Genomic DNA, 60,948 nt, shown 5'->3' with positions numbered 1-60,948 from the left:
AAACAGCAGCAACAGCAGCTGTAACAGAAGAGGTGGATAAGAACAGAAATATTTTGTCCCTTGGTGTTTTTGAGGTGGCATTGGGAGGCCATGATGAGACGACATCTTGTGGCATCTCTGGACAGTGTGTTAGAGCAGCACCTGAGGACCGCCACCGTCTTTAACGACACCTCAGAGACGGTTCTAAACAGACTTTAGTCCTGCAGGCTGTTGGTTCCTGGAGATTAGATTGTGGAGGATGTAAAAGGGCAGATGATGCTGCTGTTGACGCAGATGAAACAACAGACATAGTTACAGAAGGACCAGACCTCTGACCTGGAACAGAGCTCAGGTGTGAGTGTGGTGATGTCACAGCAGCCTGGACCTCAGCTCAGTCTCTTTACCTGCAGTGTTACAGCCTGACACTCACTGGATCGTCGTCGTCGTCGTCGTCATCATCATCGCCATAGGAGGAAACACCTGTTCATCCTGGACAGGAAAGCCCGTCCAAAAGCACTTGATTGACAGTTTGGATCTTACAATAGAAAAAAACAAATAGGCAAAATGTTTGTTTTTTCAAATATTTTATTCTCTTAATTTTTCCACACTTATTTTCTTTTACCGATTTAGTGTTTTTGTTTCTATGATGAATACGTGATGTTTTGTCTGTGAGCACTTGATTTGAGACAGAATGAAGAAAACAAGTCATTTCATTGGTCTACTCAGTTTGATTGACAGGACAGATGATCAAAGGGGCAGAGTTTTCATCTCCATGATTATTACAGGGACAGAAGAGTGGGTGTAGTTTGTCAGTGAAGCAGCAGCCAGTGAAGGAGTAGATGAGAGCTGCAGCATCTACATCATAAAAGGAGACCAGACCCTCCTCATAATCCACAAACACCCCCACCTTCTCAAGACCAGACCTCAGACTGAGATCAACTGGGGGGTCAGTACCAGCTAAGTACTCACTTCCATTTAACAACCATATTGTCCAGTAAATATCCTGAGTACTTGGTGAGAACCAACTCTTCCTGGTGATCGACTCTCTGGCCACTCCCACAACCCAGTCGGTTTTTCCTTTGACCTGAACCTCAAAGTAAAATCTGCCTGAAGAGAAACTCTGTTTTCCTAAGACACAGAAACCAACAGTAAATCTCTGTGGGTTGTCTGGGAGATTCTTCTTCACATCACGACAGTGAACTTGTTTTCCATCATCAGACAGGATGAGTTCAGGATGTGCTGTATCAGGATCCAGAGTCACATCCACTGCAAACTGCTGGACCCTCTTCACCTCAGCCTCCACCTCAAACTTCTTTCCTTCATATTCTTCTCTCAGAGGAACAACCTCATGAGTGTTGTGGTCTAAAACAGAGCAGAGCATGCAGACACATGTCTCATTATGTTGTGTAAGTTCAAAATGTCTACTGATTTAACTTGATGAACTGATTTTTTGATTTGTTTTTTAGACAATAGGAAGTCAAGTCGTTACCTTCAGTCAGATCTGACAGGTTCAGTCACGCCTCCTGCTGTCAGGTCGCTCCCCCAGGACGGCGCTCCAGGTGTGTGACAGCATGTACGCTCCCTCATCCCGTTTCATCGTCCAGAGTCTTTGATGTGAATGACTCTGGCCTCTTCTCAATTCAGGAGTGACCTTAAAGGAGAATTCCACTCATTTTTGACCCCTAAATAGTTTTCCTGAGCGCATGCTCTCCCCGCCACAGAAACAAAAGTAAAGAAATCATCACAACAAGGAAAAAGTGTTTGTTTCTGTGGCGGGGAGAGCAGGCGCTCTGCGATCGGATAGTAATGTCTTTCCAGGATGTTTCAGAGTTGGGCTATCTGAAGTGAGTGGCTACATGCAAAAACACAAAGTTTATACTGTTTATACTGTACACTATATGAGTTCAGTGGTGTCTCAATAGGATCTGAGTCATGTACCATAGATATTTGATTGTTTTCTGAGTGTTTGTTGTGGTTGAAAGAATTGCGCCCATGGGTTAGCGTTGTCGCTATCCCTAGCGCCGGGTACCCATGGTGTAACTCCGGTTTGCCTGCATCAATTTTAGTTGCGTTTTTTGCTCCCCCCAACACTGGGTGACCATCAGGACAACGATTTAGGGGTCAAAAATGACCGGAATTCTCCTTTAGCCTCAGGTCATGGAGGCAGTGGATATAAGATAAAGTCCTGTCACACACCTGGAGCGCCATCGTGGGGGATCAACCTGACAGCAGGAGGCGTGATTGACCTGTCAGATCTGAGGACGGTCACGCCTCTATAAAGTCAGCTGATAAGGCACGTCACCACCTGACAGCTGCTAACAGTTCTGAAAAAAGGCATAAGACTCACGCCAAAACTGTTAACAAGGTAATGACTTCCTATTGTCTAAAAAACGTCGGTCTGACAGAACAGCTCCAGAGGTTTATTGTGCACCTGTGAACCTGTTGATCTTCAGCTCAGGTCTCACATTGAAAACCTCTTGACACATTGGACACTGATATGGTGCATTAACGTCCCAGTGCTGAGTGATGCAGCTTTGACAGAAGTTGTGTCCACATGATGTGGTGACTGGATCAGTGAAGACATCCAGACAGAGGGAGCACAGGAACTGATCTTCAGACCTCAGGTGACCAGCAGCAGACATGTCTACACACTGAGGGAGGGAAAACAAACACATTAGTTTAAAATAATGCTCTGTCTCTTTAAGACTCAAGACTGAAGCTCAACATGGATCCTTCTTCATCAGTCTCGTCTTCTCTAATGGTAATAAACTTTTCTGTATTTATGTAAAAACTTGCATACACCAAACCTACAGCAAACCCAATGGATCTCCTTCACAAAATCTGTCACAGTATATGTGCAAGGGGAGTACACACTACAGGATAATCTCTCACTCTCTCTATCTCACTTTTTTTTATATCTACACTGCCATAGGCTTAGACTGCATCAGGTTACATGGATATCTCTCCTCTCCTCTCCCCTCCTCTCATTCTCTCCTCTCCCCTCCTCACCTCCTCTCCTCACCTCCTCTCCTCTCCTCTCTCCTCTCATTCTCTCGTCTCGTCTCCTCTCCCCCCATCTCCTCTCTCCTCTCCTCTCCTCTCAGTCTCTCCTCTCCTTCGCTCCTCCTTTCCTTCTCTCCTCTCCTCTCCTGGCCGCTCCCTCTGCCGTTCCTGTATCTGACCCAGCCTGCTCACCAGAAGCTGCCTTCATCAGCTCTTGTTTACTGACCAATTCCACTCCCATGTTTTTCACATATTCCATGTTATAAACTGTTTTCTTGTCTGTAACAACATCTATTGCATGTCTGTCCGTCCTGGGTGAGGGATCCCTCCTCTGTTGCTCACCCTGAGGTTTCTCCTGGTTTTCCCTGTTAGAAGGGTCTTCTTGGGAGTTTTTCCTCAGTCGATGTGAGGTCTAAGGACAGAGGATGTTGTTATGATGCTATGTAAAGCCCTTTGAGACAAACTGTGGAAACAAAAATGGAATATACAAATAAAATTGCCTTAAGGCTGCTGCTCACAGAGTGAATATGATGAGCTGTACTCACCAGTGTTTGGTAGAGACGCTGCCCAAAGGACTCGCTTTATCTTTCTGTCTTGTCACTGCTGCAGCTCAGTCCTCGATCTCTCACTTTCACTTTCACTTCTGCACTGTGTCACTGAACCTCTCCAGGGGCGGGTCTTCCATGGTGGCACAGGGGGGCACCCGCCCGCCCCTTGCAATCTGATTGGCCACCTTGTGTGCCCCCCGATGGTCATTGACTTGTGGTGATGTCAATCATTGTGTAAAGCTCTTTACCACTATAGTCACTGTACAGAGCTATGAACACTACAAACACTATAAGATATTGCTGTTCACTGTGAGAATTTATTGTGTTAAGGCTACCACACACATAAAGACAATCTGGCTGATTTTACCCCTTCCGACCAAAGACAAAAATCGGCCGGTTATCTTAAGGCTCTTAAGATTGTATGTGAGCACTTCACAGACTCACTGCATGTTTGTATAAAAGACGTCTTGGAGGAGAAACTGAGGACGACTCAGGTGTTTCCAGATCATCAGACACTCATCACTAAGGGGGTGTGGCCTCTTTGAAAGAGCCAATTAAAATAAATTAACTGATAATGAAACTGTTTATGGTCACAAACCAGGTCACCTGCTCTCATATAGTATCAGCTATTGATCATCTGTTAGAATCTGATGTATCAATAAACAGTGACTCAACGTATCAGGCTTCATTCTTCACTGCAACTTCAACAGCAACACCAACACAATAACAATTATTCATCAAGTGTATTTATTAGAAACGATGAGTTAAACATGAGACAGAATTAAAATAACAGAAAAAACCAAAGTGGACACACATCACACCAACGAGGGCAGGTGCTGAGTCCAAAAAACAAACTCAACAAAGAACAAAAGTACGTGCAACTCTGCAGGACTCGTGACTTTATTGTGACGTATGTTTCGAGCAATAGAAGTTTGCTCTTCTTCAGACAAAGAGCCTGACGAAGAGCAAACCTCTTTTGCTTGAAACATATGTCACAATAAATTATTACACCGAGTCCTGTTACAGAATTAAAATAAGTCATTTGTCTACTCAGTTTGATTGACTGGACAGATGATCAGAGGGAGTTTTTGCCTCCTTTATTAACACAGGGATTGAAGAGTGGGTGTAATTTGTCAGTGAAGCAGCAGCCAGTGAAGGAGTAGATGAGAGCTGCAGCATCTACTGTACGTCATAAAAGGAGACCAGACCCTCCTCATAATCCACAAACACCCCCACCTTCTCAAGACCAGGCCTCAGAGTGAGACGGACTGGGGGGTTATCAAGAGCTATGTACTTTCCAGTTCCCAACCTTATGGTCCAGAGTCCATCCTGAGGACTCCATGTGATGTCTCCCTTCCTGTCAATCGACTCTCTGGCCACTCCCACAACCCAGCCAGTTTTTCCTTTGGCCTGAACCTCAAAGTAAAATCTACCTGAAGAGAAACTCTGTTTTCCTAAGACATTGGCAAAATTAAAAAATCTCTTTGGGTTGTCTGGGAGATTCTTCTTCACATCACTATGATGAACCTGTTTTCCATCATCAGACAGGATGAGATTAGGATATGCTGTATCAAGATCCAGAGTCACATCCACTGCAAACTGCTGGACCCTCTTCATCTTCATCTTCTCCATCTGTCCACAGAGCGTCTCCTGCAGCTGAGACACAGCTCTCACTACAGTCCCCTCATATGATGGAGGACAGACTCTGACCTGTGTCCAGTCCTTGGTGGGTGGAGCAGCTTTCAGGGATGGGAAGCTTTGGAGGAGGTGGAGGTGGTCTTCAGAGAGTGAGAGCTGCTCTACCTTCAGTGTGTGAATGTGTGTGTGAATGGGTGAATGTGATGTACTGTAAAGCGCTTTGGGTATCGTTCAGGTATAGTAAAGCGCTATATAAATACAAGACCATTTACCATTTTACCTTTGGTTGCTCAGTGTTGCTGGGCTGCTCAGTGTTGCTGGGCTCTCATTGAAAATGAATTGATTTCCTGCGTTTTGACAATTTGGAAGCTTTTGGTGTGAACGCACAGTAGGGGGAGGGGGGCGGCGGGGTTATTATTATTTCCCTGAAGTTAAACATGGATCCTACTTCATCAGTTTCTTCTTCTCTAATGGTTGATATAAACTTTTCTGCCATCATATAAATCTTTGAAACAAATAGAAAGTCCAGTGGGCCAGATTTCATCTCCGAATCCTTCACACAGAGTCTGATATATTGTACAGATGTAGCCACCTCGAAGTTCCCCCTGGTCCCTGGTGGGACCTCTGCGGGACCGTGATGGGTCCGTGGCGGGCTCCTGCTTGGCCCGTGGCGATAATTTAATCCCTCGCGATGACGTAGTGAACACAGCCACGACTGTTAACGCCCTTCTGCAGCCCGTGTGAAAATCAGCTGCAGTGTCTCATTTGTCCACGGGGAGGAGCAGTGATTTTGACCAATGAATTAATCTGTCAATCACTTTTCCTCATCCTTTCTTTTTTCCCTCAGATGAATTGCTATAATTGCCTCCAAAACAAGCAATCTATAAGTAGCTTCAAAGATAAATAAACACAGACAGAGCACAAATAAAAATGTACATCACTCGCAGTTTACCTGTCTACAGATTTTGCATTCTAGTAAATGATTTGTGGTGGTTTTAATGTTAACACTGAAGCATACGGTGCGCAAATAAACCCTAACAAATAAATAAACAACATGCCAACGTGTCCGTGAATATACACGCATGAGACTGTATGTGTAAACTGAAAGTGTGGTCCTAAGTGACCGCCCCTATATTCAAACAAGAGGAAAGAGAAATAATTGTGAGGTTCATAAATTAAAACCACGATTGTGCGTCGTGCGCCCTCGCCATGGCACAGCTGAGACTTAACATACTGGATGTTTTTTGTTTGTTTGTGTGAAACCTGTAATATAAACAGTTATTTACAAGCCCCTCTTTCAGTTTTTGCCAATCGGCAACCATGAAATCTGCTGTGCATCTCTGGCTAACTCATTAAACTATTAACTGCGACATTTATTTTATCGCACATTAATGCATGTTGCTCACATGCTTTTATTTTGTAAAATTCTGTTGCTGGCTGCTGCGGTGTAGGGGTCAGAGTCACCAGACACCGTAAACATGCGCTGTGCACCTCTGTAAAATTCTCAATAAAATTTCATGAATGAGTGTATTTTTCACCACAGAATACTAATATCCCTCCCCCTGCGCTATGCTGACCTGACACGTCTAGAGTGGTTGACAGCTCTCTCTCTTTTTTTTTTTCACTTGATAAAGTCACGTCAAACCAGGCATTCCCATTAGAGCCAAATGCCTGACGCGCGATTCCGCGACGATCTACTGGCACTGACGCACCTGTCTTAATATGGAACTCAACATGAGCGAAGGTACGCTATGCTCTTATTTCCATCTCACCCCACACACGTCGACCTGTGTCTTGTGAAGACGTACAGCGCGATGGAGAGAGAGGGAGAGAGAGAGAGAGAGAGAATACAGTAGGCTATACAGCGCGCACTGCGCACCAGCTGATCCGCCGTTCCACTGAGTGAAATATACAAGTTAGTCAGATAATCAGGGCCGTTGCTAGGAATTCTGGGGCCCCTGAAAGAATACTAAAGTGGGCCCCTGCCCCCTGACTTTTCCACTTTTTTTCTTAAGACTACATATGTATTATCATTTTTTATTTAGCCTACTTTGTTTTGATGCTAATGCAGCATTACTACGAGTATTAGTCAGGGTCTTATGCAGAATAATTCAGTCATACAAAGATTAGACTATAGGTGCAGCAGGTGTCTTCAACTTTGTGAAGTTGTGATATCAAATCGGAGCAGGTGTGAATGTTCAGGGGCTTGGGGTGTGTTGTTGCTCAGGAGAGAGTCTGGTCCAGCTAGCCTTCCAACATAACCTCCCCTCCCCCGGTCCTCCTTCAAAGTTGAACAGCCAGCTCCATTGCAGGCTCTGTGCGATTTGTGTGACCAATAGGTGGCCCATTAGTGCAAACAAAAGACTGAGCAATGATGATGATTCCCTGGTCGAAGGCATGCACTGAATACCTGCAACTGGGGGGCGACCGCCATTCCGAAGGGTCGCCATTCCGACGGTTCGCTACTCCGAAGATTGTCGAAGGGTCGCCATTCCAACGGTTCGCTACTCCGAAGATTCTCGGGGGTTCGTCATTTCGAATTTCCGGGGGCCGGAGGTGTTTTATTTTGAAGGGTCAGGGACCGGATTCTCACGTGTGTCTTGTGACCTCTTGCCTGGCTTGACGAACACCCGTCGGAGTGTCTTGTGTGTGTGTGAACATAATCGAGAGGGGTCTGGCTGCAGCCTGCACAGGAAGAGGCCTGACGCGAGAGTTCTGCAGCCAGACCCTCTTGACATAATCCGGTGTGTCGTTTATAATACACATTCAATAAAGTAGCCTAGAAAATGATTGTAGATGGCCTGTTACGTTTTTTGATTCAATTTTGTCACAACTCGCTTATCTCCTTTTGTTGCTGTCACTGCATTAAACTCCGCTCCTGTGCAGGTTTTCACTGTTTTTGTGGCGATCTCAGGATTATTTAATTCAGAATGCACGGAGAAGTGGAGAGAGGAGAGCCGCCCCCCACATTAGGCTACACACAGTTGGAGCTTCGAGCATAAATCACCTGTTGCAAACAACAATAACAACCAGGGGCGGGACAATCTGGAAAAAACCAGAACGGCCGGTGCTGCAGGACGGCCGCCGGCCGCTGCGGGCAGCCGTCACAGTTTTGTTTTTTTCTCTTTCTTATCATCTAGCCTATTGTTTCACGTTCGGACAATAAGTAGCAACAACACACCTGCAGGCCCATATCAGGGAGCTTATTAATGTCTCAGCCTCTGACCATGAGATGAGTGCAGTCCAGTGGCTCACCTCGTATAATCAATTAACTTGCTCCTATGTGGGATCGAATCCCTCCGTTATCGGTAGTGTTTAGGTAATGCGTTTTCATTTCCAACCATTTAACGCGCGACACAGACGAAGTGTGTGTGCATGCACCATATGTTTGTTTAAAACGGCTCTCCCATCCCACGATATTTCTGCAGCTGGATTGACATGATCCGGTCTGAGACATGAAACTCATGGACTGAGTCGTCCTGTTGCTCTGCACGTCACACCGACAATCGTGCATTTGTAGGGGGGAGTTGTTGTATGTATATATACAGTGGCGGCTGGTGGTCAAATTAGTTGGGTGGGCTAATAAATAAATTATACCCATTAAATGGTTAACACAGCTAAAAGTTAGGGTTATCCCATCTCACAAAAGTATAGCAACTAACTAGGCCTACACACTGCATTAAGTAAGGGTCTAGTCCAAAAAAAAAAAAAATTAAAAAAAAAAAATCTTCACCTGGTTATCTCACACATACACACACACACAGTCTCTCTCTCTCTCTCTTTCTCTCTCTCTCTCACGCACACACGCACACACACACACACACGTACGCACGCACACACACACACACGCACACAAACACTTACACACACACACACGCACGCACGCACACACACCCGACGATATTGCTCAATTAAAAAATAAATAAATAAATAAAAAAGACGATATATGCAGCTCATATCGACGGCCTTTCTGGTCTGTTATCGCCATGTCATTTAAGTGTGGTGCTCCCGGTGAGTTTAGAAACTAGATTCTCCACTTCGTTCATGTTAGCAAAGACAGTTTAGAGCAATAAAGTATGCTGCTACCTGTGATGCTAGCGCCTAGCGCCGCTGTTTCTGTCTTCTCCCTCCCACAACAACACAACTTTTCCTCCGGTTCCTGTCATTGGTCTGAAAACAGCGGTGTTGGGCTAAATGAAATTAGCCCCAATGACAAGTTAACCAAGGGGGCGGGTCATGATGCCTGTCAATCACTGACCCTGCGTCAGCCCCCTGCTGATTGGTCAGAACCGCTCGGCCTGTGGGCTGAATGAAATTAGCCCAAACAGTCGGTGAATGGCGAGGGCGGGACATGGCACCTGTCAATCATCCACAGTCGGAAAATGAATGAGAGCAGACCATGGAGCAGACTCGGTGAGCTCGGGCTGATTAAAATTAGCCCATTTAGAGATATCCTGTGTTTTTCTTGAAACTATTTAATATTGTTGCCAGTTCCGATTTTACTAAGACTTAGAACAACCTTTTGTATGTTATTTAGAGAATATAATATAGGCTATATATAATATTTTTTCCTCATCTTTTGTTGTGTAATGCAGGGAGGGCTTAGCCCTACTAGCCCATTGATACCAGCCGTCACTGTATATATATGTATATATATATATATATATATATATATATATATATGTATAGGCTATATATATATATATATAGGGCCTCAAAAATTCCAGGGCCTAACAGGACAGGACTTTTTCTTTTAAAACTGCTTTCTTTTTGTTGGCAGTCATCGGGTTTTCTGACGTCTAATCTTTCCAGCCGAGGCGTGTTTTACTCTTTTAGCTGCTTGTGGACTTCCCTGTCATCTGGGAAGATAGGCTACGACGGCGGCCTAAAACCCATTATGTCCTAGCTCATCAAAGGTCGGCCCTAGATACACACACAGATATCTAGCGGCTAGTTATTTTCCGGTGAGTGTGAGCTCTCCATGGTGCTGATTAGCCTCCAGGACAATGCGCCGCCGACGGCTCTGCGTCACCTTGCAACATGTGGTCACAGAGTTATTACAATGTTTCCATTTTGATGACTTCCGCCCGCTGCATCGGGGAGAGCGAGTCACTGTCACTGTGCCTCTGCACATTAAGAATGAGTAGGCCTATTTCTGTCACACGGTGTTACAAGGATTGATTAAAACAAACAATGCGATTGTAGCCTAATATGGGCTGGGCTGCACCTATAGCCTATGCACCTAGTGCAGGTGGAAGGGCGGGCAAAGTCTCTCTCTCTCTCTCAATTCAATTCAATTTCAATTTAAATAGCTTTATTGGCATGACAAGACATTGCTTATATTGCCAAAGCATACAACAATGAAATAATATGCTAATAACAAATAATAACAATAAATAAATAAAGATCAATAAGACATTCAATAGCGGAATATTGACAATGACAGTGAAATATAAACAACAATATAAACTATTGTTACATTTGTCAGTCACCAAGCCACAAGACACTGGCACAAGAAAGAAAGAAAAAAAAAAATCTAAATCTAAAAGCAGATTACATCACTAAATATTTACAGAGTTACAGAGTAGTGGAGTGGTGTCTCCGTGGTCGTCCCTTAGTCTGTGGCATGAGGACACATACGCAGCTGCGAGTCTGCTGCACTTTGCTTTTTCACCTAAAACATATTTTAATTTGTCTCCATCTGGAAGTGTCTCAAATTCTTCACAGTGGGTTTTAAATTTCTCTCTCTCTCTCTCTCTCTCTCTCTGGCAGTGACACGCTGTCATTCATTCATATTTCAGCACTGCGACAGCGGACAGCGCAATTGGTCATATCAGCACTACGGAGACAAAATATCCGCAGTTCACACTTCACCGACAAATCCACTACTTTTAAATACCAAGCTTCATCCATTTGAACTAAATCTAGATCAAATGTCTTTTTAAATTGTGTTTTATATTGTTACATATTTCACTGATCGCAATTATAATGCGAGTGTGTGTTTTATTGGAAGCGAGGCTGGTGTGCATATGGAAATAGGCTACATTACAGTGGGTTTTTTTTAAGGTGCTGTGGCTACAAGCAAATCTCATATTTTCTCTGTACACCTTTTAAATGTTAAAAAGGCAGAGCATTAGGCTATTCAAGATTTGCATTTTGGCACCAATGAAATATAACAGGAGTTAATTTATTGATAGCCACATTAAGTGAAATTGTTAACTTTAATGATTATCCATGTGATTGTCTGTCCTGCTGCCAGGGGTCCATGGCACTGGTCCGACCTCCCATTAGTCCGACCTCCCATTAGTTCGACCTCCCATTGGTTCGAACTCCCATTGGTCCGATAATCGGAGTAATGAGAGTTCGAACTAATGGGAGGTCCTCATTAGATCGAACTGGACTAGTTGTTAGTCAAACTCTCCATTCTTACCGTTCACTATGCATTTATATCATTATTCATAAAGGCTCCACCTGTCAATAAGACAAACGTGGAAGAAGAGGTGCAGTTTATTGTGTTTCACCAACGAGGAGCTGTCATTACGCACGACTTTTACGCACTGCTGCGCGCTCATTAGTGTCCGTAATTAAACCTTGACACTCATATCAAATCAAACTTACATTACAGACAGGTGGATTGGGTTCTCTGTCTCTCTCTCCCACTCCGAACAGACAGACGGACGCAATCAGAAAGGAAACGGAGGCTGCGCATTGATCCTTTTTTCCTTTCTGGGATCAAACGGATCATGTGCATAATTAACTGCAAAACAAGCACTTCATATTAATAACATATAATGCTCATTATGCTTCCAGCCTGTCTAGCCTCTACCTGGTGTTTTTACTAAACTTAACCAACTCCTTTCTTCATTGCCTGAACCTAACCAAAGCGAAATTTACTTTTTTTTTCTCTCTCTCTCTCAGTCTGCTGTCAGCAGCAGCGGCGGCTGCAGCAGGCTCGCGCCCGTGAAGTGAGCTCAAGCCGGCCAGGTTCAGCCACGCTCGAGCGGAGGGGGGGAGAGAAAAAAAAGTGTATTTCTTTTACTCTGTACTCTTGGAGGGGGGGCTTTGATTATCAGTTTACACATCTTGATCAGCATTTATGATGGTTGTGTGCGATCTGACATGATCTGGCTCTCTGACTGAATATGGTGATATTCTGGGCCGCGCGTGTATGTGTGTGATGTGCGTAAAGAGAGAGAGAGAGAGAGAAAGCTGCATGCTCCTATCAATGGAAGAGCTTGTCACAAAGTAGCGATGACAGTTCGAACTAACGGGACCACCCATTGGTTCGACCTCCTATTGGTCCGACTTGTGGTTGATTTTGTCGGAGTAACGGGAGGTCGAACCAATGGGAGGTCGGACCAGTGGGTATTTTGTCGGAGTAATGGGAGGTTGAACCAATGGGAGGTCGGACCAATGGGCAGTTCCCGCTGCCAGCGCACTCTTTCAGTGGTGACTGACTGTAGCTATATAAAAGAAAATATAATAATATATAGCCTATATATATATATAATATATAATATAATAGGCTATAATATATAATGAGGTCCTGACACTCGGCTCAACGGGTGAGGAGAACATCTGTAGGCGGAGACAACTCTCTGCGGAGACGCTCAGAGAGAAAGTCAAAAGCAGTGATCAGCTGATCCCTCCCTCCATACAGATGCGTTCTGATCCAGATCCACTGGACTTTCTATTACATTACAGGCCTCTGTAGCCTACTCCAGATAATGCCCCCCCCCCCCCCCCCCCCCCCCCCCCACCTCCCCGGAACAGCGCCCTCCCAGTGTTGCGGACCTACACATGGACAAATTAAGCACTACAATTAGCCTACCGGAAATAAATAGGCCTAAATAAAATAAAATAAAAAAATAAATAAAAATAAAACATATCTTTTGGAAATGGTAGATCTTGGTTTTTATGCATTTGCTCAAACCTGGAGCCAGACCTGGCCTAAGACCACGGACACGTGACAGTTTTGCATTTCGTCAACCTGCGCGAGACTTTGCATTCAGACGAAAATGGCATACTTGCAGGTGGCAAACAGCCGTGGGGGTAAAACCCTTATCCTCAACTCTTTTCGTTACCTTCGTAACAAGGTAACGGCAGAGAAAATATACTGGCGTTGTGCCCGGTCGGGCTGCAGTGTCTATCTGCACACTGGCCCTGTAGACATTGATGAGGACGATCCGCCCATCGTCATCATCCGCCAGCCAGGTGAGCATGGTCACGAGGCGGAGGCTGACCTAATTAGCACCACTGCAATAACGGAGGGGATGCTGAAGCAGGTGGCAGCAGATCCTTCGCGGCCAATAAAACGGCTTTATGACCAGGCGGTCGCACAGGTATGTATAGTTACACAACAAAAATGACACAATAATATTAATGATAAAATTTTTAGGGCCGCTTTTGCAATCTCTGTCAAGATGGAAATCAAACCCACGATAGGCAATGACACAGCCCTGACAGCTCTGATATGGTTCACATCATTAGGGGTGTGTGTGTGTGTGTGTGTGTGTGTGTGTGTGTGTGTGTGTGTGTGTGTGTGTGTGTGTGTGTGTGTGTGTGTGTGTGTCTGCCCTTACTTAAGCCTAGATTGGGGACTTTCATCAGCACACACACCAGTTGTTTGGGGACGCCTTTGCCTTTGGGGACCAAAACCACCGTCCCCAATTAGATTTCAATTGAATCGTATTCAGCACGCTCCAAAATGTGTTTTTTTCTTAAAATCTCAGTTGTCCCTAAAAGTGACTTATTTCAGACTTTTTGTGTATCTGTGTGTCGCCCCCCCACCCCCCCCACTCAATCTGTGTATCCCTCTACATTGCCCCTAGTGGAAGTGTGTGGAATTGTCTAGGACCCCATAGGTGGTCCACATTCTGCCTGACAATAAAGAAGCGGTATAGGTAGCCTGCATTTTGCCTGATAAGAAAGATAGCTATAGATGGATGGATGGATGGATGGGTGGATGGATAGATAGATGGATAGATAGCCAAGCAAAATATAGTTTGGCTACATTTTCATAGCAGAGCACTAGCAATGTGTTAAAATGAGTTAGCTAATATTAGCATGCTAGCGCTACATGCTAACACAACATGCTAACTACTTTGATGATGTGAATTGGCAAATAGAGAGCTAATAGATAGCCTGTATTATGCCTGATAGATAGATAGATAGATAGATAGATAGATAGATAGATAGATAGATAGATAGATAGATAGTCAAGATCTATATGTAGCCTGTATTTTGCCTGATAATATATATATATATATATATATATATATATATATATATATATATATATATATATATATAAAATCATATATATATATATATATATATATATATTTTACAGTTTTCTATCTCCTGATATCACATTCTTGCATCACATATTTTAAAAATCACAATTTGTAGGCTATGTATATAATAGGTATATAAGCGAAACCCCTCCTTGGGTTGGCTGTATAAAGAAGGCTACATCTACATACATAAAAGGTTTTCATGTCAGAAAGGACATTTTGACAACAGTATACCAGTCAGTTATAAAAATAGTTCTCACATTCAACATGGACAACATCAAACATCAAAACACAACACAGAGACTGTTGACTGCTACCACTATCATATGTACTGTAAGGAGATTCAACAGGTGTATTATGAACTGTAAGATCGACACAACATCAGCCATACAGTTGCATCAGAGAGAATCTTGACCAGCTACATCACTGTGTGGTATGAACCACAGTGACATGGACCACAAATGCTTGCAGAGAGTGGTAAAAACTGCTGAGAGGATTGTCAAGATGCCCCTACCATCTCTGCAGGACATCATCATCAAAGACTCCCCCAAACTGCAACACAAGCTTTTCACACGTATGCCCTCTGACAGAAGGTACAAACGATGCAGGACCTCTAGGCAAAGGGACAGTTTTTATCCTCAGCCCTCAGACTGATCAATAGATCTAATCCACTGCCCCTACCACAACCCTAACCCACCTCATCATACAGGAAGGTTCACTTTGGATACATTACACAATCTCATACGTACTGCACAATCACAGACAGATTTTGCCTGGACAGACTTTGCACAGATATTAGTTGCTCGTATTGTATATTGTATATTGATATTGTAAAGTATATATTGTACACAGACTATTGTGTTCTTCGGATACTTTTCTTTCTTTATCTCTCCAAATATCTTAATTTATTGTATTGTATTTTGAATGGCATTCAGAGTGGAAGGAAATGTAAGACGTTTATTGTACAGGGAAAGTTGGTTTTCACTGTACATAACAATAAATGCTTTGATTTGAATTGAATTGTACACAGTATAGTGTGAATAGCTAGCCAGTACAGTAGGCTATGCGCTATGTGAAAGCAGGTGCAAGTAAAGCCATCATTATCATTTCATCAATGCACATGTGCATGATAGTAACATATGGGATTAGCATTCAGGACTCCAATGGGGGAATCATCAACCCATCACCATGGACACACAGCAGGTGTACCTATCTAATATACTGTAAGCTAATTGATAAATCCTATAGGCGTGAACTGTTGCCTATATTATTTATTTATATCTTATAATCACTGTATAATATTTATAAACTAAACACAAATTACAAACTCATGCAATACATTGATCAATCCAAAATCAACTACAAAGAAGTGGGGATGATAGAGGGTTTTCACCTACGTCACGTTCTGGGCGGTAACCCGGGTGCACGGCCATATTGGAGGCACTCGGAGGTAAACACTGCGATCATACATACAGGATTGCGATGGATAAATGTCCGAAACCACAGAAAAGCTCCTCAAAATGTGTTGTAGACGCAAAGGCATACAGGGAAGGACTTGGTCCTCAGGAAAAGGCACGATATTTGGAAAAGTTACGGTTTATTGGTGGTACAGATCCATACGAGTTGGCTCCCTCATCTTGGATCAATGACGACCTGGAGAGTCTTCCATCAATTGTGTATCCTGATATCGTAAACTACCTGGTTTTCTCGCCAAGCCCATACACAGCGGAAGACCTTAAATCTTATAAAAGTTTGAAGGCCTATAACCAGATGGTCTGTGGATGGGTGAGGGAGATGCAGTATCAAGTCATCAACGACAGATGTGTTGTGAATGCCAAAGTAAGTAATGCAATAACGTCTTTAATCAACCTAAATGATGATGATATCATGAATACCCAGGTGTAACGTTAGCCAAGAGTTTTTAATTTCAAGGACCTCCAGTTTGATATGCATTAGTATATGATATGCACAGTCTACATTTCTATATACACTGTACAAAACTACAGAGCACTCATCACTATCAGAGTTAAAAACCCCTGGGAGGCCTGGACCTTATTGTGAACAAGTGATGCAGATAAGGCTACGTTACCTGTTATTTTTTTTAAAAGTGAAATGGTGAGAAACTATTTTGTTATTCTTACAGTATTATTTTGTTGCTTTGTCTTTTATTCAGGTACTCCATTCTCAATCAATCCGAGCAACACCCCTGGAACCTTGGATAATCGCTGAGAAGTCAGACCGGATACTTGGAGCCCACTGCACGTGTATGGCTGGCCTCGGAGAGACGTGCACACATGTTGCTGCATTATTGTTTCTCATTGAAGAAACAGTGAAGTTGAGAGACTCAAAGACAGTGACTCAAGAAAAGGCATATTGGCTGTCTTAGACCAGCTGAGACCACAGGTGAGGACGTTTCTGGACCCCTTGCAGTTTGCCTATCAGCCCCATTTAGGAGTCGATGACGCTGTCATTTACCTGCTGCAACAAGCCCATATGCATCTGGATGGTGGAGGAGGCACTGTGAGGATCACATTCTTTGATTTCTCCAGTGCTTTCAACACCATTCAGCCTCTGCTACTGGGTGAGAAGCTGCGGGTGATGGGTGTTAACGACGCAGCGATCTCCTGGATTACTGACTACTTAACAGGCAGGCCACAGTTTGTCCGTCTGGGCAGTGTCCTGTCTGATGTGGTGGCCAGTGATATAGGAGCTCCACAGGGGACTGTGCTTTCTCCCTTCCTCTTCACCTTATACACCACTGACTTCAAGTACAACTCTGAATCATGTCACCTTCAGAAGTTCTCTGATGACTCAGCTGTTGTCGGGTGTATAAGAGATGGAGAGGAGGGGGAGTACAGGACACTGATAGACAACTTTGTAGAGTGGTCCGAACAGAATCACCTGAGGTTGAACATCAACAAGACCAGAGAGATGGTGATCGACTTCAGGAGGAAGAAGACGCCTTCACAGCCACTATGGATCAGAGGGGAGGTGGTGGAGGAGGTGGAGGACTATAAATACCTTGGAGTGGTGATTGACAACAGACTGGACTGGAAATCTAACACCGAGGCTGTGTACAAGAAGGGGATGAGCAGACTCTACTTCCTGAGGAAGCTTAGATCCTTCAACGTGTGCAGCAAGATGTTGGAGATCTTCTACCAGTCTGTTGTTGCCAGCACCATCTTCTTTGCTGCTGTGTGTTGGGGCAGCAGCATCAGAGCCAGTGGCACTAACAGACTTGAGAAGATCATCAAGAAGGCTGGCTCTGTACTGGGTCTCAGGCTGGAGTCCTTTGAGACCGTGGTGGAGAGGAGGACACTGAATAAACTGTTCTCCATCATGGACAACGAGCAGCAGCCTCTCCATCACACAGTGGTCAGACAGCGGAGCACCTTCTCACACAGACTGCTTCAGCTCCGCTGTCGAAGGGACAGATACAGGAAATCTTTCCTGCCACATGCCATCACACTGTATAATAACAGCTGAAAAACTCTGGTCATAACTTACAGTCTCTACGCACCTTATTTTTATACAGTTACACACATTGCACATTCTTCTTGCACTAAAATCAACGCTGCCAGTTTGTTTTTGTATATAATTTTGTACATCACATTTTATTTTATTTGCTATTGCTATTTTATTATGTATAGTTTGTTCTTTATATTTTACTATTTTATTATGTATAGTTTATATTCTTATTCTTTATATTCTTATACTATATGTTGTTATCGTCAATGTGTGTCTGTGTAATGCTGCTGCTGCACTGTAATTTCCCAGATTGGGATCAATAAAGTATATCTATCTATCTATCTATCTATCTATCTATCTATCTATCTATCTATCTATCTATCTATCTATCTATCTATCTATCTATCTATCTATCTATCTATCTATCTATCTATCTATCTATCTATCTATCTATCTATCTATCTATCTATTACCTACTGCACTGTCAAAGGTGGAATACAGGGAATGCCGGAAGATTGACTTCACTGTAACAAAGAGATCTCAAGTAAAAGAGTTGGCAAGATGAAATGTGCTGCTCATGCACAGTCACTTAAGGAACAAAGCGGTAGTGATTTTTGTACTGTTACAGTTGGGAAGACACAACAGCCAACCAGTGATGAACTGTCATCATTATTCAGGGCTCTTAGTGCGACTGGATCAACGTCTGCTATTTTGTCCCTGATTGAGCCTTACTCTGACAGTTTTGTCCCCAAAGTGATTGGAGAAAATTTTCCTCCTGTGCTGACTGAACTGCGAAACAATGAAGCAGTTCACATGGACTATAATGATATATTGTCAGCTGCTGCTCAACTGAGTAGAACGGCCGCTTCAAGATGGTGGCCGCATTTCTCACGCTGCAGCATTTGATGCGGCGTCTACTCTTTATATGTCTATGCTCCAATACCTCCAGTACCTCCAATATGGCGACTTCCGGTTTGATGACGCGGTGATGACGCGCCGTGAAAACCCCCTATAGAAAGATAAAAGTGAAGTCCCTCAAAATTAATTGGATTAGCGTTACCTCAAGTTTCCAACCTCTTAATGGAACTTTATTCCCCATTATGATTTTTCTTCAGTCGGCGGGCTCCAGTTCTTGTTGCTCTGCACTTACAATGCTGACAAACTTCCCCTCAAACTTTCCTCATTCCACAAACAAATGCTGCTAGCATGGTGTTTAATTTACAAGCATAACTTTACTCCGTAAAGGTTCTTTATCTGGAACAATATATATCTTTTGTACAAAAATAAATCTAAAAAATAAATCTACTCCAACAATGGTTTGATAACAATATACTTTTACTGAGTCAGTTGTTTGACCGACATGGACGTCTTTACAGTTATGTTGAATTTATGCAACAGTATGGAGTAAGGATTTTTCTATTGTTTTTGATGCTGTGCCTTCGGGTATTATTTCCCTCTTTAAAAATCTTAATGTAAACAACAACTTGCCCATATATTTAAACATTACTGAAACAGTAATGGGGAAAGCTTGTTTCACGGGTAATAATAAAAATAAAAATAAGTTTATTCGTCAACTATTTCAACAAGATATTGTAAGTTAACCTTCTGCTTTATCCTACTGGTCTACATTTGTTGGAAATATTAATTAGGAAAAAGTCTGGCTACTACCTAATAAGTTTTTTTTAACCAACAAGGTCAAAGAGATTTCATTTAAAATGCTTCATAGTTTTTACCCAACTAATCATTATATACAAAGGCTTAAGAAGGACATTGATGTGAACTGTTTCCACTGTGTCTCTGTCAACGAAACCTTGGTTCATTTATTTTGGTCTGGCCCACACACCAGACAACTCTGGAGCAGACTGGCACGCTTTATCACTGATCATATTTATCCCCAGTTTAATTTATGCTGGAAAAATGTTTTGTTTGGCTACACTGAATATGATAAAAAACTAAATTCTCAGTTTTATATGATTAACTTGTTAATTATTTTATCCAAATTTTATATAAATAAATCTAAATTTTCTGGTAAGAAGCCAAACTTCTTGGAACTGTCTGCATATGTTGGTCAATATATCTCCTCCCTCTGTGATTGTGAGAATAAAAAAGCTGTTAAAACGTATGATCTTTGTAAGCTTTACAAAATATTTATTTAAGTTTATGTTTTTTCAGTTTTGCTGTCAACCCCTGGGCGTATTTATGATGGTTTGGTTGTGTATTAATGTTGTATACACTTATTTCATCTAACTGTATTCAGTCCTGTGTATACTCTTGTTGTCAATAAAGTTGTACAAAAAAAAAAGTGAAGTCCCCCCTCCATGACGTGCGCAAGCCCCGCCTAGAATGCATGAGGCGCGGAGATGGACAGCAGGGAGATGACATGAGGAGCAGCATTTAAGGTAAGCAAACATGATGTGTCTTGAAAATGAATCAGGTTTTTATGCCATGTGTCATGTTATGACAGGGAACTCATAGAAAATGTGAGACTGACCATTTTCTGTCGAGTTGGTAACGATAAATTGATATTTATCCACAAAGCTAGCTAGGAATCTGTCGAGTGTCTGCTATCCTGTGGCTACAATTAGCTCCTGGTCAGATCAGAGAAGGCTGTTTGCTGGCTCGTTTCTCTGTCTAGCTCCTTTTTCGGTGTTTGTTCGTCCGTCCTACGGATGGTTTATATGAACGTTTAGCGGAGATTCTCAACTTTCTGTTGATATGCAGCATGTCTGTGTGTGTGCTACGGGCTTGTTGCTTGTGCGGAAGTTGTTGTTGTGTTGTCGGAGAGCCCCCTGATACGGGGGCTTCAGGGAAGAACAGTGCCAATTTTCAGGAATTGCTTGGCATGAGATTAGTTAGCAGGGAGTGGTAGGATGGGCACGGGTCATAAATTATTAAATACAGTAATATTGAAAAGCTCTGACATGATTCTGAGGTTCTTTTATCTGTACTTTTTTAATGTTTTGGTGTAATTTCTCAAGCTGCAGCCTCTCCACTCCTCTCTGTCAGGGCTGACAGCTCAGACACTGAGAGGAGAGGAGCTCCTTATGCTATGCTCTTTACTGTAAGTGCAATACATTTTCAGGAGAGAAATGCCAGTGCTTTATCAATATACCTGTTCAACAAGCATAAACATGTAAATATGTAGAAAGCGGTATTTTCCCAGGTCAATTGACTGTTTAGCTTACTGTGCCAGAATCTTAAAATCTGACAAATACTAACTGACGTCTGTGTTCTAAATTATTTCTTAACTTCACTCAGTATTTTGATGTTGGGAATATGATTTACTATATACATAGATAAATTCTTGTGTGCACAATAAAATAACGAGTGTGTGAGACACAACAGGTGTCCTCCAGGTAAATCCACTGCAAATTTGCTACTTAAGAGTTTTGATTAAGAGGGTAAAAAGCCTGCATTAGTTTGTGACTAAGCTATCAACATAAAAAATTATATCCTGGTATAAAGGAAACCAATAAAGGTATGTCAGCTAAACTGGATGGCTCATATATGTTAATTATACATGAAATATTCTGTCAAACAGATGATATGGCTGGCAATGAAGCGATCATGGAGAGATCTGTAAGGAGAAGACGGGTCCGTCCTCAACAGGATGCCGAACAACACATTAAACTGAAAACTGATAAGGCTGGTCTCACAGAGCATTTTATCAACCCATACAAAGGTACGTTCTTACATTTTGCAAGTAGTGTTAGTGTCAGTTGTACACATCCTATTAATAATTATGTTGAATTACACTATGCAAATTCAAAATTCATCATTGCTTCCTATGCATATCTCATTTACACAAGGCTTCTTTGTACTGCCAGTGTGGATTGGCTATTAACATTTTAAAGCTGGGTTAGACAACTTTTTAGAACAATTTTGGTTATATTTAGTTAGTCTTTTTACCTTGCAGAACATGGGAGTTGCTAGTCTACCACTGCCTGCCTGATTCGTTAGTTTGTGTTTTTGTGTGACTTTGGTGTTGTAAGCCCAGTTCAGACCAAAGATTTGCGATGAGATGAAACTAAACCATTTTAGAACGCTGCAGATACCCTAAATTCCAGACTATAGAGCGCACCTGAATATGAGCCGCACCACCTCATTTTTAAGTGAAAAAAATTGTACATATAGGCCGCACTTGACTATAAGCCGCACGTGTCCAGGTCTGCCCTCTGTGTGTTCACGGGGGATGGAAATTAACACCTGCTACCCGCCAAATGCGTGTGAATTTGTGTGCTGGCGGGTGAATTGATTCAGTTTTCCAGCCACTGTGGTGGGTTCATTCCAGTCAGACCAGAAAACTCTGAACAAGAAAATTAACACAGTCAGAGTCGCATCATTTCAACACCTTGTGCTGAACAGGGGGAACTCCCGTTTTTGTTTGCCCATGGTGCCAACCAGGCTATATAATACAACTATATAATAATTAACTCACAAGTAAATTCGCAAAGAAGCACAGCTGGAGAACGTTTAAGTTAGAGACAAGAGAGACAATGAAAGAAGCAAACCGCGCGAAAAATGCAACAATGAAACCCTGTGAAATGATGAACAGTCATTATGACCGCTTAAAAAACATATCATATTTTGTGTAATTTACATAAAAACAATTCTAGATTAAAATACAGACAGTTTTAGGAAAAGTCATGTAACAGCAGTATTTCTCTATAGGTATTGATGTTTTCCTCAATTCCTAATATACAATTAATGAAAAGAAATGAAATGTTAAATAAACTTGGTTTAACATGGTAGATCCTTTTGTATTGTTTTTCATATGCAGTTATAATGCAACATTTGGAATTGGGACATTGAGGTTAATGGGTAATTGTGGTAAGGACTTGGTGTTAACTTTCCCCTAAAGGTCATTAGCTTGTAATAATCTATAGTTTAGCCGCATCATATTATAGGCCGCAGGGTCCAAAGCGTGGGAAAAAAGAAGCGGCTTATAGTCCGGAATTTACGGTAAACGTGTGAACTGGCCCGTTTTGTCTCGACTCAAACCGTCTGATGTTGTCCCCTTCAACTCAGCTTGTCAAGTCTCCAGCAGCTGGTTTTAGAATGTAAATCACATCATGTTCTTTCTAATTTTAAAGGTCGAGGTGTGCTTGCTGTGGAGGTTTTCAACCAAGGAGATTTTGTGCTTGAATACCGTGGTAAACTTTTCAAACAAGATGGTCTTCTTACGAAGAACTACAATGACACAGAAGCAGTATTCCTGTTTGACTTCAAATGGAAAGGGGGATGTTGGTGGTAAGTTATATTAAATATGCTTTTGTTGGCAGGTGTAATACATTGCAATAGTTTTAGGAGATGAGCTTTGAATGACCTGTTAACCTAAGGACATCCCAATTCCTAACAAACCATGCAAGAAACTCACCACCCCGATAATACTGCAAATGTGTATTGCTGCAAGCTACCTCAATTGCTTGCTCAACTTCCAAATAAAATGTGTCCTTCTTAACACTGTATCCAAACAAAGTAGGTTATTTCTACTCTTAACATCAGTATTCTCTTCTTTAAGTCTTGATGCATCTGTTGAAGACAAGTCTCTGGGAAGGCTTGTGAATGATGACCACATCAAGCCTAACTGCAAGATAAAAGTTATTGATGTTGGTGGGATGCCACATCTTTGCCTGTTTGCCCTAAGAGACATCACCCCAGGTGAAGAAATGACTTACAATTACGGGGATTCAGACTGGCCTTGGCGCAGACAGGTACAATTTGTTTAATGTTGATAGTAGTTGTTTTAGTAATTTTCAGATGAAACTGTTCTCATTGTGTCTTGAGATTTCACCTATATCATAATTGTTTTAATTTTTTTCCTGTTTCTGTTTCCAGCAGAAAATGGCACCTGATGTCAGCAAGCAGCTGACACCTGAAGTGAGCAAGCAGCTGATACCTGATAACAGGGACAGACCTCAGGTAGGGGCCAGTTTATAAAATACTACTTAGGGCCCTAGTTTCCTAGACCGAGCGAAGTCTAAGCGCAGCTTTGCCACGCCAACAAGGCGTGTCCAGGTCCATTTTGCAAGTTTGGTGGGCAGCGCAGTCCGATGCAGGCCAGCGCAAGCCCTCCCCTCGTCCCTCCTACCGGCGCAAACGGCAAAGGGGAGGGAGACAGGAGGAGGAGAGAAAGGCCGATTCTGATCTTCACCAATCAAAGGAGCTCCTCTCCTCACCTTTAACTGCGCGGCGGGTGATGCGCGCTGCAAGTTTGTCATTTTATACTTAGACATGGACGAAGGAGACAGCGACGCCAGGGGCCGAACCTCTCCCCGTAGGAAACAGCTGTTTTGGTCCGGAGGTCCGAGCTCAGAGTGACAGAATAATGAGTTTACTAATATATATAATAATACTAATACTAATATCCTTAATCAGTTCCTTAAACAATTGATCTGATACACTGAGAACCGCTGCCCAGTGTAAAAAACTACAACTACTAAACAATAATAAAGAAACTCATATTTATTCACACCCTGTGTAAGAAAGATGAGAGGTGTAACACCACCACAACATAAACAAACACCATGGTAACAGGGATGAAATCAGCATAAAGGACGCTCTCTCTCTCTCTCTCTGTCTGTCTGTCCTCCTCCTCTCTTTTTTTTCTGTGATAGAGATGCTGAGTATACTGTAGTAGGCTATATACTGACTATCTGATACCGAGGCTGTTGTGGTGGACTAAGAGAGATTATGATTTGTGTTTTGTTTTTCATTACGGCTGCGTGATGCGGTCGCTCACCCTCTAATGAATTAATAAGTAAATAAATAAATACAGCGATCATCACAAGGGCAGAGTGGTATCTCAACACGGCAGCGACATGCAGTCATCCACCCTCAGTCCTGCTTTTGGGACATCCACAGCTGCTTTTCAGTGCCAGTTCGTCCCTGCTGTGTTAATTCAGGTGGAGTTTCCTTTACGCGCCGACAGCCTTTGATCTCTGCTTTGATCTGACGTCAGATGTGACAGGACAATCTATATAGATATAAATTCACGTGTTGATTCCGTTAGTTGCATTAAATAGTGGTTATTGTGGATATTTATTGCATTGAAATGTGTCTGGAACTGTGGAGATCTGCCTGTGAGGTCTTGGTGACGTGTGTGCACTGCAGGTCAGTCAGCCAAACTTCCACTGCACCTGCTGCGCTTCGCCCTGCGCTGAGATTAGACCTGGTTTGAGGTGGCGAGCTTTCAGCGCAACCTCGGCGGGACATTTTCGCACAAAACTTCCACTGCGCCAAGCTGAATCTGTGACACCTCCCCCTGCTGCGCGGCCACGCCTATCTCAGCGCAGCGCGATCTGCCAATCTGACCTTGAGCCAGGCTGCGCTGGTCCAAACTTGCATTACACCGGCTGCGCTACCTTGCGCCACCTGCGCTGCGCCACCAAACTAGGGCCCTTAATCTCTTAGAGATTATATGGTATTTGTTCTCAGTGTAGTACTCAGTGGGTGTAAGTGTATGTTTCATTATCCAGTGTTTATCTTATGACAACTCAAGTAGTAATGGACTGTAAGGACAATGATCTGTGTTTGGAACATCTCCTAAAGTACTGATAGACTTACATATTGGTGTCCTAACAATATACATAGATGAATGTCCCCAATTGGGTATGAGTAGCTTGTGTGTGTGTGTGTTTGAAACGACCCCAAAAGTACTGATAGACTTACATATTGGTGTCCTAACAATATACATAGATGAATGTCCCCAATTGGGTATGAGTAGCTTGTGTGTGTGTGTGTGTTTGAAACGACCCCAAAAGTAGTAAAAAATGGTAAATAACATTGTTTTTCCTTTTCCAACAGCAGTTGGCACCTGATGATAGCCAGCTGATTGAGGAAGAGAGTGATAGACCTCAGGTAGGGGCCAGTTTATAAAATACTACTGAAAGACCTGTTGAGCAAGAATTTCTTCATTTAAATAGCAAGAAATTCTCCAAAAATGGTCCTACTCATTCATTCCTGTGTGACAGTGTTTGTGTCCACAGAGAGACTGCCTTTACCTGTATTTTCTTATTTCTTCGTGTTGGGGGTCTATGCCTGCCACCTAAACCACTGCTGAATCCCTTTATATTAGTGTGTTTTATTGTCCAGTGTTTATCTTATGACAACCCAGGTAGTAATGGACTATAAGGACAATGATCTGTGTTTGGAACATCTCCCAAAATACTGATAGACTTACATATTGGTGGCTTAACAATATATATAGATGAATGTCCCCAATTGGGTATGAGTAGCTTGTGTGTGTGTGTGTGTTTGAAACGACCCCAAAAGTACTGATAGACTTACATATTGGTGGCTTAACAATATACATAGATGAATGTCCCCAATTGGGTATGAGTAGCTTGTGTGTGTGTGTGTTTGAAACGACCCCAAAAGTAGTAAAAATGGTAAATAACATTGTTTTTCCTTTTCCAGCAGCAGTTGGCACCTGATGATAGCCAGCTGATTGAGGAAGAGAGTGATAGACCTCAGGTAGGGGCCAGTTTATAAAATACTACTTAAAGACCTGTTGAGCAAGAATTTCTTCATTTAAATAGCAGGAAATTCTCCAAAAATGGTCCTACTCATTCATTCCTGTGTGACAGTGTTTGTGTCCACAGAGAGACTGCCTTTACCTGTATTTTCTTATTTCTTCGTGTTGGGGGTCTATGCCTGCCACCTAAACCACTGCTGAATCCCTTTATATTAGTGTGTTTTATTGTCCAGTGTTTATCTTATGACAACCCAGGTAGTAATGGACTATAAGGACAATGATCTGTGTTTGGAACATCTCCCAAAATACTGATAGACTTACATATTGGTGGCTTAACAATATACATAGATGAATGTCCCCAATTGGGTATGAGTAGCTTGTGTGTGTGTGTGTGTTTGAAACGACCCCAAAAGTACTGATAGACTTACATATTGGTGGCTTAACAATATACATAGATGAATGTCCCCAATTGGGTATGAGTAGCTTGTGTGTGTGTGTGTTTGAAACGACCCCAAAAGTAGTAAAAATGGTAAATAACATTGTTTTTCCTTTTCCAACAGCAGTTGGCACCTGATGATAGCCAGCTGATTGAGGAAGAGAGTGATAGACCTCAGGTAGGGGCCAGTTTATAAAATACTACTTAAAGACCTGTTGAGCAAGAATTTCTTCATTTAAATAGCAGGAAATTCTCCAAAAATGGTCCTACTCATTCATTCCTGTGTGACAGTGTTTGTGTCCACAGAGAGACAGCCTATACATGTATATTTCTTATTTCTTCGTGTTGGGGGTCTATGCCTGCCACCTAAACCACTGCTGAATCCCTTTATATTAGTGTGTTTTATTGTCCAGTGTTTATCTCATGACAACCCAGGTAGTAATGGACTATAAGGACAATGATCTGTGTTTGGAACATCTCCCAAAATACTGATAGACTTACATATTGGTGGCTTAACAATATATATAGATGAATGTCCCCAATTGGGTATGAGTAGCTTGTGTGTGTGTGTGTGTTTGAAACGACCCCAAAAGTACTGATAGACTTACATATTGGTGGCTTAACAATATACATAGATGAATGTCCCCAATTGGGTATGAGTAGCTTGTGTGTGTGTGTGTTTGAAACGACCCAAAAGTAGTAAAAATGGTAAATAACATTGTTTTTCCTTTTCCAACAGCAGTTGGCACCTGATGATAGCCAGCTGATTGAGGAAGAGAGTGATAGACCTCAGGTAGGGGCCAGTTTATAAAATACTACTTAAAGACCTGTTGAGCAAGAATTTCTTCATTTAAATAGCAGGAAATTCTCCAAAAATGGTCCTACTCATTCATTCCTGTGTGACAGTGTTTGTGTCCACAGAGAGACTGCCTTTACCTGTATTTTTCTTATTTCTTCGTGTTGGGGGTCTATGCCTGCCACCTAAACCACTGCTGAATCCCTTTATATTAGTGTGTTTTATTGTCCAGTGTTTATCTTATGACAACCCAGGTAGTAATGGACTATAAGGACAATGATCTGTGTTTGGAACATCTCCCAAAATACTGATAGACTTACATATTGGTGGCTTAACAATATATATAGATGAATGTCCCCAATTGGGTATGAGTAGCTTGTGTGTGTGTGTGTGTTTGAAACGACCCCAAAAGTACTGATAGACTTACATATTGGTGGCTTAACAATATACATAGATGAATGTCCCCAGTTGGGTATGAGTAGCTTGTGTGTGTGTGTGTTTGAAACGACCCCAAAAGTAGTAAAAATGGTAAATAACATTGTTTTTCCTTTTCCAGCAGCAGTTGGCACCTGATGATAGCCAGCTGATTGAGGAAGAGAGTGATAGACCTCAGGTAGGGGCCAGTTTATAAAATACTACTTAAAGACCTGTTGAGCAAGAATTTCTTCATTTAAATAGCAGGAAATTCTCCAAAAATGGTCCTACTCATTCATTCCTGTGTGACAGTGTTTGTGTCCACAGAGAGACTGCCTTTACCTGTATTTTCTTATTTCTTCGTGTTGGGGGTCTATGCCTGCCACCTAAACCACTGCTGAATCCCTTTATATTAGTGTGTTTTATTGTCCAGTGTTTATCTTATGACAACCCAGGTAGTAATGGACTATAAGGACAATGATCTGTGTTTGGAACATCTCCCAAAATACTGATAGACTTACATATTGGTGGCTTAACAATATATATAGATGAATGTCCCCAATTGGGTATGAGTAGCTTGTGTGTGTGTGTGTGTTTGAAACGACCCCAAAAGTACTGATAGACTTACATATTGGTGTGTTAAAAATATATATATAGATGAATGTCCCCAATTGGGTATGAGTAGCTTGTGTGTGTGTGTGTTTGAAACGACCCCAAAAGTAGTAAAAATGGTAAATAACATTGTTTTTCCTTTTCCAACAGCAGTTGGCACCTGATGATAGCCAGCTGATTGAGGAAGAGAGTGATAGACCTCAGGTAGGGGCCAGTTTATAAAATACTACTTAAAGACCTGTTGAGCAAGAATTTCTTCATTTAAATAGCAGGAAATTCTCCAAAAATGGTCCTACTCATTCATTCCTGTGTGACAGTGTTTGTGTCCACAGAGAGACTGCCTTTACCTGTATTTTCTTATTTCTTCGTGTTGGGGGTCTATGCCTGCCACCTAAACCACTGCTGAATCCCTTTATATTAGTGTGGTTTTATTGTCCAGTGTTTATCTTATGACAACCCAGGTAGTAATGGACTATAAGGACAATGATCTGTGTTTGGAACATCTCCCAAAATACTGATAGACTTACATATTGGTGGCTTAACAATATATATAGATGAATGTCCCCAATTGGGTATGAGTAGCTTGTGTGTGTGTGTGTGTGTTTGAAACGACCCCAAAAGTACTGATAGACTTACATATTGGTGTCCTAACAATACTGTATACATAGATGAATGTCCCCAATTGGGTATGAGTAGCTTGTGTGTGTGTGTGTTTGAAACGACCCCAAAAGTAGTAAAAATGGTAAATAACATTGTTTTTCCTTTTCCAGCAGCAGTTGGCACCTGATGATAGCCAGCTGATTGAGGAAGAGAGTGATAGACCTCAGGTAGGGGCCAGTTTATAAAATACTACTTAAAGACCTGTTGAGCAAGAATTTCTTCATTTAAATAGCAGGAAATTCTCCAAAAATGGTCCTACTCATTCATTCCTGTGTGACAGTGTTTGTGTCCACAGAGAGACTGCCTTTACCTGTATTTTCTTATTTCTTCGTGTTGGGGGTCTATGCCTGCCACCTAAACCACTGCTGAATCCCTTTATATTAGTGTGTTTTATTGTCCAGTGTTTATCTTATGACAACCCAGGTAGTAATGGACTATAAGGACAATGATCTGTGTTTGGAACATCTCCCAAAATACTGATAGACTTACATATTGGTGGCTTAACAATATATATAGATGAATGTCCCCAATTGGGTATGAGTAGCTTGTGTGTGTGTGTGTGTTTGAAACGACCCCAAAAGTACTGATAGACTTACATATTGGTGTCCTAACAATACTGTATACATAGATGAATGTCCCCAATTGGGTATGAGTAGCTTGTGTGTGTGTGTGTTTGAAACGACCCCAAAAGTAGTAAAAATGGTAAATAACATTGTTTTTCCTTTTCCAGCAGCAGTTGGCACCTGATGATAGCCAGCTGATTGAGGAAGAGAGTGATAGACCTCAGGTAGGGGCCAGTTTATAAAATACTACTTAAAGACCTGTTGAGCAAGAATTTCTTCATTTAAATAGCAGGAAATTCTCCAAAAATGGTCCTACTCATTCATTCCTGTGTGACAGTGTTTGTGTCCACAGAGAGACTGCCTTTACCTGTATTTTCTTATTTCTTCGTGTTGGGGGTCTATGCCTGCCACCTAAACCACTGCTGAATCCCTTTATATTAGTGTGTTTTATTGTCCAGTGTTTATCTTATGACAACCCAGGTAGTAATGGACTATAAGGACAATGATCTGTGTTTGGAACATCTCCCAAAATACTGATAGACTTACATATTGGTGGCTTAACAATATATATAGATGAATGTCCCCAATTGGGTATGAGTAGCTTGTGTGTGTGTGTGTGTGTTTGAAACGACCCCAAAAGTACTGATAGACTTACATATTGGTGGCTTAACAATATACATAGATGAATGTCCCCAGTTGGGTATGAGTAGCTTGTGTGTGTGTGTGTTTGAAACGACCCCAAAAGTAGTAAAAATGGTAAATAACATTGTTTTTCCTTTTCCAGCAGCAGTTGGCACCTGATGATAGCCAGCTGATTGAGGAAGAGAGTGATAGACCTCAGGTAGGGGCCAGTTTATAAAATACTACTTAAAGACCTGTTGAGCAAGAATTTCTTCATTTAAATAGCAGGAAATTCTCCAAAAATGGTCCTACTCATTCATTCCTGTGTGACAGTGTTTGTGTCCACAGAGAGACTGCCTTTACCTGTATTTTCTTATTTCTTCGTGTTGGGGGTCTATGCCTGCCACCTAAACCACTGCTGAATCCCTTTATATTAGTGTGTTTTATTGTCCAGTGTTTATCTTATGACAACCCAGGTAGTAATGGACTATAAGGACAATGATCTGTGTTTGGAACATCTCCCAAAATACTGATAGACTTACATATTGGTGGCTTAACAATATACATAGATGAATGTCCCCAATTGGGTATGAGTAGCTTGTGTGTGTGTGTGTGTTTGAAACGACCCCAAAAGTACTGATAGACTTACATATTGGTGGCTTAACAATATATATAGATGAATGTCCCCAATTGGGTATGAGTAGCTTGTGTGTGTGTGTTTGAAACGACCCCAAAAGTAGTAAAAATGGTAAATAACATTGTTTTTTCATTTTCCAACAGCAGTTGGCACCTGATGATAGCCAGCTGATTGAGGAAGAGAGTGATAGACCTCAGGTAGGGGCCAGTTTATAAAATACTACTTAAAGACCTGTTGAGCAAGAATTTCTTCATTTAAATAGCAGGAAATTCTCCAAAAATGGTCCTACTCATTCATTCCTGTGTGACAGTGTTTGTGTCCACAGAGAGACTGCCTTTACCTGTATTTTCTTATTTCTTCGTGTTGGGGGTCTATGCCTGCCACCTAAACCACTGCTGAATCCCTTTATATTAGTGTGTTTTATTGTCCAGTGTTTATCTTATGACAACCCAGGTAGTAATGGACTATAAGGACAATGATCTGTGTTTGGAACATCTCCCAAAATACTGATAGACTTACATATTGGTGGCTTAACAATATACATAGATGAATGTCCCCAATTGGGTATGAGTAGCTTGTGTGTGTGTGTGTGTTTGAAACAACCCCAAAAGTACTGATAGACTTACATATTGGTGGCTTAACAATATACATAGATGAATGTCCCCAATTGGGTATGAGTAGCTTGTGTGTGCGTGTGTGTGTTTGAAATGACCCCAAAAGTAAGAGAGAGAGCCCAGAAGTAATAATGTAATAATGATAATGATTATGATTACTATTATTATCATTATTATTATCTTTATTTATAGAGCACCCTTCTAAATCCATGTGACAAAGTGCTTCATAAAGGAATTAAAATAAAAGTCATAAAATCATCAAGTTTTAAATGAAAATATATAGAAAACAATTTAGTGTCTAAAACCCAGTACATATCAAGAAAATAAAAAACTTAATGATAATCAGGAACGGCTATGTGATAAAGGTATTAAAACTTGATGATTTTATGACTTTTATGTTGATCCCTTTATGAAGCACCTTGTGACATGGATTTAGAAAAGTGCTCCTTCTGTAAAGATTATTATTATTGTTATTATATTATTACTTTTGGGGTCGTTCCAAACACACACACAATACTCATGCCTAAATGGAGTCATGCAGCACATTCGTCTCAATGTCTTGAGATTTCAACTGTATCAAGGTTGATTTATATATTTACTTTATCCGGTTTGCTTTTCCAGCAGAAAATGGCACCTGATGTCAGCGAGCAACTGACACCTGATGTCAGGGACAATCCTCTGGTAGGTGATCACAGGGGTCAACACACTTGTCTCTGAAGTCTGCAGTTCAGTGTGCCCTCCCGTTTAATCTGAAAAACACTTTGGGGAAAAAAAAACCCACTCTGTTTTGTCTCACTGTGACGACGTTAACACGATATCATTTTGTAAGATCAATTTAGCCAACCCATGCCTTATGAACACCACGATTCTTTAGCATTAACAGTTGGTGTTAGCATGTAGCTAATGTTTGCTATTCGCTAGGATAACAATTACATGACATCAGTTGCTGTAACACTTAACAAAAATCATGTGGGCTGCACACACAATTTAAATTTTTTTTTTTTTTTTTTAGCTGTCATCTAGTCGTGTGAATGCATCTCAGGTGTATGATGAGATCAACATAAACAGCAGCAATCCAGCGGCACATACAGTAAGAGCCCATTTTCATCTTTAAATGTAATCACTATTGTTCATTTTTGGCTGTGAGGTGTTATAATTTGTAGTTGTATTCGCAAACTGTCTTTGTCAATCGGTTCTTTATTTGATTACTGTCATAGTCTCGAATGGCCAAATATAGACAGCACCATGAGGAATGCTTCAATCATTACAAAATTGCAGAGGAGGAGCGAAATGCTAAAGAAAGACAGCATACAATGAATTTGTTAAAGCGTGCACAACTGGTTCAACAATTGGCACAACTGGATACGCTTGTGAGTAATACACTTGAACATCTTGCAGAAATTACTCTCTGTGCCCAACCTCTTATGGTTCATTACTAGGAACTTGATTGTGTTTTTTTATTACTTGTTATTCAATGCAGCACAGTCAAAGCTGGGTTCTTCAACTGATGGCCAGTGGGGCAGATACAGCCCTTATTTTTTTTTTTTTTTACTCGTCCTCTGATTAATTCCCATGAAACCCTGAGAAAAATGTTTGGCCTATTATATTTCATCTGTAAGCACTGGATTTTTACTGTGAATGTCCATTTGTCATGAAATGTTGTTGTCTTGCTAACTTTCAGACATTAGTAAAGCAATGATGAGTAGTCTACATTTTATTTCCTGACCATATATAACTTACCATTGGTCTAATTTTGTTTTGCTGTTGTCCTGGAGTCAACAATCTTGTTTCTTTTCATCACTTTTGACATGCCTTTCTTTCTTTTCCTCCCTTAGCTAACTTCGCAATCCCCATTGCATGATGATATTCAGGTATGTCTACAACTTCAAACGGGCAAGTTTTAAAAGGGAAGCTTCTATAAAACTCCATGATCATTGACATGCTCTGTGTACATCAAGCAGTGATAGGGGTGCAATTATTTGGCATGTTTTTAAATGTTAAAATGCCAGTTGAATTTGAACATTGCACACAGTAAGTTGGATTTGTCTTTTTAGGCACTAGCCTCATCAGATACCTCGGATGAATCAGTGATAACCAGTGATCCGTTGGAAGATGGAGAGCCAGCATCAAAAACACAGGTAACACTGCATTGCTTGCTGCATTTGAACAATAGCCTATTATTTACTTTTCAATTGTACAAGTATATTCAGTGTGGATAATATCACTATTATCATTTGGCATCGTTAAATAAACCATCATTAATCCAATAATTTTCATCGTGCTCTTCAAAAATACATACTCATATAATTTGTTTATTTACCAATGTATTATCCCTGAAAAAGAGTGAAGGTTGATCACTCTTTGATCATTATAGGGAGTGGAATTTTTTTTCATTTTACATCATTTTCAATCATACCAATGTTTATTATGTATTATTATTTATTATGTCATTTAATTTAAGTTAAAAAAAAACAACATGAATGTTTTTTTTTTTTGCTGAGTAATTTGTACTAAATGGAATGCTTTTATTTTTTTGTCCTTTTTTCTATTCAAAGACAACAGCTCCTCTTGCGTGTGCTACATCATCAGATGGTCAAAGATCTTGGAATTGTTCAGTGGATTACTCAAAAAGGATATCCTCAAGACAAAGACCGGTATTTTTCTACAGTCTAATAACAGTTGTATACATTTTGATGTATACATAAAGCTAAATCCATTAAATCACTGTTGATAAATGTAGCCTTTATATGTCATACCCCAAAGCTAAAAGAGATAATCTTCCTGTAATAAAAGTCCAATGCATCAATACAGTACATGACACTCAGTATAGTAAAGGATGACCTATGTTACAAAACAGAATCTTTTTTCCTTTTTTCCAAGGCCACTTCATATATGGAAACATCCCTTGATGACTCTGATGTCACAGACTGTAGTGATCGTGACTATGTCCCAGACTCTGAAGCAGGAAGTTCCTCTGAGCATGATGAAGACACACCGCTGTATCCAGTTGCGAAAAAGCCCCTGTCATCTCTACGCTATCCCATTTTATCTCCATCAAAACAAGATATTGATTCAGGAAGCCCAGAAAAAAGGGACAATGCAGTCAGCCCTAAGAGGAACTTGATCACTCAAAGGAAGAGAAAGATCTCATCCCCCAGTCCAAAGAGCAACTCAAACACTCCTAAGAAAAGCAGAATCCAACAAATTTGTGGCTCAATAAGAGTATTGCCTCCCTCAAATTCTGAAACTCGTCGAGTGTACAACAAGAGGAACTACTGTCCCTTCTGCCTCCATCCCTCATCCAAAATTTCAAGACACCTGGAAGCTGTACATGAGGATGAAGCGGAGGTTGCCCTAGCCTTTCAGCATCCAAAGAATTCCAAAGAGAGACGCAAAAAGTTGGACATTCTTAGAAGACGTGGAAACTTTGCCCACAACGCCAATGTTGTGAGGGAGGGAGCTGGAGAGCTCCAGGTCTGCTACAGACCACGAGAGTCCAGACGTGCCGCTGAATTTATTCATTGTTTTCATTGTCAAGGACTTTACGCCAAGAAAACATTGTGGAAGCACATGAAAATCTGCCCAGCAAAGAAAGAAACTAGTGATGAATCCAGCAGTGGGAAGAGTCGAGTTCGATCCAAATGTGCCCTTAAAACGGCCATTGTGCGTGAGATTAGTGAGGGCTTGAAGAATGTGATTTCCTCCATGACCTATGATGGGGTCACTCAGCTGATTCAAAATGACCAACTTCTCCTGCAGTTTGGACAACACCTTTATGATCTAAATGGGTCAAGAAAAAACAGACATGACTACATCAGGCAAAGACTCAGAGAACTTGGGCGGCTATTACTTGTGGCTAAGAAGAATACTCCCGTCCGTAAGGCAGAGGAACTCATCTATCCTGCAAACTTCAATCATGTGATATCTGCAGTGAAAGAGTTGGCTGGGTACAACGCAGAGAACAACACATTTCGCACACCTTCCCTAGCCCTCAAACTTGGTAACAGCCTGGGTATCATCTGTGAGCTTGTGGAGAGTGATAATTTGTCTGGAGCTGACAGAGACCGGAGACTTGTAGAATTTGCTCGAGAATTCAAGACCATAAAACAATTCAGATGGAAGGGAATGATTACCAGAGGAGCAACAACCTCTCTGAGAGAATCGAGGTGGAATGCACCGCAGATTATACCCCTCACTGAAGATGTCAAACGTTTGGACTTTCACATGGAGAATGTGAAAGTTATTGCCGAAAAAATGCTGAGACTGTGTCCCTCTGCAAAGAACTACGCAATGCTTGCGAAAGTGACACTTGCTCAGCTGATTATCTTCAACAGAAGACGAGAAGGAGAGGTCTCCCGAATGGAGTTGGCCACTTTTAAAGCAAGGAGAAAATCAGAACTCAATGAGGACATGGCCCTATGTCTTACCCCACTTGAGAACAAGATGTGTGATTTTTTCACGAGAGTAGAAATCAGGGGGAAACGAGGAAGAGGAGTCCCTGTGCTCTTAAAACCTTCAATGGTGACAGCTATGGAGCTTCTAGCTGACACTCGTGAACTGTGTGGAGTCTCCAAAGACAACATCTATATGTTTGCGAGACCAGGAGCATCATCATCTTACAGAGGGGGAGAATGCATCCAAACGTTTGCAAGGGAGTGTGGTGCGAAACATCCCGAGGTCTTAACCTCAACAAGGCTCCGGAAGCACATAGCCACGATGTCTCAAGTTCTTAATCTTCAAGAAAATGAGGCAGACCAACTTGCTGACTTCCTGGGTCATGACATTCGTGTCCACAGGCAATATTACCGCCTTCCGCAGGGAACACTTCAGTTAGCCAAAATGAGTAAAATGCTTTTGGCAGTGGAGAAGGGGACTCTATCACAGTATCAAGGTCAAACCCTTGATGACATTGAGATTGACCCTGAAGGTATGGATACATGTGTGTATCTTAGTGTATATTAGTACAATATATGTAGTTCAGATGCTGGGGCAACCCATGGTTTTTGCCTGATGAGAAATGCATCATCAGTACTTCTTTAACAGTAAGGTAATGTTTATGCTGTATTTGGTAATTGAAGTCTAGAAATTAAGAACCTTATCAATCTGTTTCAAATTGAAAGAATGCAAATGTAGTCTTATCAGGTCAAATATGGATTACTTTCTCCTTAGATATTGCGTACATGTATGGTTAATTGATATAGAACACTACACTATATCAAATTATTTTGATTAAATGTGCAACTGCAATAATGTGGGCAATACATTCAGAGTTGGCTGTTGGTTTTTCATCTTAAGGCTACAACTGCTGAGGCTATGCCATATTTTTTAAAAATATTCTCTTACATTTTCTCAGAAAAAGTTGATTCCTCCCAAGATCAGGATGCGTCAAGTGATGAGGATGAGTCTGTTGAGTCGTCTACTGAGACTACAGGTGAAGACGGCCAGGAGCCACCAGAGACTACAGGTGAAGACGGCCAGGAGTCACCAGAGACTACACCTTTACTTCCGGCCACTGCTTCCAGTTCCACTCCTCCCACTGGTCTTCGCAATCAAGGTTTGTTTTGGCTTGGGTTAGATATTTTTTTAATGTAAGAAAGTTAGTATCTACAATATAAATCTAACCTAATAAACCAGGTCTTACAGCTGAATACTGAGCCCTTCAAGTAATTTTGCAGCCAAACCATCCCAGCCACTCTGGCACTGTGGATAAGGTTTTGAATTGTGGTAAAAATAAAGACACATATTCAGAACGTCCTTTTTTGACTTAGGCTATTTAATGATAAATGGACATACTAAAAACATACTAATCACTAACAACTGATCAGTAATATGTAGGGATGGGAGAAACAGGACTAATTTGGTACCTGTTCCTGACTATTCAGTAAAGAAATATTGCTGCCATGAGTGTTTATATAACATGAATTTATTTTAACATAGCAGGCATTTTTCTTAATCGTCCCCTAATGATGAAGATGCTGGTGTCAGTAATCATATTTGACGTGCTGTAACTTTGTGTTTACATTCTGTGCTCCCCAGTCATGGCTGAGAGGGCAAAAAGTTCAAAGGTGTTGGTTCACTTTACAAAATTGAATGAAAATGCAGCTAAATCTAATATATGTCTAAAACATATTACACCAGCAACCTCATGAAAGACTTACAAATACAACGATCAATAATGTAATAATAACATAGCTAATGGTTCTCCTAGCTGTCCCTCCCGGCACCTCCCAGCTCAGACATTACCACTGTTTACCATGCTTTGCTGCCGGTCTTGCGACCTACCTATAACATAAATGTGTCTGTCTACTGCACTAACAGACAACTTGTCTGTCCGTGATAGCCTAAAGAAGGGCATTATGGCAGAGTCTGCACTGCAGTCTCTGTTGAGACAAAGGCTGAACTTCATATTCACATTAGAACATGCTCTCCTTACAAATCATAGCTTAAAGTGCATGCAGATAATAACATCTAATGACTCTTGTCCCTAATGGGAAAGTTAGGCACCAACAGGCGACTTTTATCAGTTTATATGTGTACAGCTGAAGATCTCAAAAGTGACATGACATGATTAAAATGATTTGTCCTCAGTCTTAAGGTTAAAATTCTGTTAAAAAGTTGTTTGATACTAAAATCTCTGATTAAAAAGTGTTAACAACTGCAGCTAACAATTGAATTTGGAGAAGAATCTTAAGTTTAAGTAGTAACACTTTGAAAAGTGCTTAAAACGTTACATATTGTAACTCCAGATTCTATGAATAAAGGTGTAACCCTCTAAGAGCTATTGGTCGATATCGTGAAAATTTTTCTTTCTGTTCATGTCTGTATGACATCGTCAGGACCTGAGCTCTGCTCCCAGAAAGGCAATGCTTTCTTCAGCTAATGTCGTTGGAGCAGGGAGCCTGCTTTTTTTTTTTTTTTTTTTTTTACAAATTTAACTGTTTAAATAATTAAAAACCTTTGTAGCGATATCTAGCATTCATGGCCTTCTATTTTTAATCAGTTTACCTTGGTTTTGTCCTTGCATTTTGAACAATAGTATGAAAAGACAGCACAGGTTGTGAATACATTTTTGGATGGACTGCAAACAATGCTTTTAGTAATGAGATATTGACACCTCTTTCTTCACAGACAACAGAGGTAACTCCAAACGTAAGTGGGAAGACAGTGAGGTGCGTGCTGTTCAAAGACACATGATGCGCTTCATCAACACGTGCAAGGTACCTCAAAAGATGGACTGCATTCGGTGTATCAGTGCAGAACCCCATGCACTCAAAGACAGAAACTGGACTGGAGTGAAGAATTATGTCCGAAATCGGATCACTGCCTTAAAGAGACAGGCTTGTTCTCAGGACTCACGATAGCTATTTGTTGAAGTATACCTGTGTGAACTAAAACTGTTACCTTATTTCAGAGGCTAATGTTAAATTTGCTTGTGCCCAAAGCCCTTCTTTCTTTTTATATAGCCAAAGTTCTTGCTGTTGCTAGCGAGCCCAAGAAATTGTTTCTCTGAACATTCTCTAGTCAAGTACGTTAACTGACTGTTGTCCAGATGCATTCATTTGAAAGCTAGCCAAGTTTGTAGTGACCTGTAATTTTCAAGGACATTCCATTTGAGCTGTGTGACACTTATACATTATGTCCATGCATTATGTTACTAAAATACAAGTTAACAGCAAACGTAATTCTGTTGGGTGTATTATTATTTCATGCAGATTTTCATTGTGGTGCTACTATGACATATTCAGTCTACCGCTTAATCTGCATTATTCCATGGTCTGGGTGAGTATGTGATGTCCACTGATGTGTGCCCACATTTGTGGAAGATTTATTTTGGTTTTTACAAAACTTACCTTTGAGAGCTTCTCCAGTTTGACTAGTATGTGGCAGTATAATGCCAGGTGATCATCCCAGGGGGCAGGCATTTCCGGGTTTTCCGCCTGAGTTTTCAGTCTTTATGAGAACTCAACAGAAGCGGCTGTGTCCTGCTAACTCTTTCCTTATTGCTCAGGTTAGTCTGGTTTTCTTAGATATGATAACTATTTTGTTATCGTTAACTTGTTGACTGTGTTGATACTGTAAAAAAACAAACAACAAAAATCTGTGGATGGTAATGTGGGTTTAGCCGTTCAAAGTGAGATTTCTGAGGTTGATAGTGCAGTAGCTCCTACTTTAACTACAGATGTAGAAATTCAGAGGATGCTAACTACTTATGAGGAGCTTGGCAAAAAAATTAAGCAACATTTGCCCACATCAACTCAAACTCAAAAGTACTTTATTATTCCGTTAGGAACTTCGTTGCGGAAGGACATCAAAAGTGCAGGTGCAAAACAACAATCCACACATACATACCACAGCCATACCCAACACAATAATAATACACATTCCTACAACCACCCATAAGTACAAGTACTCACAGACAAGGATAAAAATTTGTTAAAAACAGGTTAATTAAAAAGGAAAAAGTTCTGGTGGGAGTTAAGTGTTTAGAAGTCGGATTGAGGTGGGAATGAAACTGGATGATGCTCTCTTTGTCCGGAGTGGGAGTGATCTGTATCTGCAGGCTGATGGTAGTAGGCTGCTGTAGTTGCTGTGTAGTGTGTGTGTTGTGTCTGTGGCAATCTGTGTGCCTTTTTTCTTGACCTGAGTGTTGTAGATGTTGATGAGTGGCTCCTGTTCCTGATCTATGATTTTATTGCTGAGTTTGACTATTTTGTTTAGACTGTTTCGGTGGGTGATGCTGAGTGAACCAAACCAGGCTGTGATGTTGAATGTGAGGATGGATTCGATGAAACATTTATGGAAAGCAGAGAGTATTGTTTGATGAACCTGAAGTTTGCGAAGTTTACGGAGAAAAAAGAGACATTGCTGACATTTAGAAAAAAGATGTTCACTGTGTAGTTGAAATGTGAGTTTGTAGTCCATTATTGTACCGAGGTATTTGTATGATTCCACCCTTTCTATTATTTCAGTGTTAGTGGGAGTGAAGTTAACACTGAAACAATAGAAACATCCACATTCCAACCCACACCTCAGTCTAGTGCAAAAACTCAGTCCATGATGCAGAATAGGTATGCAGCTGACACCTATCAGAAACCCGCACCACATGATCAGATGATACCCTTAAAATAGTTTTCTTACCTCCATTGCAGAGAGTTTAAGATTCAGGGGGTCAGATTGGGGATGAGGGGTCAGACATCAGCTACAATAACATCTGTCGCCAAATTGATGAAGGATTAAAGGAGCAGTTCAGCAACGCAGAGATTGTGAGAGCTGTCCTCAGAGTTATCAAGCATGGAAATTTCAAGGACATGTTAATGAACAAGGATGATCTGAGTGTTGAGGAACTGAAAGGCTTTCTCCATTCTCATCTGGGTGAGCAGAGTTACATGGAACTTTTTCAAGAACTCATGTGCACAAAACAAAAAGACAATGAGACATCTCAACAATCTTTATATAGAGTCATGGGTCTGAAACAAAAGATCATATTGGCCTCAAAACACGCTGATGCAGATGTCAAATACAGTGTAAATACAGTTCAAGATGTTTTCTTCATACTGTGTATCAAGTCTGGGCCACAAACATGATGACATCCGCAGAGAGCTCAAATCAGTGCTTGTTGACACCAGTGTGACTGATGAGGTGATCCTGAAACAAATGAAAAGGATAATGAATGATGAAAGTGAACGTAAGCGGCGTTTAGGCCCAGCTGCCCGCTCAAGACCCACAAATGTACACAGCGCTCAGGCTGAAGTAAAAGCCGCTCAGTCCCCCAGTGTCAAGGAAGAAAACTTGGAGAGTACGTGGAAAACAGACACAATTCAACAATTAACAGAAAAAGCAGAAAAACTCACAAACCTTGTTGAACTGTTGCAACAGTCAGTACAGACACAACAGTCGGAACAAACCAACGTTCTACGGAGAGGCAAAGCAGACAGTAAAAAAGAAAAACTGTATGGTTGTAATGAGTGTGTTGAGAAAAACCTTGCTAACTGTACTCACTGTTTTCAGTGTGGTGGGGAAACAGAGCAGTTGGCTGTCTGAGGAAACCAACACGGCAGGCAAACTGGAGCCAGTCCCTGCCAGGGGACAGACAGTGACCGGACCTTCATTGTCCTGACATGGTACAGACCCTGTAGATGAGTCTAGCAGACAAAATGTGACTGACGTGACCAACGTGACTGTCGTGACCAACATGACAGAGGACACAAGACGAAGACAACCAAAACAGACACCTGACTCACCTTCTCCTGTCCCATCCCAAAGCAAAGGTGAACGTTTAGCCAAGCTAATTGGGAAAAAAAGCCCTCACCCATTGTAACCTCAACGGTTTAGCTGTCACTGCCCTGTTGGATACGGGAGCCCAAGTAAGCATGATTGACAGAGACTGGAAAAAAAAATACCTACCTGATACCACTGTAAAACCACTTAGTGAAATCATTGATGAAGAAGAGGGGTTCAAGGTGCACGCAGTGAATGGTGACATTATCCCATTTGATGGCTGGGTTGCACTTACTGTTAACTTGGTGGGGAATGAAAATCCTGATTTGTCTATCACGGTGCCTTTTCTTGTCAGCAGATCAACTCTGGAGAGACCACTGTTGGACTTTAATGTGCAGGGGGAGATGATACAGGAGCAGCCGGAGCGACTGGTTCCAACACTCACCATACTGCTCTGTAATGCCATGTTGATCGCAGAGGAACAAGCAGAGCTCCTTGTAACTTTCATCCAGACCAACAGACCCGCCATGCAGTGTGCACGCCTGCGCAGCCAGAGGCAAGACACCACCATCCCAGCTGGCCAAGTGGTCTGGATCAAGTGTCCCGTCCCGCCCAACATGACAGATCCGGTCTTCCTGTTTGAACCTGGTGAGAGTGCACACTTGGAAGAATTAGATGTTGGTGAAGGTTTGTTGCCAGTGCAAAACACACGTAGACCCTATGTAGCTGTACCAGTTGGAGACAACACCAAACACACAATCATGCTTCCTAGAAAAACAGTCCTAGGCAGTATCCACAGTGTTGAAAAGGTAATCCCAACAAACTCACCTGACATTTCAGAGCCCACAGTGACCGTCAATAGTGCCACTTCAGCATCTGTTAACGCCAGCCCAACACCATGGCAACCACCTATTGATCTCAGTCACCTGGATGAGGAAAAAAGAACAGTGGTTAACAAGATGCTTTGTGAGGAAGCTGGGGCCTTTGCCCATGACAGTGGGGATATAGGATGTATACCATGTCTGCAAATGTCTATCACCCTCAATGATGATATCCCTGTGCAGAGAAGCTAATCCTCGGTCCCTAAACCGCTCTTTAAAGAGGTCAAGGAATACATACAAGAGTTGCTGATGAAAGGCTGGATAGTCAAATCTAAATCTCCATACGCTGCCCTAGTCGTCTGCGTAAGAAAAAAGGATGGCAGCCTGAGATTGTGCATCGACTATCGCCTCCTGAACAAGAAAACCGTTCCTGATCGCCATCCGCTGCCCAGGATACAGGACCTGACAGACACTCTTGGTGGTAATGCTTGGTTTAGTATCCTGGATCAAGGCAAAGCATATCATCAGGGATTAATCTCTGAGGATTCTCGCCCGTTCACTGCCTTCATCACTCCCTGGGGGCTCTATGAGTGGGTCCGGATCCCGTTTGGGCTCTCAAACGCTCCTGCAGCCTTCCAGCGGAGTATGGAGGAAATGTTGGGCCCCCTCAGAGATGAATGCTGTATTCCATATCTAGATGATGTGCTCTGTTATGCAGAAACATTCGATGAGCATGTTGAGGCCCTCCGCAAAGTTCTCCAGGCACTTCAGCATCACGGAGTGAAACTGAGACCTGAGAAGTGGGAGCTGTTTAAACAAGAAGTCAGGTACGTTGGTCGTCTTGTATCAGCTGAGGGGGTAAAGATAGACCCATGAGACCTTGAAGCTGTAAAAGTGTTAACAACAAAGAGACCACAGACAGTTGGAGAAGTGAGGAAACTGACAGGCTTCCTGGGCTATTACCGCTCATACAGTACATCCAGGATTTCTCCCGGATAGCAAAACCAATCTACAGGCTGCTCCAAATCAAACCAGGTCACGCCCAGAATCCAACACAAGGCAGAAATGTCAAAAATCCTCAGTTGTCCTCCCGAGAACCTGTGAGTTGAACTGTCGAACATCAGGAAGCCCTTAAACAACTAGTAGCTATCCTGACAAATCCACCTGTTTCAGCCTACCCAGACTTCAAACTGCCTTTCACACTACACACAGACGCATCAAACCAGACATTTAGAAAAAAGATGTTCACTGTGTAGTTGAAATGTGAGTTTGTAGTCCATTATTGTACCGAGGTATTTGTATGATTCCACCCTTTCTATTATTTCAGTGTTAGTGGGAGTGAAGTTAACACTGAAACAATAGAAACATCCACATTCCAACCCACACCTCAGTCTAGTGCAAAAACTCAGTCCATGATGCAGAATAGGTATGCAGCTGACACCTATCAGAAACCCGCACCACATGATCAGATGATACCCTTAAAATAGTTTTCTTACCTCCATTGCAGAGAGTTTAAGATTCAGGGGGGTCAGATTGGGGATGAGGGGTCAGACATCAGCTACAATAACATCTGTCGCCAAATTGATGAAGGATTAAAGGAGCAGTTCAGCAACGCAGAGATTGTGAGAGCTGTCCTCAGAGTTATCAAGCATGGAAATTTCAAGGACATGTTAATGAACAAGGATGATCTGAGTGTTGAGGAACTGAAAGGCTTTCTCCATTCTCATCTGGGTGAGCAGAGTTACATGGAACTTTTTCAAGAACTCATGTGCACAAAACAAAAAGACAATGAGACATCTCAACAATCTTTATATAGAGTCATGGGTCTGAAACAAAAGATCATATTGGCCTCAAAACACGCTGATGCAGATGTCAAATACAGTGTAAATACAGTTCAAGATGTTTTCTTCATACTGTGTATCAAGGTCTGGGCCACAAACATGATGACATCCGCAGAGAGCTCAAATCAGTGCTTGTTGACACCAGTGTGACTGATGAGGTGATCCTGAAACAAATGAAAAGGATAATGAATGATGAAAGTGAACGTAAGCGGCGTTTAGGCCCAGCTGCCCGCTCAAGACCCACAAATGTACACAGCGCTCAGGCTGAAGTAAAAGCCGCTCAGTCCCCCAGTGTCAAGGAAGAAAACTTGGAGAGTACGTGGAAAACAGACACAATTCAACAATTAACAGAAAAAGCAGAAAAACTCACAAACCTTGTTGAACTGTTGCAACAGTCAGTACAGACACAACAGTCGGAACAAACCAACGTTCTACGGAGAGGCAAAGCAGACAGTAAAAAAGAAAAACTGTATGGTTGTAATGAGTGTGTTGAGAAAAACCTTGCTAACTGTACTCACTGTTTTCAGTGTGGTGGGGAAACAGAGCAGTTGGCTGTCTGAGGAAACCAACACGGCAGGCAAACTGGAGCCAGTCCCTGCCAGGGGACAGACAGTGACCGGACCTTCATTGTCCTGACATGGTACAGACCCTGTAGATGAGTCTAGCAGACAAAATGTGACTGACGTGACCAACGTGACTGTCGTGACCAACATGACAGAGGACACAAGACGAAGACAACCAAAACAGACACCTGACTCACCTTCTCCTGTCCCATCCCAAAGCAAAGGTGAACGTTTAGCCAAGCTAATTGGGAAAAAAAGCCCTCACCCATTGTAACCTCAACGGTTTAGCTGTCACTGCCCTGTTGGATACGGAGCCCAAGTAAGCATGATTGACAGAGACTGGAAAAAAAAATACCTACCTGATACCACTGTAAAACCACTTAGTGAAATCATTGATGAAGAAGAGGGGTTCAAGGTGCACGCAGTGAATGGTGACATTATCCCATTTGATGGCTGGGTTGCACTTACTGTTAACTTGGTGGGGAATGAAAATCCTGATTTGTCTATCACGGTGCCTTTTCTTGTCAGCAGATCAACTCTGGAGAGACCACTGTTGGACTTTAATGTGCAGGGGGAGATGATACAGGAGCAGCCGGAGCGACTGGTTCCAACACTCACCATACTGCTCTGTAATGCCATGTTGATCGCAGAGGAACAAGCAGAGCTCCTTGTAACTTTCATCCAGACCAACAGACCCGCCATGCAGTGTGCACGCCTGCGCAGCCAGAGGCAAGACACCACCATCCCAGCTGGCCAAGTGGTCTGGATCAAGTGTCCCGTCCCGCCCAACATGACAGATCCGGTCTTCCTGTTTGAACCTGGTGAGAGTGCACACTTGGAAGAATTAGATGTTGGTGAAGGTTTGTTGCCAGTGCAAAACACACGTAGACCCTATGTAGCTGTACCAGTTGGAGACAACACCAAACACACAATCATGCTTCCTAGAAAAACAGTCCTAGGCAGTATCCACAGTGTTGAAAAGGTAATCCCAACAAACTCACCTGACATTTCAGAGCCCACAGTGACCGTCAATAGTGCCACTTCAGCATCTGTTAACGCCAGCCCAACACCATGGCAACCACCTATTGATCTCAGTCACCTGGATGAGGAAAAAAGAACAGTGGTTAACAAGATGCTTTGTGAGGAAGCTGGGGCCTTTGCCCATGACAGTGGGGATATAGGATGTATACCATGTCTGCAAATGTCTATCACCCTCAATGATGATATCCCTGTGCAGAGAAGCTAATCCTCGGTCCCTAAACCGCTCTTTAAAGAGGTCAAGGAATACATACAAGAGTTGCTGATGAAAGGCTGGATAGTCAAATCTAAATCTCCATACGCTGCCCTAGTCGTCTGCGTAAGAAAAAAGGATGGCAGCCTGAGATTGTGCATCGACTATCGCCTCCTGAACAAGAAAACCGTTCCTGATCGCCATCCGCTGCCCAGGATACAGGACCTGACAGACACTCTTGGTGGTAATGCTTGGTTTAGTATCCTGGATCAAGGCAAAGCATATCATCAGGGATTAATCTCTGAGGATTCTCGCCCGTTCACTGCCTTCATCACTCCCTGGGGGCTCTATGAGTGGGTCCGGATCCCGTTTGGGCTCTCAAACGCTCCTGCAGCCTTCCAGCGGAGTATGGAGGAAATGTTGGGCCCCCTCAGAGATGAATGCTGTATTCCATATCTAGATGATGTGCTCTGTTATGCAGAAACATTCGATGAGCATGTTGAGGCCCTCCGCAAAGTTCTCCAGGCACTTCAGCATCACGGAGTGAAACTGAGACCTGAGAAGTGGGAGCTGTTTAAACAAGAAGTCAGGTACGTTGGTCGTCTTGTATCAGCTGAGGGGGTAAAGATAGACCCATGAGACCTTGAAGCTGTAAAAGTGTTAACAACAAAGAGACCACAGACAGTTGGAGAAGTGAGGAAACTGACAGGCTTCCTGGGCTATTACCGCTCATACAGTACATCCAGGATTTCTCCCGGATAGCAAAACCAATCTACAGGCTGCTCCAAATCAAACCAGGTCACGCCCAGAATCCAACACAAGGCAGAAATGTCAAAAATCCTCAGTTGTCCTCCCGAGAACCTGTGAGTTGAACTGTCGAACATCAGGAAGCCCTTAAACAACTAGTAGCTATCCTGACAAATCCACCTGTTTCAGCCTACCCAGACTTCAAACTGCCTTTCACACTACACACAGACGCATCAAACCAAGGCCTCGGAGCTGTCCTATATCAACGTCAGAGTGGGAAACTGAGAATTGTAGGATATGGTTCAAGAACACTCACACCAGCTGAACGCAATTACCATCTGCACAGTGGAAAACTAGAGTTTCTTACATTGAAATGGCTGTGTGTGAGAAGTTACGCGACTACTTGTACTATGCTCCACACTTCACTGTCTACACAGACAACAACCCGCTGACTTATGTCATGAGCACAGCGAAGTTGAATCCAGTGGGTCATCGGTGGGTGGGTGAACTCTCAGATTTTCAGTTTGACATCAAATACAGACTGGGAAAGTCTAATGTGGACGCAGACACTTGCACAAAGGGAGGATCAAGCCATAAGTCAGATCATCCAGTTAAAGGAGTCACACACCAAATTAACAGATGAAGTACGGAAAACATTAAGTGGGGCTGCTCAAAAACTACTCCATGAGTGGAGCAAGTTACACATGGAAAAGGGACTTCTATACAGAAGAACAAAAGAGCAAAATCAGTTAGTCCTTCCTGCTAAGTACAGAACATTAGCTCTGAAACAACTACACAATGAGATGGGCCACGTTGGCACTGAAAGAGTGTTCCATCTGGCAAGAGAAAGATTCTATTGGCCCTTTATGACCAAAGAATTGACGACTATGTCACACGAAAATGTCCCTGTATCAAGTCCAAGAAACCTGCAACACATGTTCGTGCCCCGATGGGTAGCATCACATCTAGTTTTCCTTTAGAACTTGTGTGTATTGACTATTTGCATTTGGAAACCAGTTGTGGAGGCCACGAATATATTCTAGTAGTAATTGATCATTTCACTAGATTTGCTCAGGCGTACCCCACAAAGAAAAAGAGCGGGAAGACAGCTGCTGAACGCATTTTCAGTGATTTCATATTTGGTTATCCATCAAGACTGCATCACGACCAAGGCCGTGAGTTTAAGAACATACTGTTTCAAACACTGCAACAGCTATCTGGAGAAGGTCACTCGAGAGCAACACCATACCATCCTCAAAGCAATCCAGCGGAGCGGTTGAACCGCACCATACTCCAGATGCTGAGGACCGAGAGTGAGAAATTGCGGTGGAAGGACCATCTCCCAAATGTTGTACATGCATACAATTGTACCCGGCATGAAGAGAAGAGACCACCTACTCCTCAGGAGCAACCTACCTTGCAGCAGAGATGTAAAACATCTACTCCTCCAGAACCTGCAGAGGAGGAAATTCACACTGCACCTGAGTGGTTACCAAACTCTGTCTTGACATCTGAGGAAGAGGAAGTTGGAGAGAGACAAGGCTTTGATGGAGACATGTCTATCAGCACTGAATCTGAGAGATAGGCTGAGACCCACCACAGTACAGATTCTGGCACAGAAACTCACCCTCTGACCCCTCTTGTAGAACACCCACCCACGCATGTTTGAAGATCTACACGTGAAAGGAAGCCACGACAGTTCATCACATATGAGTCACTAGGTGAACCATCAGTGCAGTCACATGCTCATGTTAACTCATTAGCTGCAAACACAGTGCCACACCCTTCTGGTGTAAATGTACTTTATCATGCTTAATCTCCACACACTCTCATGCCACAACTGCCACAGATGTTCATGTCAGACTCACACCCTATCTGGTGTGCCCAGATGCCATACATGTCATACAGTTATCACACACCAGCAACATACACCTCACCTACCATGTTTTGCTGTTGAGTAGAGATTTTGAGGTCAAGAATTATGAAAATGTTTACCTGTGAGAATTGTAAATGGTTATATATTTCCAGAGAAATGTTTTATGTAATGTCAGGAGCCATTTTATTTTGTCAGGGAGCGTTTGATGCCCACTGATGTGTGCCCACATTTGTGGAGGATTTATTTTGTTTTATTATTTATTTTTACAAAACTTACCTTTGAGAGCTTCTCCAGTTTGACCAGTAGGTGGCAGTATAATGCCAGGTGATCATCCCAGGGGGCAGGCATTTCCGGGTTTTCCGCCTGAGTTTTCAGTCTTTATGAGAACTCAACAGAAGCGGCTGTGTCCTGCTAACTCTTTCCTTTTTGCTCAGTTCTCAGACGATATACAACTGGCCAATGGGCATCGGCCGCCCCGGTACCTGTTACAAGTACAGTATTACCCGATCAAAGATTGAATTTCATATTTCATCACGACATGCTCTCCTTACTGAACATAGCTGAATGTGCATGCAGATAATGACATTTAATGAGTCTTGTCCCCAAAAGGAAAGTGAGGCACCCAAAAGTGACATTTATCAGTCTGTGTATTTGTGTATAGCTGAAGACCCCAAATGGGACATTAAAATTATTTGTCCCCAATCTCAAGGTAAAAAATATTTTTGGACAAAAGATGTTTAAAACTAAAATCTCAAGTGATTTTCATAATCTGGAGACTCCCAGTAATATATTCCACTTGCCAGCATCTCTCTAAACCATTCAGAAAGTGGTGTCCTCTAAGGGAGGGTGTTGAAATGTGCGCCCCCAAAGTGGACATAAGTAAGTATGTGTGTGTGTGTGTGTGTGTTCTTGTACATACTACATTGTGAGGACCGGCGAGAGTTTTTAACCAACACTGTGAGGACACTTTTGGGATGTGAGGACATTTTGGCCGGTCCTCACTTTGTCAAGCTTTAAATTAGCTCTAAATGCTATAAATAAGCTCCCCTCTGTTTTTCACAGAGGGTCCTCAGTTTGATAGTAAGTTAAGAATTTTTCGCCAGAATTTCACACACTTTTTGCTCTCTGCTCTGCCTACTGGTGAAATTTGGTACTGCACCCAAATATTCACCAAACGCTTAGGCATATAGGACCAATCTCCTGCTGCTTGTACTAAGAAAATTGTTTTAATTAATTCAATGGATAATTATTGAATTTGTGCTATGACAATATTTTTCCATGTGATTTGTTTAAATTTAAAAGGATTAACATTTAAAATGTTATTATAATAATAATAATAATAAGCAAATTAAGGCTAAGTGCTGTCCAAAACCCACTGTCATATTTGTGAAACTTTTATTGTCGTTTAGACTACATTTTACATGGTCCAGATCCAAAACTACTCTACTTAGACAAGACAGATCATTAGTTACATTACTAGATCATGACAGAAGCTGGAGACCTACCAATTTTTAGTTATATAAAACCTTTATTCTATTTATGAAAATGCAATAAAGAGACATTTTGCTGTTTTTCTTTTTCCACGTCTAGACCATTCATGTCCGAAATAGTGAAACCTTTTTTTCTAGTTTTATAGTTCAGTAAGAACAGTTTTCTGTTTGACACGTAGACCACGTTGGACCAGGTCCATATCCAAAATCACCATACAGAGGCAACTAGTTACTAGGTACTAGATTAAATACTGTCTTTTTGGACAAATCATCTTCTTGCATGAGCACTACTGGTCTATGTGGTCTACATCTGGGGGAAAAAACAATTAAAATGTCTTTTTTTTTTTTCATTATCATAAATAAAGCACAGTGGTGGTGAGGCATTCCTTACTTTTACAATGTATGGCGTGCCATCACAACAGATGAGCAACAATGAGAGGACCACTGTTTGTTACCCTACAGTTTCCCCTCTACATCAGAGGCTGTGGACCAGAAGCCATCCTCAATGTCATCCATGACTCTACCTGCTGCATGCGGAAACTAATGACTTTTTTTTTTAAAGAGGGCAGTTAATGGCTCATTATAGTTAGGCCTATCTTCCAGGCGCCTTTAAAGGGATAGTTCACCCTAGAATGATATTTCGCTCATTATCTACTCACCCTCATGTTGACTAAGGGCTGGAAGAACTTTCAGAGTCCACCGTCCCTTCTCTGAGTTACAGGGGGTCTTGGCGTAGCAGTGCATTTCAATGCAACGGTTGTAAAGGGACACCAGAGCTCTTTGTAAAAAAACACACACAAAAAAACATCCAAATACCTCCATGCTGCTCGTATGTAATGTCCGTCTTGTGCTGAAGCCCCAAATTGCGTAATTGTCCCGAAAAAAATTAAATAAGTCCACATTCCAAGCATGTTTGTAGCATTAGCTCCTAGTGTTGTTGTCCGGTCTTCCGCTGCCAGCGCGCATGCGCAAGGTTCGCACTGATACTGAGACCGACTGAGACTCGAGTCGGTCTCAGTGCGAACCTTGCGCATGCGCGCTGGCAGCGGAAGACCGGACAACAGACACGCCGGGTTGGAACGCTACAAAGTCGTAACAAAGCTGTAACTTATGGTTTCAAAAGCCTGGAACGCAGCATTAGACAAAACCACCGGATCGCTGATATCTGTTTTAATATGTTAAGTGGTCTGACTTCAGGAAAATGTTGATAATTCACGGTTTTATAATGATTATTCATTTTAATAGTTTTGGCTGATACAAAGACATGACATGGCCATAAATATGTGGCAAGGAAAATTTTATATTTTATCTTTTTCAATCATTACCTAGTTGAGTACTATATTCTTTATTTATTAATATAATATAAATACTTAAAGATTCCCTAAACCAAAAATAGTCTTTTTAAAATAATTAACATGTCAATTTAGTGTATGGGCTCTGCTACAAGGCATTTCAGGAGCAAAATTGCTAATCCACGCAATAACTGAGCATTTTAGACTTGAAAATGCAGTTTTAGTACCAGAGTCTGAAAAAACTGAATTCAATTTTTCAAATTGGAGTCCGTTTTCGTGCGTCACGAAACTATAGCAACCAATCCCGTTGATTTCCCCCCCATCTCATTATATAAATTACCCACAGGGTGTAAAGCTGGAGTAACGTACGTTAAACAGCGATGACGGCGACGTTGCTCTGTGCTCGGTGAGGAGCGGTTAAGGACGGTGATACCAGCCTGTTACCAGTAGCTCAGAGACTGTGGGCGTGGCCTCTGGATGCGAGCACCTAAAGAACTTTATAATTCACAGCAGCGGCGGCTCAGGAGCTCATGCCGCTGTTTGTTGTAGTAATTCACCGCGATAGCGGCACTTCACTCCTACATAACAGCTGGATGCACCACAAAATTGGCAACGGTGGCTGAGTGGTAATGTCGCTGACTTATAATCTGTAGACTTGGGTTCGAATCCTGTGATCCATTTTCTTTCTCTGTCATTAAACTTCATTCACTTTTCGGTTTACATTCAAATTTGCATTTTAATACAAAGACTCCCCAGAGGAAACACAAGCTTGCACTTGAAACCTGACGTGAGCTTCGTGTTTTCAAATCACCTTTCTGTCTTCCTTGCCCCTGACGCATTGACGCGGGGGGGGGGGGGCAGCCAATGAGTGCTCGTTGAATACAGCTGTAATAACGTGATTTCAGGTCCTGAAACATTTGTAATATCTCTGGAAAAAGTCACTAGATTTGTCGCTAGTCGCTTTTTACAAAAGAAGTCGCCAAGAGGGTTTGGAAAGTCGCCAGATTTAGCTAAGTTGGCAACACTGCGCGCACCGCCGTTACCTAGCAACCCTGACCAAGCAAATCATGCATATTAATAAGATGTGAATTTTTCAATGAGGGAGAAATATGGACGTGTTGTTAGTGTCTTTGGAGATTTATTTTAAACAACTTTTTTTTATCAAAAAATAGTCATTGCAGAGCATTTTTACACATTTTTTTACATGCACATCATGCCCATGACAATGGGACTTGAGCCTTCATTAGTTTTCACAGCACAAACAACATGATTTAAAGTCAACAGTGAACATTACGGCCCTTTCCTGTATGTCATTCCCCCCTCTCTCTGCCTCCCATTTCCTTTCACACTCTGAACTGTCCTATCAAATAAAGGTATGAAAAGCCAAAAATACTGTAGGCTACTTAAAAAAAAAAGACAGACGACAGTCGCCATGGTGGGGATCGGCCCACATAATAGGTGCCAGGGGTCTGCTGCACTTGACTCGTCTTGAAACACAAACCAAGGAGTCCGAAGGGACAGTGTTGTTGTGTGTCCTTGAGAGGAACAAGAACGACAAACACACGGTGACCTTTGACACTTCTGAGGGTCGCACGGAACTCCACACAGTTGATGGGCCTCACTACCTGATACACAAACTCAAATGTCTGCCCCCTAGCTTAAAGCGTTAGTGAATTATTTGGTGTAGATTTGAATCAGCTGTTCTAAACCCTCTCACGCCTTCTCTATTTCCCACTTGCGCTGGTTGGAGGGACGGAGGTGGGAAAGAGGAGGATTTGCAGTAGGGTGCGTGGTGGACGAAAATTGCAAAGTGTGCCTAAACACTTTGCAGTCTTTGCATCCACTATGAAATTAGAGCCCTTAATGTGAAAAAGAAAATATGTGACCTGATCCAGCAAAATGAGTCGCAGTGACCCAAATTTCAAAATTGAGATTTTGGTATCAACAGAAAGAGGAGAAAATAAGCTTTAAAATGATACCCCAGTCAAAGTCATACATTGGATAGTTTTTAAGATATGGCGATTTTAATTATGGTCTTCCACTCACTGCTTTCGATTGAAAACCTGAGAAAATTGCGTTGAAACAATTTAGAACGTCTCTGGTTTAAAGCCTTCCGTGAATCTGGCGTCTGTTCAGTACCATGTGATTACACGTACCTTCCCAGATAGCAAAAACTTTTGGCCCAGATCCGCATGAAAGCCATCTCCTCCGGCTGTAGTGCACACACGGTTTAAGATGACATGCCAGATCAGGGACCGGATGTGGTTGCCAGGTTCAAAACAGCCCTTAGTTCTGTTGCCTTTCCACAGGTTTGGACCAAAGCTGTATTACGGATCTCAGCCAAGTGCGCCCAAAATTTGTATTTGCATTTTGAAACGGGTCTGGGCCAAACCCGTATTACGGATCTCAGCCAAGTGCGCCCAAAAATATTATTTGAATTTTGAAACGGGTCTGGGCGGTCTGGGCCAAACCGGCATCCCGGACCTTATCAGAAAGCGCAAAACCCGACAGTGGACTGTCTAATTACGGAGGGGAGGAGGGAGGTCAGAATAATTGTTTAATATTAAAATAATATAATATTAAAATAAGTAATTACTTTAACATTAAGCACTTTGCCAAAATAAGACAATTCAAATTCACTGTAATCTCGACACATGAGAAATTTGTGTTGTAGCAATTATGAACACATGTACATGCCCCCACACCTAAATGGTCAGATCCAAGTTTGCGCTGCGCTGACACCGGTACAGCTCCTCTGCCAATTCCTCTTTTCCCTGCTCTGCTGGACCAGCTACAGCTCCATCAACGAAGCGGTAAGTTTTAGCTTTGTACTTAAACTTTTGTTTTTAGTGTAAGCAATTTCCATTGCCTTTAAATCCGTGTTTTTAAAACAGTCTGCCGCCGGGGTATGCATTTCTGTGCAAGCCTTGAGAATCAGGTCGGCCCCGGGGCTTGACATTTAAACACGTACATCAACAACAGTTGACTCGAAATATTGTGGATTTACCGATAAAACAAACCTTTCACGGCATAACAGCGAAGGATAGAGAGATTACAACCACGTTTTGGCGAAGCAGTGTCTGTTTGCTGTAAGCTTTAGCTTGATGAGGTGAGTCAGGCCAGCTGACAGTCTTGTCTGGGCCCTCGGAAAGCAGAAAACCACACGATTCAGATACAGTTTACAACTTGTCTCTACCATTGTTCAGAAGTTGTTTAAAACCTCTTGAGCCCGAGCGCCCCCTTGCCAGGGGGCAGCCTGAGGTGAGTGAAGTTAATACGATCTCTCCACACGCTAGGAAGCTACAATACTAACATTTAGCATACCAAAATGATGGAGAGAAACTCAGCTAAAAGCCCATACCAAGCATTGTCACCTAAACGCAACACAGCTCAAACCCCAAGCAATTATATGGGCATGTAACAAGAACGCAAAAACAACGCAGATCCACTTTTGTGCTTCCTCTCATTGCACCACCTCATGCTAACCGATGCTAACCAAACAAACGACATGTCATATGAAAGCAGAGACTCTGCTGATTACAAAGATGTCTCCCCCATCAATGTGCGACGTAAACTCGGCAAACTAGCAGCCAAAGAGTAGCGAAAATAAACTTCACAGAATCGTAAAGTGCATCTTACCTTTGCTGTTTTGCGGTCAAAAGTTATATTCCAGCTCGAAAAAACGCTGCTAGTTTATTAGCTTGTTAGTTTGTCCTGCATAGCAAACACCCTGGCTGTTTAGAAACATACCAAGGGGTGAAGTGTGTCCTCTTGACAATCTTTGGGGTTGTTTCTGCACTGTCATTACTGCGCCGCATAACTGCGCAAACGGCGCGAAAACGACCCCCGTGAATCACACACAGGAAGTTGCGTTTGTTAACTTGGATTTTCAAAACAATGGCAAACGGAAAAAAGGAAAGAGTTTCAGCAGAAGAGGTTCTCTGTATGCTGGAAGTAGATAGTGGGGCCAATGTTTATCCTGACCTAACCCTTGGCAAGGACAAAAACTGTTTTGTGTCCCTAGGGGGCAGCACTGAAATGATGTCTGTATATAACATTTGAATGAATACAATACTGTTTTTTTTAATTATTTCTGCATGTCTGCATTTTATATATCCTGTCAGCTTCCAACCCTCAGGACCTTGAAGACGCCAGGGGCTTCACTTTCTGCCCAGCCAGCCACCTCTCTCTCAATCCCTCAACTACGAACAACTAGGTAAAAGTTTCAACTCAACATAATTTTTTTTAAAGGTATATTGTGTAGGAATTAGGCGGTGTGGTTGCATATCTGAACATATTCTTGATGTTACGTTCACGTGAACTCCGCCAGCACGAGGCAAAACAATACAGGCGTGACAATATGTTGTCACATACGTTGCGTCGCCCACTTATGTATTTGTAACGACTTGTAACAGCTCCTTCTAAGGTACCAGAAAGCTTTCATTTGTATGCGGGTGTGATTCCACTTCAGTGAAATACGTATTTATGAAAGACATGTTTGATTTTTGATAATAAAAAGCCAAATAAGTTACATACTGGGGTTTTAATCTTTTTTAATATTGAATATATAATACGCTCTCTCTCTCTCTCTCTCTCGCTATTGCTTTGCTCTTTCTGCCTCTGCCTTCTTTTTGTCCACTCTTCTCCATACTGGCTACTTTCTCAGGTACTAGCCCTTTCCCCTCAAGACACGTATCCCGCAGCTCACGGTGCCAGTCAGAGCCTGCAGGCCCACAGGAGTTTCACGGTAAGAGTTTTGTGCCATTTTTTAAAAAAGCAATGCAGTCAACAAACCATGTTGTTAACCACCGTCGCAATCAGGCCAGCTGACAGTCTTGTCTGGGCCCGGGACAAGATAATGTTAGATCAGGATTTCTCTCCTGTCTTCCTCTTCCTCTCCTCTGTCTTCCTCTTCCTCTTCTCCTCACCTCTATCTTCCTCTCCTCACCCCTGTCTTCCTCTTCCTCTTCCTCTCCTGTCTCCCTCTCATTTGTTTCTGTCCCTAGGGGGCAGCACTGAAATTATGTCTGTATAGTATAAAGGCTGGGTGAATTTTCAAAATGACTCAAAAACAGTTGTATTTGGATGCAATGAATAACCATAGTTCACCATTAGTGATTTTGAATTAGTGAAATATAATTATATAATAAATATTTCCTGTCTGAGAGTGAACAGACCTGGAGATTCGTTAAATTATGCAATTTGTAAATTGATAAAAGTGGTATTTCGATAAACATATTTTAAATTGATTATTCAACTTGTAAGCCGTGTAATAAGCATGATAATGTAGAGTATAAACCCATTTAGGATGTATGAAACCTCTCCTCTTCACGTCAGGGTTCCATACATCCTGTCAGGGTTTATTTTTCCATAACAGCCTCCGAACTATACATTATCCCTTACATCTCCAAACATTATCTTTTACTTATACAGTCTTAACACTATATCTGGGCTGTGCTGCATTAACCATTAAAATGTGATGTTTGTGTGTTTGTTTTTGCACAGGTGCTGTCCAAAAATGCTCAAGTGGAGCAACTGACAATGAAATCAACCATCATGCCATCAGGTGGTTCAATTTGGCCTGTGACAGAGGGCGGGGGCGCCAGGAGAGAAGCCAAAAAGGGCAACAAACAAATATGACATGATGTCATGTGTTGATGATGTTTGAATTTGTTGTTTTCATTAGCTCCACAATGTCTCAGCTTGTGTTGATGCTCTTCTTATAATCCAGTCTACTATCATTCAGCTCCACAATGTCTCAAAAGTTCCAAATGCCTGTTGATGCTCTTTTTTTAAAGGGATAGTTCAACATTTTGGCAAATTGACCCATTGCCATAATCCCTATAGTCATAGCAGTAGGTTCGTTACCTTTAATTGTCGGTGCAAGCTGTTTTTAGAACGGCGGAGCAGAGCCGCGAGCTGCTCAGAGCTACACTACGGAGGCTCATGGGATTTCTTGGTTTCCCTCATCATCAAACTCATCAAATACACAATCCAACAACTCCACAACGCTCTGGTGGACAAGTTGTGACCTGCACATTCACCACGCTATGAGTCTGCTTGCTGAAAAACTGTCCCTGAACGCAACGCGCATCAGCGGTTTTGCATGAATTTACCTCTAAAACAACTCCGGTAACATTCCGTTATTATCTCATAGTGTGGTGAATGTGCAGGTTACAACTTGTCCACGACAGCGTTTTGGAGTTTTTGGATTGTGTATTTGATGAGTTTAACTCATTGACTGCCAGCCATTTTCAGAAAAGAGACGCCCATACTGCCAGCCATTTTTGAGGATTTTGACTGAACTGTCAAGACTCAAAGAGTATTGAGTTTTATGACTACATGAACAATGAACATGTCTAAAGAAAGTGTATACTCTCTTCTTTGACCAGGAAAAAAAAAGTTTGTTTCTAGCTTGCTCGGCTATTTAGAAATCAGCAGTAGAACATAGGTGGTTTCAGCAAAAAAACCATATTTTGACCAAAAAACTGAGAAAACGAGCTTTTTCTACAGAGAAGCAGAATGGAGACTAATAACTTATTACTCAATGTTTTTTTTGTTTCAGTGACACCTCAGACATCTGAACAGTTGTTTACTTCTATAGAACAACAAAAACAACACTGAAAAAAGGCTTGTGATGGCAAAACAAGTATTTATTTGCACATATCCAGCAAACAAATTGTGAAAACTATTCACAAAAAATGAAAACTATTTACAGGTGCTGTGTGTGTGTGTGTGTGTGTGTGTGTGTGTGTGTGTGTGTGTGTGTGTGTGTGTGTGTGTGTGTGTGTGTGTGTCCGTCCCCGCACGCGGTGTGAGTGAGTACAGTAAGTGTGTGTGTAAGTGAACAGCTATTTACATTTGACCAAAACAAAAAAAAGAACTATTTACAGACCATTTGAAAAACATTGTGTCATGTTTGACAAAAAAAAACTATTTACAGGTGGTGTGTGTGTGCGTGCATGCATGTGTGCGTGTATGTGTTACACAGCATAATTTTTCTTTGTGTGGTAGGCTGCGAAACATTCCCCTGCATGCAGGGGGACACGGCAGGATATGCACCACAACTTTGTCTCACTGCGTTGGCCCCTCCGTGCACACACCCTGCACCTCCTCGCTGGCCTTGACTTGCTGCTGGTCGGCTGCATGTTGTCCAGCTGATGCTTTTGCATCACCCCATCTAGTCGGCTCTCTGGGTCTGTGTTGTAGGGCGCCCTCTGTGTGCCTCTTCCTGCCTCGGCCCCAACCTCAGCCTCCACATCTGCAGCATCCTCATCCTCCTCTACCTGCTCTCCCACATGCCGTTTTGCAGTCCAGGACCTCACCACTCTGCGTATGAACTCCAGATGAGATTTGCACCTCCCTGGGTTCCTGGCTCTGTACAGGACATAGGCATTGAACATTGCCAGCTGGAACAGATAGGCCACAAATTTTTTGGACTAGTTCAGTGACCGTCGGATGAAGGGGTAGTAAGCGGTGTTCTGATCCAGCTTATCTACCCCATTCATGCAGGCGTTGTAAGCCACCACACATTCTGGCTTCAGCTGAGGGACTCTGGTTCCATGACCTTTCTGCCACACTTCCACTGTCTCCATCTTGTCTTGGTGACAGGTTGTGACCATCTTCACTACGCGTTTGTCCTGCCACGCAAGGACCATCACCTTCCCGTTGTGGCGGACAAGTCTTCCTCCAGCCCCCAAGTCAGACTTAGTCACCTCAGTGATGACCTTCGGCTCGCCCCTGTTTTTGCGGAGTGTTCCACAGACATTGGTCTTCTCGCCCACCAGACGCTCACAGAGTGAAACAGAGTTGTAGAAGTTGTCCATGAACAGTGTGTATCCATGACCCTGGAGGCGATCCAGCAGCTCAAAAACGGTGGCTGACAGGGTACTGCCCTCCCCTACATAAGGCTTCATGTTGAAGCAGTACCCTGTCGTAGAGTCACACAAAATGTAGGATTTTATTCCATATTTTACCGGTTTTTGAGGGTTGTAGACTTTGAAGGAAAGGCGCCCCCGCCACAGCATCATCCCCTCATCAATGCAGATGTTTCTGCCAGGTTGGTACAGCTCCTTGAACTTGCCTACGATGTAATTCAACACTGGGCGAACCTTATACATGCGGTCAGTGGCATCCTGGTTTTTGTTGTCATTGTAATGGAGGAACCTCCATATCAGTTGGAACCTGTTCCTGGACATGGTCTGGGAAAAATATGGGGTGGCATCTACCTCATCCACACTCCAGTAGAGTTCCAGGTTTGGCTTTTTCACATAGCCAGTGATAAAAGTTAGGCCAAAGAATGTTTTGATTTCTTGGACTGACACCGGTTTCCAAGCGTTCCTCCTACTGTGTGGCAGACTGTCGGGGTGTGCCTCAAAGAACTGATTAGCATACAGGTTTGTCTGATCCACTATATGCCCCAGTAGCTCATCAGTGAGGAACAGCTCCAGGAAGTCAGCAGGCAGGTCTGAATCCAGCTCCGCTGCAGCGCTCAGGGGACCAAAGGTCTCAGTGAAGGGGATCTGGAGTGGTTGCCAGCCATCTTCCAGCCACCCAGAATCCTGCCCACGACCTCTGCTTGATGCACGACCTAAAAATTATAAATACATATACACCATTACCATAAAAAAAAAAAACTTTATTGCTGCAACCCAGATTACTTTACCCAGGACTAACTACTGCTTCACTTTTTTATAAATTACTTCAACTTCTTAATGTAATCATGCACACTGAGTTCTATCTCCGATCATTTATCTTTGTGGACCTATATTATTAGTTCAGAACACATCAGGTGTGAATTGATTACCTCTTCCCAACTCAAAACACCAGTTTAGTGCTGATAATTCTTAGGGATTGTAACAACAAATTCTATTAGCTAAACAAATTCATTGTTGCAGTGTAAGGTGGAGATTTCTTTTACCTTTTTTTTTACTGCCAACGGGAGTGGGAGTAGGAGTGGGATCTCTGCTGGATGTATGATCTGTGAATGTTATACATATATTCATTCATCATGTCATCATCATAAAAATATTTATTTTTTATTGCTGCAGTCTGATGTGAAGAAAGATGCATAGCTTACCTTTCAGCTCCACACTGCCAACACTGCCA

The 60,948-nt window shown here is 42.1% G+C and overlaps 2 protein-coding genes, 1 long non-coding RNA gene and 1 pseudogene across 3 annotated transcripts; 2 read left to right on the top strand and 2 right to left on the bottom strand.

Annotated features, from left to right (window-relative positions):
• Nucleotides 1-697: 697 nt before the first annotated feature.
• On the bottom strand, nucleotides 698-3,667 carry LOC146960960 (E3 ubiquitin-protein ligase TRIM21-like). The gene is made up of 3 exons (XM_085771904.1): nucleotides 3,632-3,667; nucleotides 2,411-2,630; nucleotides 698-1,341 (listed from the first exon to the last, which is right to left on the bottom strand). The coding sequence occupies exons 1-3, from the start codon at nucleotides 3,665-3,667 to the stop codon at nucleotides 698-700; spliced, it is 900 nt and encodes a 299-aa protein (XP_085628030.1).
• Nucleotides 3,668-4,576: 909 nt separating this feature from the next.
• Nucleotides 4,577-7,602, bottom strand: LOC146960959 (zinc finger protein RFP-like; annotated as a pseudogene).
• Nucleotides 7,603-20,309: 12,707 nt separating this feature from the next.
• Nucleotides 20,310-23,800, top strand: LOC146960958 (uncharacterized). Its single transcript, XR_015035328.1, has 5 exons — nucleotides 20,310-20,331; nucleotides 21,474-21,614; nucleotides 23,026-23,182; nucleotides 23,454-23,646; nucleotides 23,774-23,800. It is a non-coding gene; the product is annotated as an uncharacterized LOC146960958 (long non-coding RNA).
• A 1,830-nt stretch (nucleotides 23,801-25,630) lies between these two features.
• LOC146960957 (uncharacterized) lies at nucleotides 25,631-39,122 on the top strand. Its single transcript, XM_085771903.1, has 20 exons — nucleotides 25,631-25,648; nucleotides 25,739-25,792; nucleotides 26,351-26,407; nucleotides 26,969-27,022; nucleotides 27,584-27,637; nucleotides 28,197-28,253; nucleotides 28,817-28,870; nucleotides 29,437-29,493; nucleotides 30,057-30,113; nucleotides 30,674-30,730; nucleotides 31,291-31,344; nucleotides 32,383-32,442; nucleotides 32,774-32,851; nucleotides 32,979-33,131; nucleotides 33,597-33,632; nucleotides 33,816-33,899; nucleotides 34,317-34,415; nucleotides 34,642-36,688; nucleotides 37,115-37,315; nucleotides 38,890-39,122. The coding sequence occupies exons 1-20, from the start codon at nucleotides 25,631-25,633 to the stop codon at nucleotides 39,120-39,122; spliced, it is 3,564 nt and encodes a 1,187-aa protein (XP_085628029.1).
• Nucleotides 39,123-60,948: the final 21,826 nt, after the last annotated feature.

Source organism: Trachurus japonicus, unplaced genomic scaffold, assembly GCF_045865225.1.
Source record: "Trachurus japonicus isolate A0001 unplaced genomic scaffold, Traja_1.0 AP029789.1".
NCBI classification, from domain to species: Eukaryota; Metazoa; Chordata; class Actinopteri; order Carangiformes; family Carangidae; genus Trachurus; species Trachurus japonicus.
Note: the sequence above shows the minus strand (reverse complement) of the source record. Positions and strands in the feature narration are given on the sequence as shown.

Bases quoted from the DNA above. Each gene is read 5' to 3' on its own strand.
- LOC146960960 (XM_085771904.1), bottom strand. From the start codon at position 3,667: ATGGAAGACCCGCCCCTGGAGAGGTTCAGTGACACA. The intron at 2,631-3,631 runs GTGCAGAAGTGA...TCCCTCCCTCAG, and splicing joins TGGAGAGGTTCAGTGACACA to TGTGTAGACATGTCTGCTGC. The intron at 1,342-2,410 runs GTGCACAATAAA...GCTCTGTTTTAG, and splicing joins GAAGATCAACAGGTTCACAG to ACCACAACACTCATGAGGTT.
- LOC146960957 (XM_085771903.1), top strand. The intron at 26,408-26,968 runs GTAGGGGCCAGT...CTTTTCCAACAG, and splicing joins AAGAGAGTGATAGACCTCAG to CAGTTGGCACCTGATGATAG. The intron at 31,345-32,382 runs GTAGGGGCCAGT...TTGCTTTTCCAG, and splicing joins AAGAGAGTGATAGACCTCAG to CAGAAAATGGCACCTGATGT.